The sequence below is a fragment of the Apium graveolens genome, chromosome 8, assembly GCF_009905375.1.
Source record: "Apium graveolens cultivar Ventura chromosome 8, ASM990537v1, whole genome shotgun sequence".
NCBI lineage: Eukaryota > Viridiplantae > Streptophyta > Magnoliopsida > Apiales > Apiaceae > Apium > Apium graveolens.
In genome coordinates, this window is record NC_133654.1 from 44,410,800 (window position 1) to 44,482,888 (window position 72,089).

Here is a 72,089-nt window from a genome sequence, read left to right on the forward strand (position 1 = left end):
AAGGAACTATCTACGCTATGACTTTTCAACCAGGATTGCTAGAAAAGATTCGCCATTGTCAAGATAAAGTGATGAGTCAAGACGACAACTTAACGGGAGAGGAGATTACAACTCAGAAAGATAATGAAGGAATTTTACGTTTTGCGTCAAGAATTTGGATCCCTAACGTGGCAGAACTAAAAGAAGAAATTATGCGAGATGCGCACAATTCGAAGTATTCCATTCATCCAGGAAGCACGAAAATGTATCATCATTTAAAGGAAAACTTTTGGTGGCCGAATATGAAGAAGGAGATAGCAGAATGGGTGAGTAAATGCTACACATGCCAGCGAGTTAAAGTAGAACATCAACGTCCGAGTGGGTTATTGCAACCATTAGATATTCCAGAATGGAAATGGGAACATTTAGCGATGGATTTCGTAGTGGGACTTCCAAGAACGAAAGCAAATCACGATGCAATTTGGGTTATTGTTGATCGATTGATGAAATCAGCACATTTTCTTCCAATTAACGAGAAATTTTCACTGGACAAGCTAGTGCACTTATATCTTAAAGAAATTGTGATGCATCATGGAGTACCAGTATCGATTATATCGGATCGAGATCCTCGTTTCAATTCAAGATTTTGGAGACAATTCCAAGAATGTCTAGGAACGAAGTTGAATATGAGTACAGCTTATCATCCGCAAACCGACGGTCAAAGTGAAAGGACAATTCAAACTATTGAAGACATGCTACGAGTTTGTGCGATCGATTTTGAAGGCAGTTGGGATGAACATTTACCCCTAGTGGAATTTTCTTATAATAACAGCTATCACACTAGTATTGGAATACCACCGTATGAAGCATTATATGGGAGGAAATGCAGATCACCAGTGCATTGGGATGAAGTTGGAGAACGCAAGATTTTGGGTCCAGAATTAATTCAGCAGACAAAAGAAAAGATTGAACTTATTCGAAAATGAATCGAGGCAGCGCAAAACAGGCAAAGCAAATATGCAAACCAAGCAAGGAAGGATATGGACTATCAGGAAGGAGAACACGTATTGCTCAAAATATCGCCATGGAAAGGATTGGCCAGATTTGGCAATAAAGGGAAATTGAAGCCACGATACGTTGGACCATTTGAGATTTTGAAGAAAATTGGGAAGGTTGCGTACGAGTTAGCTCTACCACCCCATATGCAGCACATTCACAATGTATTTCATGTATCTATGCTTAAGAAGTATAATCCTGATATAAGGCATGTAATAGAATATGAACCAGTAGAACTTCAGGCAGATTTGTCGTATATAGAGCAGCCAATAAGGATTTTAGATAGGCAAGAGAGGGTACTAAGAAATAAGTCTGTGTCATTAGTAAGAGTTTTGTGGAGAAACCCAGTGGTTGAAGAATCAACCTGGGAGCTTGAGAGCGAAATGTTAGAAAAGTATCCTCGGTTATTTGCATAGTGTGATTCTGAGGACAGAATCCTGTTAAGGGGGGGAGAATGTAACGACCGAGGAATTACGCTTGTACTATATTATGATAATGATAAATTATGTGTATTATTATGTGATTAAATATGTTAAGTTGTTAAACCCTAACTGCTATGTGCAATGTGTTGGCTGTTTTGATCCAAACGTGTTTTGGATATTTATTGAGCGTTTTATCGTCAGTTATATACATTATATTAAAACCTGTACAGCTCAAAACTATGTTTTAAAAGCCCATAGTTCAAACAAAATCATTGGCTCTATTTTATTAAAAATGCCCTATACCATATCGCTATTTTGAACCCCTAGACGTTTTACAAATTGACCTTTTTCGCGAAAAACGACTTTTCCGGACCCCTTCGGCTACCAAAAACCCCACAAAAATTATATTTTTATTTTTATATGACCATGAAATTATCATATATCATTTTTCTTTGTATTTTTGTAATTTTCACAATTTTTGGGAATTTTTAGTATTTATTTTGTAATTATTGGATATTTAAAAATTCAATATTAATACCCAAAAATTATAAAAATTGGGGCCAAATATTTTTATTAGGAGTATAATTAGACCCTTAATTTTACTTAGGGGTATTATTTTCATAAATATAAATACCTGATTTATTAGTAATTAAATCAGTTCATTATACAGAAAAATCAGAAAATAAAAAGAAAAAGAAAAAGGAATTAGGGTTAGGGTTTCTGTGAAGAACAGGGCAGGAGGATCAATCGCGATTTTGAAGGTGATTCCGACAACCAAATCGAGCGTGTAAGTAGTCAAATTGAAGCTGGTGATTCGTAGTTTCTGTTTGTGTGATTATTTTTGTTGATTGTTGAGTTGATTTTAATTTTGTATTTTCGGGTTTATTTCGTGAATTCGGGTTTTGTTTTTGATTGATTGTTTGATGATTTCGTTGCTACGAGCGTTTAGATCGTCGATTATGGAGTCGTTTGGTACCGGATTCGTGGTGTTTGGCTTTGGTTTCGTGCTCGTCGGAAAAACGGCGACGCCGCCGTCGTTCTTCATCTCCGGCTGTGTTCGACGAGGAAGGAGGACGGGGAACGGCCAGGAAGCAGAAGGGGAGCATCGTTTTGTTGCTGTATGTCGAAAACGCAGAAGGAACGAATGGAATCGAACGTTTCGTCTCGCCGGAAATTACCGCCGGCGTCGGATTCTGGGATTGCAGGGCGGTGTTCTTTCCGACCCGATCGGGTCGGGGACGACCCGGTTACCACCCGGTTTCGACCCGGGTTCAATCCTAAAAACCCTAAATCCTGTTATGTTTTTGTGTTTCTGAATAAAATTATTAATTATTTATATTTTAGTAATTAAAAATCAGTTTTAATAATTCTAAAAATTAATTAAAAATTAGTTTGATATTCTGAAAAATAGTATTTATAATTTCTGATTTATTTTATTAAATTATAAATTCGAATTTATTTATTTAATTAATTATTTAATTATGTATCTAATTATTTATTAATTATCTAATTAATTAATAATTGGGTAATTAATTAATAATTAGGTAATTAATTAGTAAATAAGGATTAGAAATAATTAAGTGAGGTAATTAATAATCTAATAATTAGTTAATAGTGCGAATAATGATTCGGTAATTAGAATTATTATTCGAGCGTTAGTTATTCGAATAATATTGCGGTAATTATTCGTATCGTATAATAGTTATAGGTAATTATTTGTTTAGCGAATTGTATGAGTTTCAATAATGATAGAATAGTTCGGTAATTATGTGGGAATTGCGAGTAGCTCGTAGTTATACGAGTGGTTAATCGTTCAGTTGATTTATAATTTGAGTAATTCGTAGTTATTCGATAAATAGCGTATCGGTTAATTAAATCGATTGATTATTTGTAAATAATCGATCTGATCGAATAAGTAATAATAAATTGTAATATATAATAATAATTCCTAATAATTAGGGATTAATTATTTTAAAATACAATAATTATTAATTAATTATTTAAAAATATGATTAAGGATTGTTTAATTATAATTAATTATTTATAATTAATTATTAATTAATTAAATCTTGTTTAATTCATAATAATTCAACCGTTAGTCCGATTTGAGCGAAACGAAGACCCCTAGACTCAGAAAAATGAGACGAATCCAATAAAAATAGTTGTAAGTTATAATTTCTTCCGAAAGAGAGTGGTTTGGTGATAATTGATAGTTCGTAGGTCCTAGTAGGAGTATAATTGAGCCGAATAAATCCCGAAAAATTATAATAAAATCAGATAAGACTAGTAATGTAGGTATAAGCCTAGAATTGATTCTAAAAATAATTATAAACCTAGAAATTAATTATGTGTTTTATGTGCTACGTGCTTTATGTGATTATGTGAACCTATGTGCTGTATAATTGTATTGTATATATACGAGTCAGATAGAAACGCATGGGTAGACTGATAAGATTGTGTGTTATCAATTCAAGATACACGTATATAGTAAGTTATCTAAATGCCTATCTTTCCATGATTTGTTCAGTGTTAGCAAGGCCAAGCAAGCTAGGGTCAGAAGGCGGTGAGTTAAACCAGGTTAAGTACGCGCAAGGCAAGTTTTTCCCCTATTCTAAATTCAGAATAGTGATTTATATTTCTTTTCTATCGTATCAGTTCTCTTTGATAATCATTGTTCATATACACTGTTATCCAATTATTATTGCTTGTTTCCAATTTCATTTCAATTCTTGATTTACCCAATTTATTGAATTTCATGTTCATATTTCAATTCCTTTACCCTTGTTACATATACTCTGGTATATCCTGGTGTTGGGATATATCAATAGCATTCCGATTGTTCCGGATGCTAAGCCTTGGACTGGATGGTTACTATACGGGTTGGGTTTTACCCAGACCATTATTTAATATGCCATAGTTGCCTGAGTACTCCTTATGTTGGTTGGGTCTATGCAGTTGGGTATAGATCCACACTATATTCTGACTGATCTGCAGGTTATAGTGCATATGTTGGTTCTTGTTTCCAGTCTTGTTCATTTGGTACTCGCCAGCATTGGAAAATTACTATTCTATACAGATTCAGATGGTTGTTCCAACCAGCAGCTTATTGTTTCACTTATTTCTATTTCTTTATACTATATATATTATTGCAGGCTTGTTGAGCAATTTTAGCTCATCCCTTTTTATTGTTACTCCTATTGTTTTACAGTTAAGGTAGAGAATGAAACCCATCAGAACCCGTATAGTCAAGAAGCGAGTCAAGCAGCGGGACCCTCTTATACCAAGAGTGTTCCTTCATATTCCCGAAGAGAGCTTTGAATTGCCAGATCAGGTGTAGCAGGATAAGTAGTAATGTTGGGTTGAATAAAAGTCTTGTGTAGTTTGAATAAAAGTTGTGTAGTGAGACTGTAGATAGAATAAAGTTTTGTAACAAAGAGAGTTCTTGAGATAGGTTTTATTTAGTTGGGTTTGTAATAAAGTGTAGTATGTGATTCTTGTTTTCAAACTCAGACCTTAAAAGATCCTGAGTAGTGATAGTTCGGGGTAATTATTATATTTATATTCCGCTTGTGCAGGTTTAGTTGGTAATTGTTGTTAATAATGCCCCAAATCTATACCCCGGATTTGGAGGGTGTTATAGTGTTCCTTCCTCCAGAGCTCTAATTGTTCTCCGTGTTCTCGCCATGGTTGTTGTTGTGCTTTTCCACAGATGGCGCCAAATGTTATGGATTAAAAACTAAGATATATGATTGCTGTATTTATTACTAAGGAACGTGAGCTTCGAGGCTCGATTTGACTGCTCTTGTGTTTCGTGACTTAATCTGCCTTAACAAGATGCCTACATACCTTGTTGATTGCAAAGGATCAAGTCAAAAAATGTAGTTCTTGGTTTGTGGGGTGAGGCCCCTTATATAGATGTTGGGAGTCCTTGAATTGGACTTGGTATAGAAGACTTGGTGGTCAAGTCTCTGAATTAGAATGGACTTGGGAGTCATAAGAAGTAGGAAGCTAATTCTTTATCCCATGAGGTTCCTTGGAGGCCAATCTACAAGGATTTATATTTCCATCAGGACTTATCTTAATGGATGATTTTTCCTTTATTAATTAATTACGAAATTAATTAATAATCAGGGTTTTGGGCCTTCTTTGTTCCATCAGGCCTGATCTGATCCATCAGGCATGATCAGTGTGTTAACCTTTTGGTCTGAATATCATACATCTTCTTATTGGGACTTGCAGCCCAAATCATGTGTAATTAATACAACATTAACTACGTAATATGTTATGCATATGTTGTGTACTTGATGATTACATAAACAAAACACCTAAGTAGATTTTACTTAGTGAAATAATGTAGCACTCAACGGATAAGAATTATAGTCCCGATGGATAGAAAGAGGCCCTCATGTTCCAATGAAACCTGCAACAGGAAATGAGCCATCAGTCCCCAAGCCAAGGCATGAATGGTCTGATCCTGACATTGAACAAGTCAGGAAGGATAAAAAGGCCATGAATATTCTGTTTAATGGAGTTGATGCAGACATGTTTGACAACATTATCAACTGCAAAACTGCCAAGGAAGTTTGGGACACTATACAGATAATATGTGATGGCACTGAGCAAGTTAGAGAAAATAAGATATAGCTCTTGATTCAGCAATATGAGCATTTTTACAATGAGGAAAGTGAGTCTCTCACTGACATTTTTAGTAGGTTTCAAAAACTACTAAATGCTCTCAAGTTACATGGAAGGGTCTATCAGACTAAAGACTCTAATCTGAAATTCCTTAGATCTCTTCCAAAGGAATGGAAACCAATGACAGTCTCATTAAGAAACTCGCAAGATTATAAGTAGTTTAATTTGGAGAGACTGTATGGCATCCTGAAAACCTGTGAGCTTGAAATAGAGCAGGATGAAAGGATGGAAAGAGGAAAGAAGAAAGGAGGATACATTGCACTAGTTGCTAAGTTGGAAAAGGAGAAGGAAGTGAAGATGGAAGCTGTTAAATCAACTTCAAAGGTCTGTGAGAACAAGGGCAGGGGGCTTGCAGTAAAAAGTGAAGATTCATTGAGCCAAGATGACATATAGGACATTGATGAGCACCTAGCATTTCTTTCCAAGAGATTTTCCAAGCTCAAGTTCAAGAAGAACTTTGGAGCAGCCAAGCCAAATAGAAACATGGTGGATAAGTCAAAATTCAAATATTTCAAATGTGGCTTGGCAGGGCATTTTGCCAGTGAGTGTAAGAAGTCAGATTCCAGTAAGAAAAAGTTTGAGTCTGTGGATTATAAGCAAAAATATTTTGAACTACTCAAGCAAAAGGAAAGGACTTTTATTACACAAGAAAATGACTGGGCAGCAGATGGTCTGGATGAAGATGAAGATGTCAGCTATGTCAATCTAGCCCTAATGGCAAAGTCTGATGAGACGGAGACAAGTTCCTCAAGCAATCAGGTAATTACTACAAACCTTGCACATTTATCTAAAGCTGAGTGTAATGATGCCATAAATGATATGTCTACAGAATTATATCATTTGCGTGTTACACTTAAGTCTCTTACTAAAGAAAATACTAAAATCAAAGAAAACAATTTGTTTTTCAGTGAGAGGAATAATGAGCTTGAGTCTCAGTTTATTGATTTTGAGAAATTAGGAATTGAGTGTAAGATGGCCAAGGAGGAATTAACTGAGTCCTTGAAAAAGGAAGAAATTTTAAAGAAGCAACTCGAGCGTGAACAAGAGGTGATTAAAGCATGGAAAACATCCAGGGATGTCCTGCTCAAATCACCAAAATTCAAGCAATTGAGTCTTTCTGTGATGAAGCCTGGAAAAAGAACAAAGACAAACTAGAACCTAATTTGGTAGATGGACTGCTAACAGATGTAGACTCGACGGATGATGATGACTATCCGTCGGATAACAAAAGGTGTTATCCGTCGAATGATGAAAATCCTCATCCGTCGGCTGTGAGCAAGCCCATTAGCAAAGCCAAACTAGTTAAGCTGAATGAGAAGTATGGGTCTGTTTCCAAGAACTTTGTTTCAGGAGAGTCAAGTCAAGTGAAGAAAGGGAAAAAGGCTAATGTTGGTCACATGACTGTCAAACAGTTAAGTGACAGACTTGAGAAAATTGAGGTAAAAATAGAGGCTAAAAAGAAAAACAATAGGAATGGTAAAGTAGGAATTAAAAAACACAATAACTACACACCTGATAAATATGCTCCTGGAAAAATTTATGTTAAGTGTGGTAGTGTAAATCATCTGTCTATTAATTGCAAATCTGCCATGCCTACTTCCATGTCTGTGCAACCTCAATTTCCTATCATGAATGCCATGCCTCCCATGCCTGTTAATGCTATGTCTACACAGAACATGAATGCACAGTTTGCTAATATGTCATTTGCACCTAATCCTTATTATGCTGCATATAGTATGCCACAAATGCCATTTAGCATGCCTTAATGGAATAACATGTTTACCCATAGCATGCCATTTCCTGTTAGTCATAATATGCATGATAATTCTGTTGCAATGAATGGTTTCAAAGGCCCAACTCAAATGACTAAGGATGAATCTGAAATTCCCAAGTCAAATGAGATAAAGCCTAAGAAACAGATAAAGAAAGCTAACAAGGCAGGACCCAAGGAAACTTGGGTACCAAAATCAACTTGATTTGATTTTGATGTGTGCAGGGAAACAGAAAGAATCTTTGGTACTTGGATAATGGTTGTTTAAGACACATGACTGGTGATTTTACCCTGCTCACAGAATTCAAGGAGAGAGCTGGCCCAAGTATTACTTTTGGAGATGACAACAAGGGTTTTACTGTGGGATATGGCTTGATTTCAAAGGACAATGTCATCATTGAGGAGGTTGCTTTAGTGGATGGTCTCAAACACAATCTGTTGAGTATCAGCCAGCTTTGTGATAAAGGCAATTCAGTAACCTTCAACTCAGAAGCATGTGTTGTGACTAATAAAAGAAGCAACAAAGTGGTTCTCACTGGTGTGAGAAAAGGAAATGTGTACCTAGCTGATTTCAACTCATCCAATGCAGAGTCTGTAACTTGTCTTCTCAGTAAAGCAAGTCATGATGAAAGTTGGCTATGGCACAAGAAGCTATCCCATTTAAACTTCAAGACCATGAATGAGCTGGTAAAGAAAGAACTGGTCAGAGGCATTCCTCTAGTGGAGTTTTCAAAGGATGGACTGTGTGATGCCTGCCAAAAAGGGAAGCAGATTAAAGCATCATTCAGGAAGAAACTTGATTCAACAATTAAAGAACCTTTGCAACTGCTTCACATGGATTTGTTTGGACCAGTCAATGTATTGTCAATCTCAAAGAAAAGATTTTGCCTAGTAATTGTAGATGATTTCTCAAAGTTCTCTTGGACATATTTCCTAAAGTCTAAAGATGAGGCTAGTGAAATCATCATCAATCACATAAGGCAAGTCAATAATCATCCAGATTTCAAGGTTAGAAGAATCAGGAGTGATAATGGAACTGAGTTCAAGAATTCTGTTATGAGAGCATTTTGTGAGGAAAATGGAATTCTACATGAGTTTTCAGCAGCAAGGACTCCACAACAGAATGGAGTAGTGGAAAGGAAGAACAGATCACTCATTGAAGCTGCAAGGACAATGCTTGAAGAATCAAAATTGCCAACATATTTCTGGGCTGAAGCCGTGAATACTGCATGTTACACTCAGAATATTTCTCTGTTAATCAAGCAAAATGCAAGACTCCCTATCAATTGTTCAAGAACAAGAAGCCAACTCTAAACTTTCTTCATGTCTTTGGCTGTAAATGATATATTCTGAGAAATCAAACTGACCAAAATAGGAAGTTTGATGATAAAGCAGATGAAGGAATTTTTGTTGGATATGTTGTTGGTAAAGCATATAGAGTCTACAATCTAAGAACCAACATTGTTGTGGAATCAACACATGTTGTGTTTGATGATAAAAAGATTGAAGGACTGAAAGATGGAGATTACCATGAGAGCCTCAAATTTGATAATGTGGAGATGGTTAGTGATGACAGTGATGATGAAAGTGATCAAGAGAATGTATCTAAGGATAATGCAGATAAATTACCACCAATGAAGCACAAAACTCAACATCTGTCGAGTTGCATAATGCTTCATCCGTCGGAAGGCAATCTGCGTTATCCGTCGGGAGACAACCTGCTTCATCCGCCGGTACTCAAAATTCACCATCCGTCGGGTTATCAAAAGGAGCAGGAAGTCAAGACAGATCACCTATAGAAAGTTCCCCTTTCTCAAATCAAAGATCCACAAACTCAGGGGGAGTTTCAAATAGTCAAAACTCAATCACACATCAAGACAACAATGAGGTTTCTTCATCTAGAGCTAATCTACCTCAACAAAGGAAATGGACAAAAGATCACCCCTTTGAGCTTTTTATTGGTGATGTTTCTTCTAGAGTTCAAACAAGAAGAGCAACTCAGGAAGAATGTCTATACAGTAGCTTTCTTTCCAAGGAAGAACCAAAGAAGGTAGAAGAAGCTTTGTTGGAACCAGATTGGTTTTTAGCTATGCAGGAGGAGCTAAACCAATTTGAAATGAATAATGTATGGAAGCTGGTACCCAAGCCTAAAGGAAAGAATCCAATAGACACCAAGTGGGTATTCAGAAACAAGATGGATGAAAATGGCATAGTTGTCAGAAATAAAGCTAGATTGGTTGCCAAAGGCTACTGTCAACAAGAAGGAATAGATTTTGATGAAACTGTTGCTCCTGTTGCAAGACTTGAAGCCATCAGAATCTTCTTAGCCTATGCAGCCCATGCCAATTTCAAGGTCTATCAAATGGATGTCAAAAGTGCCTTTTTGAATGGAGATTTGGAGGAAGAAGTTTATGTCGGTCAACCTCATGGCTTTGAAGATCCAAATTTTCTAGAATATGTCTATTATCTTTTGAAAGCACTTTATGGACTGAAGCAAGCACCTAGAGCCTGGTATGACACTTTATCAAAGTTCCTTTTGGAAAATCACTTCACAAGAAGTACTTGTACTTGTAGTTAAAGTCAAAAAGGATAAAGTCAAGAGCAGTCAAGAAAGTGAAGTTGTCACCTCTCAAATCCATGTCTGTAGTTAAAGCTCAGCCCAAAGTCAATAAGGGAGACTACTTGTACTTGTGTGCCAACAAAGAATTTTCTGATCTAAACCTCTATCTGGATGAACTAGATGAGGTGAGAGGAATTGATGCATACAGAAACCTACCTGAAAGGTTAGTGTTCAAGTACAAAGGAGGAAAGGAGATTCAGTGGCCACTTCATAGGATTCTTCAAGAGAGCCAAGCTGTACTGATTAAAGTTTATTCATCATTCAAGAAGAACTTTAGGTTCAATATCACTGCAAAAAGACTAGTATTGAAGAAGATTGAAGAACTAAGGAGTGTTAGAGCTAAAGATGCACTCCCAAATACTCTAATCATCCCATACACAGGGAGAAGAGTGCATCTAAGGCCCTACTGGCTGATGGAGTTCATAGATGACAAAGGTGTAAGAAGATTCTTCAGACTAGAAGACCAATTGAGTATCTCCGGCAATGAGACTCTCTTGGAAATGCAAGGAAAGATAAATCTCTCAGAATCTGATGAATTGGAATTCCATAGGCAGCTCCAAAATCAGATTGATGAAAACAACAGAAAGCTTGGAAGAAGATCCAGACCTTCAAGAAACTAGAAAAATCTGCTCAGGCTAGAAGAGCATCTTGAAAATGACTGTGAGCCAAACTTTGTACATTTTAATTAATTGAAGCACTTTTCAGTATTATATACTTTTCTTTAAAGATGTATGTTTAGGGTGTTTTGTTATCATCAAGTATCTCTTAATTTATAGCTACAATTCCAGTAGATATAAATTGGGGGAGCTTGTTGTGCATATGTTGTGTACTTGATGATTACATAAACAAAACACCTAAGTAGATTTTACTTAGTGAAATAATGTAGCACTCGACGGATAAGAATTATAGTCCCGACGGATAACTCATTATAGTCCCGACGGATGATGACTTATTATCCATCGAGTGTGTAGCTTATATAATAATGAGTCTGTAGCACATTTCTGCATACACCTTTGTATAAATTCTATAGTAGCATATAAGTCATGTTGACTTTAACTAGATATGCAGAATAGGTTAATAATTGTACATAGATGATGTCTTGTAATTCTGCATAAATGAATTGAAGTCAGGTGCCAAAATAGCTACTGACGGATGATTAACAAAGCCATCGACGGATGATCAAATAGCTATCAACGGATGTTTAATATAGCAGTCGACGGATGATCAATGAAGCCATCAACGGATGATCATAAAGTCGACGGATGATCATGTACTCAACGGATAAAGAATTCAAATATCAGTTGACAATGATAACTGGTCACATGCGTCGAAGTGTATGCAAATGGAATGAGGAAGCCTATTAACTGGGTAATAGAGAACAAAGTAGCAAAGCATTAGACCCGATAGTTTTTATAATGATCCTGTCTTTTGACTTTATAATCTTGGTAATATATAAACCAAGAAGTAGCAAATAGAAATATAGATTTGAGATACAAAAAGTGAGAAACATTTGTAAGCAGAATTATTAGCATTTCTCTGTATTCTCAGTAGTTCATATTTGTAAGCAGCTGTGAGCATTCTTGCACACCGAGTTCTCTCGATATAATTTATATCTCTGGTGGAATTGTTTAAATCCACCAGAAAGTTTTTAAAGACTCATGTTTTTTAATTACTTGTGTTTTGGTTCTTTTAAGTTTTTATTCCGCATTGTGCTAATCAATAATTTATATTTATATTCGAGTTTGAACATTTTTATTTTAAGAAAAAGGTTCAAGAATTCCATTCAACCCCCCTTCTGTAATTCTTGCTATATTGTTAAGGGATTAACATAATCATGACTTATTTATTCCCTATCAATCAGTTAGAAATAATTTTAAATAAGTTGAGACACCAATACAAGATTAAACACTAGTTACTAGTACTAGTCAAAATAATGTTTGACTATTAAAATAGCAAACCAAATAAAATTATTTTGATCTGTAACTTTGTTATAAAAATAAAATATATATATTATGACATCCATACGGTTGGATCGATGTAAAGTATTTTTAAAATAATCAAAACATTAAATTAGGACTAAACACTAGTTAGCGGTAATTGTCAAACTAATGTTTGACTGTTAAAATAACAAACTAAATAAAATTATCTTGATTTGAAACTTTGGTTATACCATTAAAATATATTTATTTTGACATCCACAGGGTTGGATCTGTTAGAAATAATTTTAAATAAGTCGAGACACCAATATAGGACTAAACACTGGTTACTAGTACTAGTCAAACTAATGTTTGACTGTTAAAATAGCAAATCAAATAAAATTATTTTGAACTGTAACTTTATTATATCAATATAATATATATATATATATATATGATATTCATACGGTTGGATCGATATAAAGTATTTTTAAAATAATCAAAACAACAAATTAGGACTAAACACTAGTTAGCGGTAATAGTCAAACTAATGTTTGACTGTTAAAATAGCAAACTAAATAAAATTATCTTGATTTTAATCTTTGGTTATATCATTAAAATATATATTTTTTGACATACACATGGTTGGATCAGTTAGAAATAATTTTAAATAAGTCAAAACACCAATACATGACTAAACACTGGTTACCAGTACTAGTCAAACTAATGTTTGACAGTTAAAATAGCAAATCAAATAAAATTATTTTGATCTGTAACTTTGGTTATATCAATAGAATATATATATATATATAACATCCATACGATTGGATTGATATAAAGTATTTTTAAAATAATCAAAATATAAAATCAGGACTAAACACTAGTTAGCGGTAATAGTCAAACTAATACTTAACTGTTAAAATAACAAACCAAATAAAATTATCTTGATTTCCAACTTTGGTTATATCATTAAAATATATTTATTTTGATATCTATACGGTTGGATCAATTAGAAATAATTTTAAATAAGTCGAGACACCAATACAAGACTAAACACTAGTTACGAGTACTAGTCAAACTAATATTTGACCGTTAAAATAGCAAACCAAACTGAAACTTTGGTTATATCAATAATATATATATATATATATATATTATGACATCCATATGACTGGATCGTTATAAAGTGTTTTTAAGATAATCGAAACAACAAATTCGGACTAAACACTAGTTAGCGTTAATGGTCAAACTAATGCTTGATCGTTAAAATAGAAAATCAAATAAAATTATTTTGATGTGAAACTTTGGTTATATCATATGAATATATATTTTATGACATCCATACAGTTGAATCGATGAAAAATATTTTTTTTAAAAAAATCTTAACAAAAATATAATTACGAAGCTAGATTTAAAATTATAAACTAAAATAAAAAAATTCTAAATCACGTCAAAATATATCACATATGGTATGTAAAATGATCGTTAAAAGATGGAAAAAAAATACAGTGAAGTCGGATTTTTAAAAAAAATATCATAACAATATAAAGATATTAGGATATATTACAATTTTTTTGAATTTTAACAAGCGAGCTCGAGCCGAGCAACCCAAAGCTCGGCTCGGCTCGAGCTCGTTTTGCTTAACGAACACATTTGTCAGTTCGAGTTCGAGCTCGAGTTCGTTAACGACCCGAGTCAAACGAGCTCTTAACGAGCCGAGCTCGAGCTTGTTCACGAACAGGTCGGTTCGTGAACAGCCCTATTTCTCGCCGTGGTGGAATGACTGCTAGAATGGATTGCCAGGTATGATATATGATTAAGTAAAAGAACCTACATGCAGTTTATACATGTCTAGGTTTATACATTGCACAGATGGTGAAAGTGAAATTTATGATAGATGACAGTTTTTTAACTTAATGTTCACTTTGTTAAATCTGTATTGAATGTGACATCTAACAATAAAGAGACGAGTGAACCATTGTCTTGCCTTTGTAAGCTTATAATGAATAGCCAGTAATAATCTGTTAATACTGAAAGTTTTGTATTTCCATAACCATCCTTGGTTGGCGTAGGTCACTTGTGCATTTTGTTTTTATGCTGATCTCTGTTTCAAAATTCGAGATCTGCTTCGATGATATATGCAATGTTAAAACGTGGTACCATTCTTCTGATTAAATGGCTCTTGCTGCCTCAATTATGGTGCTTTGAATGTAATACTGGTCAGATGTATGTAAAAGCTATTAATTAAACATTTTTGCAGATGGTGAGGGCTGTGTCCACCAGTCATTTGTTACGCCTCAGAGTGTATCAGTTGAGAGGGGTATTGAGTCCCTTCCTTATGGCACACATCATATCTTATTTATTTAAATTTTGTAGCATTAATGGATTTGGATACTGAGCTGGCTTCCTATGGTATAGATATTGATGAACCTGAACAGCGGCCTTTATACACCAAGCTTTAGGAAGATCATTCAAGAGAGACAATTTGGAGAGATCCTGAATTGATTGATCACCTCTGTAACCCGCATACTAATTGTAGCCAAACCAGGATGTGGCCTTTGTATTTCGTACATCTCATTAAATCTTAGAGTTATCCAGTGTATTAAATGTATTCTGTATGGTGTATATTGTGCATGTATCTTATCTTTTGGCTCTCGCAGAAATTACAACCCTCGGTTGATTTTTAGATAAAGGGCTTATGTACATGTTAAATATTTAAAATCTGTAAATTTATCAGGATAGTCTGTGTCTCTGAGAAACATAGCAGGGACAAGACTCTAAATATGCAACTTACCACTTGTGCTTCAACAAAAAATTAGATCATATTCTATATTCCATGTAACTGTGCCATTGATTCAAGTAATATGCTTCATTGACATGCTTTACACTCCGTGGGTAATACAGAGCATTTTTGTTATGGAGGACTCTGCGCCTTCTCTAACCATCTTCCATCCATTAGTAAGTCAGTCGATTTTGGAAGAAATTCTGTTAACAAGACCAACCTTGATAGAATGGGAGCTGGTTTCCAGCGTTCAATGGTGACTAAGAAACCAGTTTTCAGAAAGTTGCCCGTATCACCTCATTCATTTTTTATTCAAACAGTCCTATCTCGCTTTTTTTGTTTGCCAGTATTTTTGGTCATGGTTCCCTAAAATGTTGTATAATTATGGTTATACCCTTTTCCCATTTGGTTGCTCTTACAGTCAAAAGAAACAAAATTATTTACTGATTTGGAACAAGTTATCACTACTAAAGTTTTAAAAACAATACTTCCATTTATGCTTATGATTTGGAAGGAGGCTAGCCTCCTTTGGTACATTAAATGTTACATAATGTCACATTATTTGCCTAATGAACATGCTTAACATGAACAATTTTAGAAACTCGCAAGGGAAATAACCAAAGATCGCAGGAAGATTAATTTACTCTGATGCATTAAGCAGAAATGTGCCACGAGGTTCTTGTTGTGCAAATTTTAATGATACTACAAAGCATGTTCCACTAGCTGTAGTTATCAGGGTTCTCTTTGCTCCGGATAAGAGGGACACCATCTTCCCTCCAAATTATCCGTTCTTCACACAAAACTGCAGCTACCTCCACGTATACATGATGTTCCTGACAAGTAACTTATGATGTTGGTATAAAGTGAAAGATAAAAAGCAGCCATTAAAACTTCAAAACATATAACTATGGATGTGCTCAAGATTTCAAGACCTCTTGAAGAACTTTTGCTGCCAGCTCATCTGCCGTATCAGTAGGAAGCACTGGAACGACTCTTTGGGCAAGAATACGCCCCGTGTCATAATGTTCATCAACGAAATGGATTGTGGGCCCCGAGTATCTATCTTGATACACACCAAATAAAATGAAAAGGTCACGAGTCTTTCTCAATGCTTCTAATGTAGCAGACTAGTAAACCAGTTTTCAGTAGATATATTGAGCTTAACAATTACTAGAGTAAAAGCAATTCTAATAAACATTCTACAATCATTCTACAAGGTAATTAATTCGTAAAGATCTTCATGTATTAGTTCTCGTTTTAAGTCGGCACTCGTCCAACTTTTTAATTTCGCCTGGCGGATTTGTGTAGCACGACAAAATACTATGACATTACGCTTGTTCTGTCACATCAGTTGAATGAAAACTGGAAACAATGAACTACTAAAAGATCACATGTGAAATGAAATGAAAGAAAAATGGGGAAAAGGAGAAAAATAAAAGAGAAGATACTCCATCAGTATTGATGTGAAGTTGTGTATTGGTTTTAATGTGACTTGTCAAAAAATCATTCTTAAGATAGTTTAAGAAGTCCTCAAAAAAAACTACACTAGGATGTTATGTATTCCAGTATTATGTTTAACTTTGCCACGATATCTTAACCGGTACACTTTATTTCTTATAGATGTGTCCACTTATTACTTACCTATGTTTAAAATAAGAACAAGTCCCCATGTTGCAAATTTCTAACTATTGAGTTAGGGCAGTGTCCCACACTCCATCCGCAGTCCGAGCAACATAGATTATACATATAGCAAAAAAATTAAAGGAATATTCTCAATAGTACCCTTCTACTTTTGACTTCTCCAAATGGTACCGTTTCTTGTTTTTGACTTATGACCGCTGACCGGTACCCTTATATTTTAAACTTACATATATATCATACATTCCATTACCCATGTTAGTCAAGCGTGTTAAAATATAAGGGTACAAGAAATCAAAGAAGTATAATGGTAATAGTTATAAAAGTTAATAGTATAATGGTATCTTTGAGAATAATCTTTCGAATATTAAGTTTTGAACAACGTTTTTGTTCAAATTCTGATGATGTTTCTAAATGTAATAGATTGTTATAAGTGTGAAAGTGCAGGATTTTTTTAATTCAAATGGGTAATGAGATCATTTACTTAAATTTTATCGTTTATTTAACGTTTGATTAACAGAATGGCTTGATGTACGTGAAACTTAGATTACAAGGGCACCATTCAAAACTCAAAAGGAAGAAATGACGCCATTTAGAAAAGTCAAAAGTAGAAGGATACTATTGAGAATATCCTAAGAGTAAATATTGGGGTTAGTCTCATATATAAATCAGTAATCAGGTATCATATAGTAACATCAACCTAATGTTAAGCAACACAAACAACTGTTTTCAACTACTCATGGTATCATTAGAACTTACAAGCATAACTTCCAATATTATTACTTGACAAGTGTTCTACTGAAAACATTGAGATTGATAATGTTAGACATCTCAAACTATTACGCTCCAATAATGGAACATACCTAACAAAAGTGACTGACAGGAAATTTTGCACATAAGTAACATGTGATTGGAATTTAGAGAGATGATAATGTCGTTTGTGATAATATGACTTAATAACACAAAACAAAAGTGATACCTTAGAGAGATGATACCTAACAAAACTGACTGACTAGAAATTTTGCACATAAGCAACAAGTGATAGGAATTTAGAGAGATGATAATTCATTTGTGATAGGATGACTTCATAACGCAAAACATAAGTGATACCTTGCTCCAGAAGTAATAACGGCCCTATGCACCTTCATACCATAGTAACCTTTGCCTCCAAAAGCTGGGAGAAGGGAAGGATGAATGTTTAGTATGGACCTCGGATAAGCACGAATTAATTCAGCTGGTATAAGCTTCAAATATCCAGCTAACAGAATATAGTCTACTTCATATTTCCTGTTTCACATATAAAATCTATTACTAACAAATATGTGTTGTATTGACATGTCAGAATCATGGTTATGCCAATATAGAATTCATTAAGCTGTGTCACTAATTACATCCACTACATAGCATATGTAAAAGGTATTTCTTTATGGACTTTTAAAACTGAATTGTCAGGAATGAAAATAAGATGATAAAACAAGAGCAATGTAATATACAAGGTTTGCCTAAAACCAAAACAAGAAAAGTGGTGAATAATACACTACTAGAAAATAGTTAACACCAGCAAGTGCAGGTTAGAAACATAAAAGATTTATTAAATCATTTGTCAATGAAGAAGAAACTGACCTTAGAGCAATTACGAGATTATGAGGGGATAAACCTTCAGATCCATCTTTTTTTTCAGGGAATACAATGACAGGTATGCCTTTATCTCTGGCATAACTTGCACCTCCACAATCTGCATGGTGCAAAAAATTAATCAGTGAAGAACATGTCATCCATTGACCCATTTTTCGAATAAATTAGTCAGCCTTGCTTGAAAATCATAATTTGAACATGACATGATACCAATGATAAAGGGGCAATGTTTCCAAGAAAACCCTACTACGCCAAATTAGTCAGCCTTGCTTGAAAATCATAATTTGAACATGACATGATACCAATGATAAAGGGGCAATGTTTCCAAGAAAACCCTACTACGCCATTAACAAGGATATAAAACAGTTGCAAAGTCAATGCTTTATTTAAAATTTGTGCAGATATTAACGATCCTTTTCAAACTAGACAATTGGTAATTTGTAGGAGCTTGAGTATAGAGTTTGAAGGTATAACATATCCATAAAAAGAATACCAGGTTATATGGGGATATGTTTGCCAAATTGCACTATCAGACTTGCTAAATTTCTTTATCTACAAAGATCAGAAGTGTCACGGCAGATTTCTCTGATTTGTTTGGTTGCTGAGCTAAATTGTTTTTCCTTCCTAAAGATAAATCTCCTAATCCCCGTGATCTGTGCACTCCCGTCATCTTAAGTAGTCTCAGTAATACATTAATTGAACAAGTGTCTATGCTATTGGAGAAGTGCTGAATTAAGTGCATACAATTATATCTATATTGACTTAGAAATAGGTAGACCGTGTGTTAGAACTAGAACGGGCTAATTTCAAATGCTTCCTTTTATCTGGATTGTCTCCTTTCTCTACATTTGAAAAACACCCGATACAATTTATAAAAGAGTAGAAACAACGTGATTACATGAACAATGTTATTTGAAGTGGAAGTGACTGCTGATGATCCATAATCAATACTACATAGTTAAACTGCATACTTCGCCTACTATCTAGCTCATGATAAAGCATCTAAATCATTTAACCACGAGCAATAATAAATTATATGAAGGTCACTGGTAAGTAAAGGTGCACAGAAGAACACATGAACGCTATACTGACTTAAGACTGTCAGAGTTAAAATGAATGTATGAGTAACTTCAGCTTGCTAATAAAGACTAGTTACTTCTACACATGTTTGTATAATATATCTATGTTCACCGTATCTCCATACCCAAATACTATATTTAACATAATCATTAAATTTAAAATTAGGAAAAAAGGAAATTTTCGGAAATCTGTGACAACCATTTTTGTTAGAGATATTGATACTGACATCACTTAGTATCATTATGACACATTATTTATTGAATATAAAGATTAAAATCCATCTGTACATAGTTAGTTACATTTTTAAACAACTTTTCCCGCCATCATGATTTGTACATATACATGAACATTTCCTTCTTCTGTAATGGAACATTTTCATAATATACGGAAACTCTCTCTCTCTCTCCCTCCCTCCCTCCCTCTGTTATTGAATCTCTGTGGTTGTTTACTAAATTCACATGGTATCAGAGCCACGAAATCAGTGACGATCTACACTTCCGCATTCAAGTTCATCATCGCACCTCAATTGAAAGCTTCTGAGAACACTAATGGCAATTTCTTTGTTACGATTCTTGTAGTGTATTCATTCAATCAGGTGTCTTCATTTTCCTTGATTAATATCTTTTACAATTCATGTTCTTGTGATTGTTTACAAACTGAAGTTCATGTTATACATGTAGAATTGATCGTATCTTTAATCAATTGATCACTTTCAGTCTGTGTTTGATCGATTTGATCGTTTCTCATCACTCTTTCAATCTATAGTTTACTCATTGATTACTGTTCGTGTTATCAATCGATTCGATTTGCTCATAGTTCTCCTTGACAATTTATCAAACATCTTACCTTCGTGACTGTTTATCTTGATTGATCATTTGTGTGCGTTATTGTTGTCACCGCGATGTCAGAAACTCCTGAACACTCTAATTCTCAACAATCATTCAATAATCATCATGATTCTACACCTCAAGATAATCCTTTTTATCTTCAATCTTCGGATAGTCCAGGGATGAAACTTGTAAGTGATCCATTCGATGGTAGTGGTTTTGGTAACTGGAAACGTTCTATGACAATTGCATTATCTGCTCGCAATAAGCTAGGGTTTGTTGATGGTACTTTACCAAAACCAGCCATTAACAGTACTTCATTCAAGAGTTGGTCAAGATGCAATGATATGGTCATATCCTGGATTCTTGGTGCATTGTCAAAATCCATTGGAAGGAGTGTGATTTATGCAGATTCTGCACATCAAATTTGGCTAGAACTGGAAGAACGATATGGTGTCTCGAACAGAAGACAACTATTTGGCCTTCACAAGGAATTGAATGAACTGTCTCAGGGAAGCAGCAACATTGCTGATTACTTTACCAAGCTGAAAATGCTATGGGATGACATTGATTCTCTCACTCTCATACCTACCTGTACTTGTGGCTGCAAGTGTGGTGCATCTCAGAAGCTATCTAAATTCCAACAAGATCAAAGAGTTATTCAGTTTATGATGGGTCTCAATGACACCTATTCAATCATGAGAGGTTCTATTCTGATGAGGTCTCCTTTACCTACTGTTAGTCAAGCATACAGTCTCATTTTGCAAGAAGAGTCACAAAGAGAAATTCATTCAGGAGGACACTTTAGTGCTGATTCTGCCTCACTAAATGTAGTACTTATAAGCATCAACAATCACATCAATCTGGTGTTTCATTCCATAAGAAGTTTGCTGGTGATTCAAGGAAAGTTACTCTTCAGTGCAATTATTGCAAGAAGCCAGGCCATTCAATTGACAAATGCTACAAATTGCATGGCTTCCCACCTTATTTCAAATTTACAAAATCCAAGAGATTTGCTGCACAAGTTGAAGTCCCAGAAACATTGGTTGCTGATCAGTCTTCAAACACTGGGATTCTTAACCAAAACACTCAATCTGCTAATATCAATTCTGGAGGATCTGGAGGTCTCACACCAGAAATGTATGCTCAATTAATGAGTTTCTTTAAGAACTCTCAGCCTTCAGACACTACTCCAACTTCTGCTAATTTTGCTGGTAACTCTGTTTCTACTGCTTGTCTATCTACTACTGTCAACTATAACTGGATAATAGATAGTGGAGCCAGTGACCATATGTGTGCCTATAAAACTCTTTTTTCAACTATGAAACCTCTTCTTCATCCTTTGACTGTTTCCTTACCAAATGGTCATATTATAAACATTTCTTTCATTGGTACTATTTCTTTAACTCCTAACATCATTCTTCAAGATGTACTTTATGTGCCACATTTTTAACTCAATTTGTTATCCTTGCATAAGTTCATTGAACAGTTTCAATGTACCATCAACTTTACTCATTCTGGTTATTTTATGCAGGGCTCTTCTCTGAAGATGCCACTGGCAATTGGTAAGCTTCAGAAGGGCCTCTACATTTTGCCTCATCCACATGCTTTCATGTCTACCAACTCTTCCTCAGCCATGTCTAGTCAAAATGATGTTCATACTAATCTTTGTAATAAGGATAACTCTGTTTTACTCTGGCATACTAGATTAGGGCATTTACCCTTTTCGAAGTTGCAAACTCTGTCTCTTTGTAAATCTGCAGATAAACAAATTCTGATGACTTGTGATATTTGTGCTAAAGCAAGGAAACACAAACTCCCTTTTCCACATAGTACAATTCATACAACTAAGTATTTTCAATTGATTCATGTTGACATTTGGGGACCATATCCTGTCCAGACTTATAATAAATATAAGTATTTCCTTACCATAGTTGATGACTTCTCTAGGGTAACATGGACTCGTTTGCTTAGTTCTAAGAGCAATGCTTTCAATTTTATCAAATACTTTGTTGCTATGGTTAGTACTCAATTTTCTGCTAAAGTACAAACTATCAGAAGTGACAATGCCTTAGAATTAGGTTTAAGTCATGATGCCACTAATTTCTTTCTTTCTCAAGGCATTATTCACCAAACATCTTGTACTTACACTCCACAACAAAATGGTGTTGTGGAGAGAAAACACAAACATCTCCTAGAAACATCAAGAGCCTTATTATTCCAATCTAATCTACCTATCAAATATTGGGGGGATTGTGTGCTAACTTCTACATATTTGATCAATAGATTTCCTTCTAAACTTTTACATGGTTTGTCCCCTTATGAAATCTTATTCGGCAGTAAACCTTCCTATACTCATCTCAAGCCTTTTGGCTGTCTCAGCTACATTTCTACTGTTAGTATACACAGATCTAAACTTTCTCCTAGAGCATCCCCTTGCATTTTCTTAAGATACCCATATGGGAAGAAAGCTTACAAATTCCTTAACATTGAAACTAATACAATTTAGATTACTAGAGATGCTACATTTCATGAGCATATTTTCCCTTTTATTTCCAGTTCTTCTTCTACATTCATTCCTTTATCTGTTCCTGATTCACCTAATTCACACTTTACATCTGATACTGTTTCGTCTCCATCTACACCTCAAACAGTACCTTTCTTTCTTGTTAATGATACATCATTCAGTCCGGATTATACCATTTCATCTGTTAATGATGAACAGACTGTTCAGATTACCCCACCACAACCTCTTCAGACTATTACCACTGTTAGAAAATCATCCAGAAATACTAAACTACCCACTTACTTACAGGATTATGTTCATCCCTATTCCACACATTGTTCGAATGCTATATGTGCTTGCACTTTAACTTCATTATGTGCACAAACTGATGTGGTGGGTTCTTTCCCTACTGTCTCATTTGTCTCATGTCATAATGCTTCACAAATTACTTTATCCCCAATTCCTGAACCTACATCTTATGAAGAAGCCATTTTATATCCAGAATGGCAACAGGCCATTGCTGCAGAATTTGCTGCTTTAGAAGCAAATAATACCTGGGAATTAGTTCCATTACCCACTGGAAAGAAAGCTATTTCTTCAAAATGGGTTTTCAAAATTCAAACATAATTCTGATGGTTCTATAGAAAGGTACAAGGCCCGTCTTCAAACATAATAATGCGTTTTTACATGGAGATTTACATGAGGAAATATACATGAAGTTACCACCTGGTTTACCCACTTCTGATCCGTTGCTGGTTTGCAAGTTAATTAAGTCCCTTTATGGTTTAAAACAGGCCTCTAGAGAATGGCACTCAAAACTCAGCATTGCATTATTTTCCAGAGGTTACCGTACCTCTAAGAATGACTCTTCTCTGTTTTACAAAAGCAATGGTACTTCAATTTTGTTTTTAGCTGTTTATGTCGATGACATTCTTGTTGTTGGTAATGATCTCTCTGAGGTTCAATCTATCAAGCAATATTTAGATTCTACATTCAAAATCAAGGACTTAGGACCTCTGCACTATTTTTTGGGATTAGAATTTAACCATGTACCCAATGGAGTGGTTGTGTCTCAAAGGAAGTTTACTGTTGATCTTCTTGATACATTTGCTGCACCCGATTCCGCACCAGTTATCAGCCCTCTAGATCTCAATGTCAAACTGCTTCACAATACTGGTTCTCCATTATCAGATCCTTCGCTTTACAGGAGACTTGTGGGAAAATTAAATTTTCTTACTAATACTCGACCAGATCTATCTTTCTCGGTTCAACACTTGAGTCAGTTTATGTCAGACCCTCGACAACCCCACTGGGATGCTGCTCTCCATGTTCTTCGGTATCTTAAAAATGATCCAGCAAAGGGCTTGTTATTAAACAATTCTCCTGCCTTTGATATTGAAGCATATTGTGATGCTGATTGGGCTGTGTGTCCACAAACTAGAAGATCAGTTTCAGGGTTTGTAGTTTTACTTGGCGGTAGTTTAATCTCCTGGAAATCCAAGAAACAAAATATTGTTTCTTTATCATCTGCAGAATCTGAATATCGTTCCCTTAAAAGAATAACCGCTGAACTTGCTTGGCTTTCAAGATTATTGAGTGATTTTGCAGTTCCTGATATTATTCCTATTCCGGTTAAGTGTGACAGTCAGGCAGCTATATACATAGCAAAGAATCCTGTCTTTCATGAACGAACTAAGCATATTGATCTTGATTGTCATTTTGTTAGGGAAAAACTAAGCTCTGGTTTAATATCTCTGAGCTATGTTCCTACTACTCAACTAGCAGATGTTCTCACTAAACCTCTCACAGGGCTGCAGCATCATTCCATTCTTGGCAAGCTGGGTGTGCATTCTTCACCCTCCATCTTGAGGGGGGTGTTAGAGATATTGATACTGACATCACTTAGTATCATTATGACACATTATTTATTGTATATAAAGATTAAAATCCATCTGTACATAGTTAGTTACATTTTTAAACAACTTTTCCCGCCATCATGATTTGTACATATACATGAACATTTCCTTCTTCTGTAATGTAACATTTTCATAATATACAGAAATTCTCTCTCTCCCTCCCTCCCTCCCTCCCTCTGTTATTGAATCTCTGTGGTTGTTTACTAAATTCACAATTTTTACAGGACAATAGTATGTACTTGATTATACATTGAAAAAAGACTTTCCATCATCAAGTTAAATTCATGAGACACCCCTAAACTTCAATTTTAACTACAATTACTTAGGTGCTACATCTAGCTATCATCAAGATAATAGAGCCTGAAAACCAATTATGCGAAAAATAAAATAGGTTCATCATAAACTAATAAAACACGAAAACACCGAAAAAAAATCACGAAATCAATTCAAGATTACATGAAACATACCAGTCTTACTTGCCACCAAAACAACAATATCCCCATTAATTCTTCCATCAAGAATGGCCTCGTAAATAGCCCGAAAATTCGAACCACCACCGGAAACAAAAACAGCCAGCTTCTTCCTACCAATCTCTTGCCTCAATTCATCATCAATACCCATCTTTGCTTTAACAACACAACTACTTGTCAAGCTCAAACTTTTCTTCAAAAAGCTTCCAAAGAATGAAAGATTGGGACTTTTTAATGAAACCCAATTGGGGGATTGAGGAAAACCAGTGGGTTTTGCAAGAAAGTTTGCATTTTTAGTGTATTGAGCTGTGAAAAAGTGAAGATTAATGGTTTGAGCTTCCATGAAAAAGACTTGATTTTTATCTTTTTTGGCTTAATGGGTCAAGAAAAATGATGGTATGAATGAGACTAAGAGGTGAATTAGAAAGATTTGTTTGTGTGAATTCAGACAAAGCAAGCAAGACAATGATTTTGTGGCGCCAATTTATTAAAACCCTTAAAAGGGTTTAGGAATTTAAGATTTGTGAAGAAAATAAAGCAGTGTTTGGGGAATTATTGGCAAAAAGTTAAAGTACCTGAACGAGAACGTATTCTTAGTTTTTTTGTTTTTTTCAGCTCAACTTAATTCAAGTTAACTACTCCCTCCATCTCTCCCAAATGTTTACATTTGAGTTGCAAATTTAAGAAAAAATAAAGGAATGCAGAAAAGTTAAAAAAAATGAATAAAATAGTGGGATCGTTTAATATTATAAATATAAAGTGGGTATAGTGGAGAGAAATACTGGATGCAGTTATTTTAAAAAATTATAAAAAATTTACTATTTTTAGAAAATTTTGAAATATAAACAATTGAAAGGGACGTCCCAAAAGAAAAGTTAAACAAATGGGTGGGATAGGGAATATAATTTTTGCTACTCTAGAACTTGTGCGACGTACGAATTATTTTAAATATTACATAATTTTTTAAAATTTAATTTGAAGTAAAAAATTTAAGTCATGAAACTTATTTATTTGAAATTTTAATAATAAGATTTGATAATATTTATTAATATACAAAAAGATATATAAGTTAGTGATACTGTAGTTTTAAAAAATAATGTAATGATTAAAATTTAAATTTTTATTTATATTTATAGTTGTGTTTACGAAAATTTATTATATATACTTAAAAGGTAAATCTTAGTTGAAATCAATAGTATACGGATTGTCATTAGTCTCTTAACCGACCAAATATTCAAATTTATGTTAGTCTTAATATGTATAAAGCTCCCACAATGGCTATCTGAGTTGGTAGGGCTATGTCAGTTGGTAAATAAGGGATATCTATCCTCTTGATTGCATGGTCGAATCCCACTGGAGGTGAATTTATGATTATGACTACTGAGTCAGAGCATGTAGTTTAAATAAGGTTTTTATTCGTTCACGCGGTTTGTAGGCTATTGTGTGCGGCTGCGAGTTCTCTACGATAATATATATATAGTTTAAAGCCCAATAATTGGTAAAATTTTATGTGTTAATGACAACAAATTTGCGTTAGCTTGAGGCTGTTATATCAATCAAATACAAATATAGATAATTATACTTTCTATTTAATTTAATTTAATTTTAGTCCGGGGTGATTATTATTTTATTTTAGACTGAATGAATATTATATATTGTTTTAGTTTAGTTTAGTTTGATGACATTATATCGACCCACAAATTTCCATTCAAATTTTAATTTTGTTATAGTCTGGTCTAATATATAATGTTTTAGCGGGATAAATAATATTTATTATTTTAGTTTAACCCGATTCTTCAAATCCAACCAACTATATGTAATTGTTTTTTAATATTTTATTTAAAATTGGTTCAATAGTATAATTTTCTTTAGTCAGGCCGCGTGAATTTTATATATTATTTTGTTTTAACGAAAACCATTATACATATTATAATTCTGTTATGAATATTTATCTATTTATAAGAGTATTTTATTTTACATAATAATATAATTACGGTGACGAGAATGACTACGAACCAAAATTTAATTATTTAGTCTTTAATATAATAGTATAGACAAATATATATTATTCATTCACAATTCTAAATATTTAAATGTATCTTATAATAAGTTAAATTATAATTTTATAATTATAATTATTTATAATTTTTAAATATATATATATATATATTATTTTTACAATTTGATCAATTTATTTATAAAATAAAAAGTATGGACAGATGAAGCAACACATTTTTGGCCGCGTAACTAAATTTAAATAATGAAATAGTTGAACTCTTGTTCCCTAGGTAGGTAAGATTTCGATTATGAGAAATCTAAAATTAAAACGTAGATGAGTGAGTGAGATTGATATCGGCTTATATTTGGGGTAGTCAAGGAAATTAATTACAGATGATAATAATATAATGTACTATTTATCTTTATAATATTTATATTTTCTAATAAAATTATAAAAAGTCATGTATAAGAATGTAATGATATGAGTTCGTTTTAATATGTGTTCCGGCAATAGCAAGATATCACGGCGCAATTTATTGCCCGTTCAACTCACGTTATGGTTGTAATTCGGCCGAATGAACCGAGTTTTGAGGCAAAGTTAATCGAGTCGAGTCGAGTCACCTCCTTTTACTAATCGAGCTTAAATTTCAGCCAAAACTCGACTTTTCTAATTTCATGAGTAGAATAAAGCCGACTTATTTAATTAAACAAGCTAGAACAATTACCCAACTCGAATCATTTAATTAAACCGAATCGAGTTTATTTAAACGAGTTCAAATCTGCCGAGCTCGCAAGCCGCCCGCTCGAATTACAACCCTAACCCCCACATTTGTAAATTGAGTGCCTTTATATAAGATTTTTAAAAAAAAATATTGATAACCAGCTGGCTGTCTGAGCATTCATGTTAATGTACTTGTAAAGATGATATTTTCACTTTATAAAATTATTTATTAGTCGATAAAATAATGTAACAGTTTGTCCTAAACTAGCCTAACAAATTTTCAATTTTCAACCAAAAACAAAAACAAAAATCCAACCCCAACAACAACTTTGATTGTATTTTTACATCAAATCCCTACTAAAAAACCTCACAAACACGATCTCACAATTTTTTTTAAAACAAAACAATTCACAACAAACCCCTCTAATTTTCACACACCTCGAGAAACTCGAATTCAACTCACCGATCCACATAATGGAAGGAGTGGGGGCTCGACTCGGCCGATCCTCAACTCGGTACGGCGGTCCAACCACTATTTTTACCGGCCCAGTTAGAAAGTGGAAGAAAAAGTGGGTCCACATATCCCCCTCATCTAACGCCGTTTCTTCTCATCAAAATCAACGTCATTCTCATCACCATTTCATTAACGCCAATCTTAACGGCGTGAACTCCCCTCATCTTAAACTCTTTAAGTGGACCCCCACGGAGAGTTGTAATGCTGATTCGGATGATTTGACCGACGAGCCGCCCAGACGTAAATTTAAATATGTCCCGGTACTCTGATCATAATTTTTCGTAATTTTGTACCTGACACAAAAATACGAAAATTTAAAGAAATTTAGTTATATTTGTTTGTTTGAGAAGGGCTTTTTGTAATATGGTGTTGTTATTGATGTTTTAGTGTCGATTATTCAATTATTGATTATGTGTGTAATTTGTGATGGTATAATGCGTGATCAATTGTTTAATATTGAATGTGTAATGTGTTTAAGTATGAACTAGCTTCTTTTCTTTGGATTTAATAAATGTTATTTTTTTCGTCGTCTGGCTTAATGTTGTCGAATTTGTTACTAGTGTTGTCGAATTTGTTACTAGTGTTGTTGAATTTGTTACTCTATTGTAGACGTACGTAGGAAGTGATGAAATGAGAAGTAGGATTTGTTTGTGATTGCGGTGGTTAACCAAGTTTTTGGTTGATAGGATATGAATGTGTCTGAGAGTAGTTCTAAAAATTATTACGGGTATGATGAGTGTGGAGAAGGACAGTTGTCTCGATAGTCTTATGCCCTAAGCACTTCTAGTATTGGAATTGAGGGACGTGTGCTTTCCGTGATGATGCAAGTGCACGGGTCTTTTTATATGAGGGTTCAAGTTAAATTTCGATTTTTAGAATGTGTTACATTTTTTTTTTCGAGCCAATGGAGGGAAAGCAGGATTGGTCTGTTTTTTTCTAGAGTTAGGGCGGGGACATAATTTGGATTTATTGACATGTATATCTTTTCTTTTAGTCACCGGAAATATTTTGGAATAGGGTAATTTTCAAGTGATTTGTCATTTGTCTTGCTATGTCTAGGAAAGTTTGGAATTGACCAACAATGTTATGTTTTGCTTTATTTTGCTAATTTTCTGTTGCTGATGATCTTGATGGCATGGTAGTATGTCTGTAATGTCTTAGCTCGGTTCTGGGGTAATTGAGTGGAAGGGGAGTGTCTGCTAGTTCGCTGCTCCCACTTATTTACCTTGCACACCCGCTCTCTTATTATATTGCATTTTTATTGAAAACAAATCCTCCAGTGTTGCCTCAACTTTTGACCCACACTTTCTTTTGTCGTGTAAGCAAAAAAATTACAGGCACTTTCGCCTTGTTTCGTAGCGGGTCATTTTCTTAACACTGTTGTCACTTAATTGCGAAGTAACTTATTATCACTCTTTAAGGTCATAGTGCTTGTTATTGGGGGTGTTGCTTATGGTTTATAAATTGCTATTACAGCTTTGCATTGTTAGTAATGTTTAAATTTCCTTTTGGAAAGTTATGGTGGGTTCTTGTTAGTGCGGGCATTACATATGGTTTATAAATTGCTATTTTAACTTTGCAGTGCTTAGTAATGTTTAAATTTTGTTTCGAATCATTGCAATCAGATTGCATTACTGGAAGAGGAAAAAGATGAAGCTGCAGAACAGGTTGAGGATGATGCTAAACCTAGTGAGGGTGACACCATGACAAAAGCTTTGAATTCTAAAGCTGATGATACTGACGAAAAGCCTGATATTAATGATACGCCAATGGAAGAGAATGAGGTGAGGTTTATTACCTTTTGTTCTCTTATTTATACATCATCATTCTTGCTGCGACCCCCTGCCTTTAGTATTAGCTAGATAATCATTGTAAATGGTCATTGTTTATGCTGTCTACTTAGCTTTATCTTAAGTTTTACATGATTTGATAATGTTATAGCAAAACTAAAAATTAAGTATCTAATTTGTTTCTAGTTAAATATTAGGAGATTGTCATTTACGAATTCTAAGACAAAATTTAAAAAAATTGAAAGAAAGAAAGAAAACGGAACTTATACTCTTTGAACGCAAACTTAAGAACACTGTTAACTTAGCTTTTATAGTGCATTAATGCACACATATTGAAACAGTTGAATTAAGGTTTATGAGATTGTAATTTATGTTATTACACCATTATTTCAGGCTCCAGAGAACCCGCTGGAGAGACAAGATTTGAACGAAAGCACTATTGATTTAGGTATAAATTTGAACTCGCGTGATGGTGAAAATGACTCTGATTCAATGAATGAGCAGATCAAAGATGGTGAGCCCGAAACAGTAGATTCTGCTAAGGCTTAGGGGCAAGAAGTTGATGTTGGCAGTTTATAGTTTAAAAAATGAGACCTTACAATTTTTTAGAGAAGTTTTGTCATGGACTTCCATGGTTGTCCGAGTTGCATTGAGCAAATTCAAGTTGCTCACAGATGGAACTTTTTTCCTCATGTGATGCTCCTTTGTTAATGTGATTCAATCTGTACCAATTACATACACCATTCCTGTAGCAGATAGATCCGACCAATAATTTCTTTATTTGAACAAATCTGATGTGTTTATGAAGTATAGGACATTTTTATTTTTCGGAATGACAAATGTTAAGTTTAACAAATAGTTCAGTGAAACATCTTGAAATGGGCAATAAGGCTTGTTTAGTCAGTAGACCGCTTCAGTTGTTTGTTCTTTTTTTTTTAATAATTCTTCAGTTGTTTGTATACTTTATGACATTTGAAGCTTATTAATCTGACTTGGGGGTTGGGGTATTTTATGAACTTTGGTAATGCATTATATTTTTTAATAAAGGTGTTGATATAAAACCATGGCAAAATGTGGAATATGATATAGGAGATTATGTTAGTGATAACAGAATTTTTAGAATGTATGAATAATCAGTAAGAAAAACTTGCCAGCTCTCAAGTCATCCACCAGTATATTTCAATGCTTCATACTTTACTAAAAAAACCAAACAAATCCATTATATCCCGCTGAGGTCTAGGAGGAGTGTAAGGTAAGATAGTAAGCAAACTTTTTATGTACTCTTTTGTTGTTTCCGCGAAATGTTTCATAATTTGCTACTTGGACTGATTGTTTACAACAATTTAAGTAATAAAGTCCAACGCAAGGAAAAAAAACACTTCGGATTTTCTTGGAATTAACAAAACTATAATGCTTCATAAAAATTTTATTTCATTTACCTGATGGAATAAAGCTACCGGTATACATTAAATTGATATCATTGTTTGCTGCTTATATTGAGGATATTGATTCCATCAGGAATAAACACAAACCAGTAGCATCATCTTCGCATGTTCTGGGGTACACCCAAATTAAAAATTGAAAAGAATTCTGAAAACTTAAAAGGTTCATGTGATCCTCAGTGGATAATGGCAAAACAAGAATACATTACAAGAGCCATTGATTACAGGAGTTTTGAAAGAGAAGCCAAAATAAATCCACTATTGCAGAGCACGATGACAATGACAGATATTTATAATCATTACTCAGAAACAGCGGCTTCTTCAGCTTCTTCCTTTGTAAAGTAGTCGTGCCTGAGAACATTGAGAATATTTTTCAGTCAGCACAAGAGGGATCCGTGAATAGATCATCCAATTCAAATAATCGAGCAACAAAGTTTTAATAAGGAGATCAATTGTATAATGTGGATAGAACATTATGCAACAATTCCTAAATTTGGAAACCGGATTTGTCTTACCGTATTTTTCGCGACAGCTGATAGACACCGGTCCCGAACATTGCAACATTTACACTAAAAAGGTTCCAATTTTTCTGCATTCCAAGACCAAATATATTTGAACAAAAAATTCGTCAGATGTCCTGCATTTAAACCAACATCAAAATGCTATACAAGAAATATTAGGTTTTGAGGAGCAAATAGTAGAGAGGCTCATCTACTGCAACAGCCTATTCCCAGATTAATAATGACAACTAAGCTGATAGTTTAGACAGGATAATAATAATTGACATGCTGAGTATGTATTGATCTATGGTGAGAACCTCTTATGTAATGACAAGGTCTTCCAAGTATCAACCTTATCCACGTCACTGACATCTCTCTCTGCAGGTTATCTTTTTCAGGTTATGTATTATTTCTCTTCCTAGATACATGAAGCTGCCAATGATGAAGTGCACAAATTCCTTACCTTGCAAAACAATATCTATTGTAGTAGGTATACTTTTTAACAGACATTCCTCGTAAACTAGAAAAACCAAATTCATTGTTCAAAATTTGAGCTGTTGAGCTTAAAATTATCATTATTTAATATATATAATTGTAATATTTTTTATAAATAACTAATACTCTTTTAAAATGGCAAGCACATTATATACCATGTGTATAAATATCAATGTTCTAAAAATTGCCCGATTAATCCTTAAAAAATATTTTACCAAATCAATTTTATCTGATAAATTGCTATGGATTATTCTTCAATGATATATTTATTATAAATAAGAATAATACATTAAATATCATTAAAATATTAAAATATATCCGACTATTGTTTCAATTAATCCCCCCCCTAGCCGAATAATTCCTGATTGGTACTTGAAGATTAGTTCCATTCTCAGTTTTACATTTTATACTAAATAAATAAAATATATGTACAATTATTGATGAATTTAAATTGATGTATTAACTTTTTATTATAAAAAATCATAAGTAAACAGCATAAAAGAGCTTCATTTTTGTTACACATCAAGCATGCCCACCTCCCCCTACGGTTTCTAAAACCCAAACCTTATGGGTTTGAAAATTAAAAGAACTCCAACCAAACACTAGGTATGAGTTTAACCCATTCCAAACCCACAACTTATACCAAAAGTTCACCAACCAAATGGCCCCTAACTCACACTTGTATTTGGAGATAAATCTATTAACAGATTTAGCTCTTACTAGTTCTGCAAAAGCTTATGCGCATAAACAATACAAAACATACCAACTATTATGTTAGGACCTGTCCAGGCCCGCTCTTTGGATATATATATATATAAAGAAACAAATTCTTTTATTGATAAACACACGCACACACAACTAGGTGGTATTCGAGAGACCACCCACTCTCCATAAACACACATAAGTCAATCTTATTTCTTCATGCCCCAAACACATGAATAGCTTCTCTATTTATAACTCTAACCTCAACTCATAATCCCTAAATTAAAGCTAGAATATTATTATTCCCACCAAATCCTCCCTCTCAAATCTCCATAACTGATGCACACACTAATTATTTATTATTCAGATTTGTAAATGATTTAATATTTAATATTTATTTAGTTTGGTTTGTTATGTTTCCTAACATATTATTGGTTGCAGCCAAATGTTCTTCAATTAAGTGCATTGAATATTTAATGCATTCCCTTTACACATTTCAAGTGAAAATACTAGTACAGCCGTGTACATACAACCCCCGGAACAGCAACCACAGTTTGGAGGGAAGGGGGAGAAAAGGACAAAGTACTAATGATTAAAAGGTGCAAGGGGAAAGACATCTTCTTACAGCTCCAGTGGAGAAATTTGGGAAGGGAAGAAAAAGTGATAGCAAATAAGGTAGAGTAACTGAGAAACGGTTATTCCAAATTGTCCCTCAAACAGTATATGACTATGAAAAGGTAGGCATTTTTAAATTGACAGAAGCTAGGTAAGAGAAATGGTAATAAATGAGCACTAAAATGTGCATTTTGTTTTATAAACTCCATTCGGATTCACTTCATGCCACATCAAGGTACCAGGTCATGGTCCACTGCCTCAAATTAATTTCCACCCTTAAATTTTGCATCAACAGAATTAGTCATTTAATTCATTAATTTCTTGTAAGTATGTTAAAGCTTTAGTCTCTAAGTTCCTCAAAAGAGTCTATTGTACCCCAAATCACTATATAAACTAGTTCCATAAAACTACACCGAAATAGATTATCATAAAACGAAATGTTCGATAAAATACTATCTACTGAAGCTTCTAATCAATCCATATGTCGCATGGCAACAAACGTATAGAAACTTCACATGCTTACTTGATAATACTGATTGCGCAACTTGTTAACATTTTGTTTGCCCACATTATATGATTGTAAATGGTTTCAGTACTGACATGTATTTTGCCAAATACTTACTAGTTAAAGAAAAGAGCTCATCTAGATTTTTGGGTAAAAAACTCTTAGAACCTAGAAACATCCTGGTGTAAAGCATTCAAATCAAGCATGAACTTTGAATCCTCAAAAAAAAAAATTAAAATAACAATAATCAGTGGGTATGCAAGGAGAAATTAGTAGACGGCATATACTGAAATCTAAAAGTTCCAATTTCGTGTGACATAGTGTGCAGATTTAATGGACACAGATTGATATCAAAGACGAGTCAGCAACATAAAATTTTCAGTTAAATTGTAATGACTGATACATCACTCAACAATCAACTCACCGGTGTGATTACAGTACTGTAGCGTGACCAGATAACTCCAGTGGCTGTAACCGCTGTATTAAGTATGAGAAAAAGAGAAAATGAAGTGAAGTTAGTAGCAATACTAAAATTATATTTTTAAATAGTCATTAACATTTCTAAAGAAGACTTATCCTATCTTAGTGAAATAGATGTTAAATTGTGTAAGCAATAAGATTGAACAACATACATTATCATAAGTTACAGCAAAAATTAAAAGCCGCAAAAGAAAAAAACTTTCTGATTACAAACATACCTATTTGCTGGGGATACGAAATATTTTCCGGTGGTTTAGCAAAATCAGCAATATTAGCTATGCTAATCCCCCACTTAAAAGTCGGTGCCCAAAAGTGAACTACATCAAAAAGACAAGAAGCTTACATATATATATATATATATATATTCGCAAATCACTTTCAACCTCATATACTAAAATATACTCCAATCTTAGTAACATCCGAATTTTTCACATAATCAGTCCACATAAAAGTACATTTCCGAAAAACAATTCCATTTCAACTCATCTAAATTAAACAAGCTAGTCAAGTACAAAACACCAAGTTTCAGATACCAAACAATAAAGGTCAACTGCAAATACCCTCAATTGCTCAGAATCTTCAAACCGAATTCATTTAAGCACGAAAACCAATTATAATTTCTCCTATATGCATCATATCTCTTTAAATGCATAGTGGGAATGTTTTAAAAACACCTATAAAGCATTCAATCTAGAACAACACTTTGACCTTTTACAAAATCATATACTCATGCCTAAATAGGTTTCATTTGCAAGAGATTGGATTTTGATAAACATATGTATACAAGATTGGATTTTGAGAAAAACCCATTATCATAAACTTGGATCTTTACCATTATCATAAACAAATTCATCAAATATTTGCATAGTTATATCAAATAATTGACGGAAAATGTATTATTAAGTTAAAGAAAAAAGAAAAATATAAACATGTAAGAGTAGAGAATTGAGAGAGACTTGTTTTAGGGCCAGCAGGATGATTCCATAGTGCTTGAAGCTTTGATGTCGCCATGAAATCTCTGTTGCTGTCTCTATCTCTCTCCTGAGTCCTATCTCTCTCCTCAATTTATATGCGCGAGATTATTAAAGTATCATCTTATATGTAAAAAAGGGGTTGTTACTTGTTATACTTTTTATTTTTTTATTTATTATATTTTAATTTTTCAAAAAATTCCGATTTAACGGATGAATTCCCGATCCATTTGATTTTTCAAATTTGATTAACCGTTAAATTTTTTTCTTTATCGGAGTATATATAATAATTTATTCAAACCTATATTCATTTAAATATGAATAATTATAAAATTTATGATAAAATAAATCTATATTTGTTAATAAATAACAAATATAATCCTAAAAATTATCAAAAATACTATTTATATATATAAACAAATGATCAAATAGAAACCGACCTTAAAATAAAAACTAAAAAAAACCCTTATTTGTTATGTACAACCTATTTGTGAATGACTTTTACTTAGCACAACTTTTCAAGTCCACAACCTTTTGCCTTTCCAAGCTTTAGATCTTCCAAACCTTTGGCTTTTCATTATCTTGTAACCTATGATTAGATGGCCTATATAAAGGTTTGTTTGTACATTGTTTACATACATGAATAAGATGAAGATTATCCTCTCCAAAGTTTCTCTCTAGAATCTAGTATATCTATTATATAAATATAACACGTTATCAGCACGACGTTCTTATATTTAGCGTTTCTGTTTTTCTGGTGGCCGGGAGTCGATCTTTTAAGGTACTTTATCTCCTTACTTCTTGTAACATGAAGTGCGTGCTAATACTAAATGTTCTGAGCACACATGCTGGTACTGGGTAGGCATCATACGCCATAAGTTTCATGTTCTTTATATGATGGTGTTATACCCAAAATTTGGCATTGGATTGACTCGGGTCAAACGCGGGCTAATTACAGTCAAATTCAGTATTGTGTTGTGAAAGTAAGGACGCGTCCAAGCTTACAGGACGCGCCTACTTGGGAAGGGATATGTTATGAGGCGAGAAGAGTGCATGGTCAAGGAAGGACGCGCCCAAGCTTTATGGACGCGTCAATATTTATGAAAGTGCTTGGCAGATGAAATCTTATGGTGATGGGTGCTTTAGGACGTGCCTACTTTAGCAAGGATGCGTCATTGAAAGTGAAATGTTGTGCACGATGGTTAGAGGGTACGGTGCAAGTCTAATAAGGTTAAGGACGCGCCCTATATTTTAGGACGTGTCATGTGACTTTACATGTTATAAGAAATGATTAGAGCAGAGTTGGATTTATGGAGGTTAGGACGCGCCCACTTGGTTAGGACGCGTCATGTGTCTGATATATATACTTTTGATGTTGAATTCAGGAAAAAGTTTGCATGGAGAGGAGCAATGGAGGATTATTTTTGCTAATGTATTTGTTGCAGGTACTCTCTGAAGAATTCCCTCCTTGAGACGGTCAAGGAGGGGGATGTCCGTGAAAAGCTTGAAGGCCTCTAGGGGTGTGCCTGATGATTGAAGGCCTCCTCCTGTATTCAACGGGTGTCCTCGTTGGGGATGCGGGGTTTAACTTTGGTGTGTGCTTTGGGAGCTCTGTTCTTGTATTCAACGGGTGTCCTCGTTGGAGAACTTTGGAGTCATCCTGCACTTTGCACCCAAGAGCTTGGGATCACCTGTCCTGCTATCTGGTGGGTTATCCTCATTCGGGGGACAGGGACGCGTCTGGCACTTGGGGTGAACCGTGGCTATACCTGCGTTCGTAAATCAAGGGAGATAGCTGTAGCGGAGTGTTATCCTTGCGCAGGGAGATGCACTATCCGTGAAGTCCTATGATTGCGGACGAGCCTTGGGCCTTTGCGGTTGGGCCTCATAGTTGGACATTCCTAAAGCTAGCAGAAGATGGATATCGGATGGGCTTCTATTGGGCTTAGGAGTAAGAAGTCTCAATGCATTAGACTTCTTGTTCTACAAGAACTACGTCAGGCTTGATCCCTATATAAAAGGGTACATAGGCACATTGAGAGGGTAAGAAGTTGAGAGCCGATAAGAGAGCCACCACTTACTCTGATCAATCTCAGCCTAAAACAACCATAAACCACCACACACCGCTTAAGTTTCCGGTAAAGAACCACCGTCACAGATCTTAGTTCCGGCGAGAAACCTCAATCTTTGTTGTTACCAGATTCCTCCGTCAATAAATTGGCGCTAGAAGGAGGGGCTGCTAATTAAGGTCGCAATCTTAGGAGGAAAAGATGTCTTACAATCGTGATGGAAGTTCTTATGATGGAAGTGACAGTAGGTCAGAAGGGGAAGGCGGGGGGCGCTATACTCGCCACGAACCTTACGTTCCCAGAGACATGGCGGATCCACCAAGGGCTCCGGATGTGGGGGGGACACCTCCAGTTCTCATCAGCAACGCTGATATATTGGAGCAATTATATCGCATGGGGGATACTCTTAACAGTTTTAACTCAAGACTGAACACGGTGGAGCGTCGAAAGACGAGGAGAGGTCGTCGTTTCCCCCGTCACGGTCATACCTTGGGGAAAGCCCCTGTAGTTGAGGGAGATACCCAGGGGAGCGGGGATAGCCCGCGAATCACTCCGCGGCGTTTGCAGTATTCTGATGATGTAGAACCTATTGTAGAGCTTGCGGATGAGGACACTGAAGGCAGAGAAAGACCTCACCTGGACAACCAGGTAGTGCCACACCCGCATAGGTCTGGACGTACGATGGACGAGCGTCGCCGTGCGGAGAACGCTCAAAGCCAAGACGAGGGAGGAAAGGATCTTTCAACCTTGAAGAAGAGGCTTGGCATAAGGTTGGAGGACGACGACTTGAGGATGTTGCTGGTAGAATGGCAAAAGGAAGGAAACGCCGGAGAAGCGAGGCCCCGTGATACGACGCGTGTGCCCCCCGCATTCCAAAGGGATGCCGGGGTGCGGCACCGCGAGCACGAGCGCGCCCCTCCGCGAGGAAGGCCCGAGAATTTCTACCGGGGATATCAGAGGAATGGACGAGGAAGAATGGGATATCAATACGGAAGAGCCCCTTACAATGGTAGGAGAGGTGGAGCGCACTCCGCTGGAGAAGCCCCCGCCGTTATTCCCGTAGCTTCTCACAGCATTACTGGTAATGGGTCTGGAGCGCGTCCTCATGACCAGGACGGCGGGCGAATTCAAGTAAGAATGCAGAACAATGATGAAATTCCGCGACACGGTCAAGGTGAACCTCGCGTACGGGAAAATGTACAGGACCAAAATGGTAACACGCCACCGCTGCAGCCTCAGGGCGAGGGGCGGCGAGATCCTCCGCCACACCCGGGAGGTAATCAAGGGGAATTTCAGCAAGTCGCAGAGCAACCCCAACAGCCTAATGTTCAAACCATTCCTGGGGTAGGGACGTTTAATGTGAACGACCTCAAGCGGTTACTCAACCATCTTGAGGGGGGAAGAGTAACGGCGACTGCGCAAGCTCCTTCTCCTTTTGCTGCTGTTGTGAGGGAGGCGCAATTGCCCGCGAGATACCGGAACACAACCAATGACTTGCGTTTCCACGGGAACTCTGATCCTGTGGAGTTCTTGGGGCGTTTTAACATTGAAATGGATGTATATCAAGTACCTGATTTGGCTCGATGTCGTCTCTTGGCAGCCACTTTCAGAGAAGGCGCTCAGCAGTGGTTCCAAAAGCTTGGTCCAGGTGTAATTACATCCTGGGAACAGATAAAAACTTTGTTTTTGACACAATTCCAAGCCGCGGTGAAGTACACACCACCTGTTACCACGCTGGCTAATGTGAAACAAAAGGAAGGAGAAAGTTTGACTTCGTATTTCAAGAGGTTTAACGCAGAATCTACTTTGGTGAGGGGTGCAACTGATGAAACGTTGAAAATATTGCTTATAGCTGGGTTGCGTGTGGGGACGGATTTCTGGAAACACCTACAAGGGAAGGACCCAGTGTCATTGGCTGATGTGCTCGCGCAGGCGGAGTCGTTCAAAGCAATCGAGCAGTCGCTTGCAGAAACAAAAAAGAATGATAATACCTATAACTCCAAGGGGCGATCCAAGAGAAGGGACAGATCCGTGAGCCCGGACTATCGGCGAAATGCCAGAAGCCCTAACAGGGTAAATGCTGTGAGCTCGCGAAGAGAATGGAGCCCACCATCGAACTACGAAAGAAGAGTCAGCAATTATACACCGCTGGCGGCGTCCATTGATCATATCTTCGAGGTAAATAAGGATAGGGGAATCTTCAAGAAGCCCGACCGTCTAACTTCATGGCAAAGCAGAGATAAAAAGAAGTACTGTGACTACCATGAGTCTACTGGCCATGACACCCACGAGTGTCGTCATTTGCGGGATGAGATTGAGGAATTGATCAAGGCTGGACACCTGGGAGAATGGATTGACAAGGTGAAGCGACGCAGGGGACTTGATGACAAGGGTAAAGATGAAAGGCAGCCCCCGCGGGCAGAGGATGTTGAGAAAACAGCAGAGGTCAAGTTTCAGAGGGCCGGCAGTATTAGGGCAATTTTCGGAGGACACCCTTTTGTTGGCGATAGTAATCGAGCACTGGAAAGAAACGCGAGAGAAGCGAGACATCCACCGCTCACCAACATCCACAGCTTGGAAGACAGACCCCCGAAGGTCTTTAAGGGGGAGTCCGCTGATATTACATTCAAGGAAAAAGAATCTAGGTGGGTGCATCATCCTCACAACGATGCGCTGGTGATTACCATGCTTATTGGGGTAATGAACGTACATCGAGTTTTCTTGGATAATGGGAGTTCTACAAACATCTTGTACTACAGCACCTACAAAAAGCTGGGTTTCCCAGATAGCGACATGTATTTCGAAGATGCACACGTCTATGGCTTTACTGGGGAAGCTGTGAGAGTTATGGGTTCGGTCAGGCTTCCCGTCACGCTCGGGGAAGGAGCTTTGTCGGTTACTCAAATAATAGATTTCAAGGTGCTAGATCAGGATTCCGCGCACAATGTGCTGGTCGGCAGACTTTGGTTGCGAGCGTTCAGGGTGATAACATCGATACACCACTTGATGATAAAATTCCCAACGCCAAACGGAGTTGGCAGTCTGAGAGGGTCACAGTATGAGTCGCGCGACTGCTATCACAAGGCTGTCAAGGAATTTCGCAGAAGAAGGTATGAAGGGAAAGGTCTCCCATTCGAAGATATAGAAGATATTCATACAAAACCGAGTGGAGAGGTCCATGCCCACTATTTTATTGAAAACCCCAGGAAGGAAGAAACCAATACCTCTGGAAACTCTTTTGTGACGCAGGCACGTGTTTCGAAAATCCGTAGTGTAGAAGAAGTGGTGGTGAGTCATACAGAGGGAATCATACAGAAAGAGGTTAACGGGGAAAAGTTGGAAGGAAGAAGTGAGATTTTGCAAGGTCTCGGCAATAACTTCAAGGTTGATGCTCCTCAAAAGAAGGATGCGCCCTTGAATGAAGTTGAGGTTGATGCTCCTCCAAACGAGGACGCGCCCTCAGATGAAAAAGTGGAAGTTGAAGACCCCCGAGACTTTGATTTCGATCTGGATCCCAGGATCCCTATGCCCACCGAAAAAACGGGACCGGCCGAAGACACAATATCTATTCCGGTTGATAAAAATGACCCAAGCAAGGTTTTGAAAGTGGGATCTCAGTTGGATGATGAGATGAGAGGAGATCTTACCCGCTTTCTAATCGCAAATCTTGATGTTTTCGCATGGAGTCATTCAGATATGATAGGGATCGACCCGGAGGTAATGTGTCACCGTTTGAATATCCTTCCGAATTGCAAGGGCATACGTCAGAAACGCCGCCCAGTAAGTGGAGAAAGGGCGATAGCATTAAAAGAAGAAGTAGACCGGTTGTTGGAGGTGGGGTTGATCAAAGAATCGTTCTACCCCGAATGGCTTGCAAATCCAGTACTGGTGAAGAAACCGAATGAGAAGTGGAGGACATGTGTGGATTTCACGGATCTCAATAAGGCCTGTCCAAAGGATAGCTTCCCGCTGCCAAGAATCGATCAGTTGGTGGACGTGACGGCGGGGCATGCGTTGTTGAGTTTTATGGATGCATACTCCGGATACAATCAAATTCCGATGTATGGCCCCGATCAAGAACATACATCCTTTATTACGGACAGGGGGTTATACTGTTACGTAGGAATGCCGTTTGGTTTGATTAATGCTGGCGCAACCTACCAGCGATTGGTAAACATGATGTTCAAAGATCAAATCGGGAGAACCATGGAAGTGTATGTGGACGATATGCTGGTGAAATCTGAGGTGACGACTGGCCATATCAAACACCTGATGGAGATGTTTAATATTTTGAGGAGGTTTCGTATGAAATTAAATCCGCAAAAATGTGTGTTCGGCGTGGAGTCGGGCAAGTTTCTCGGGTTCATTGTCAACCACAGGGGAATTGAGGCCAACCCCGCGAAAATCAAGGCATTATTGGATATGAAGTCGCCTACCAATGTGAAACAGGTGCAGAGTTTGACTGGGAGAATCGCCGCGTTAAATCGATTTGTTTCCAAGTCGTCTGATAGATGCAAGGAGTTTTTCAAGGCGATTAAATTAGATGGGAAAGACTTTGTATGGACGTCAGAATGTGAAGAGGCTTTCAAAAGAATCAAGGAGCAACTAGGACATCCTCCCATGTTGTCAAAGCCGTTGGATGGGGAAAATCTAATATTGTACCTCGCAGTGTCTGAATATTCGATCAGTGCAGTTCTGGTAAGAGAGGAAGATGGGCAGCAATCACCAGTGTACTACGTGAGCAAGCGGTTACACGACGCTGAAACTCGCTACACAAATATGGAGAAACTGGTTTACGCCCTGATTCTTGCGTCAAGAAAATTGCGACCGTATTTTCAAGCCTATAGAGTTGAAGTTCGTACAGCGTACCCGCTGTGACAGTTCCTGCACAAACCAGAGTCATCAGGCAGAATGCTGAAATGGGCTGTGGAGTTGGGACAGTTTGATTTGGAATATGTGCCTCGAACAGCGATAAAAGGGCAAGCCTTAGCCGATTTCTTGTTGGAATTTGATTCTGAAATTGATGATAAAGCCTTGGTAATGCTATATCCACCTCATGCCGAGGAGTCTTTGGAGGAGTTTCCGCATCCTTGGTGGATCTTGCATGTGGATGGGGCGGTTAACAATGGAGGAGCAGGTGCGGGTATAGTACTTGTGTCTCCGGAAGGCCACCACCTGATGAGCGCAATTCATTTCAAGTTTTATGCAACTAATAATGATGCGGAGTATGAGGCGCTGATTAATGGCCTGAAAATCGCTCTGGAAATGGGGGTGCGAAACTTAATTACAAAAAGTGACTCAGAGTTGGTAGTGAATCAGGTAAATGGGGGATTTCAAGCGCGAGGCCCGCGAACAGAATTGTACTTGAGATGTGCACAGTGCTTGATTGGAATGTTCAAAGAAGTTAGATTGGAATGCGTTCCGCGGGAGAAAAACAGTAATACGGATGCTTTGGCAAAAATGGGGTTGCAACAAGAGGCTGTTTTGTTAGGATCCATTCCTCTTGAAATCCAGGAGGTTCCTAGCATCCCAGAGATAGAAACAATACATGTGGATGAGGCTCCCAAGGAAACATGGATGACGCCCATTCTAGCTTACATTCGCAAGGGAACACTCCCCGAGGATAAGTTTATGGCTCGTCGACTCCGTTATCAAGCCGCAAGATATGTGATATACGATGAAGTCCTATACAAGAGAGGGTTCAACCAACCTCTACTCAGGTGTGTTGAAGAAGAGGAAGGAAATTACATCCTAAGAGAGGTGTATGAAGGAATCTGTGGCAATCACTCGGGGGGTAGCTCGTTGGCAATGAAAGTGTTGCGCCAAGGGTATTATTGGCCTACAATGAGAGAAGATGCTACGAATTTCGTCAAGGCATGTGATCGCTGCCAGCGCTTTGCAAACTACTCGTCTATACCGGCTACACTCTTGACGCCTATGGCAAGTCCATGGCCATTCGCCATGTGGGGAATTGATCTTATCGGAGAATTGCCAAAAGCTAAAGGAGATGTCAAGTATGCAGTGGTTGCGGTCGATTACTTTACTAAATGGGCGGAATCTATGCCACTGGCTACTATCACCGCAAAGAAAATCAGGGATTTCGTTTTCAATTCAATCGTATGTAGGTTTGGAATCCCTTACAAGCTTGTCTCCGACAATGGAAAACAGTTTGATAGCAAGGAGTTGCGGCAGCTATGTGAGGAGTTGAGAATTAAGAAGGAGTTTGCGGCGGTCTATCATCCTCAAAGCAATGGACAAACAGAAGCTGTTAACAAAATAATAAAGCATACCCTCAAAACCAAGCTGGAGGAACGTAAAGGGAATTGGCCTGAAGAACTCCCGAAGGTGATGTGGTCATACAATACTACGCCGCGATCTACTACGGGAGAAACGCCGTTTATGCTGACTTACGGCTACGAAGCTATGGTCCCCGTGGAAGTTGGATCGGGATCACTTCGCAGGGATTGTTACGGGAAAGAAGACGCTGAGGTTAATCAAAGGCTTCATTTAGATCTCTTAGAGGAGACGAGGGAAAATTCTCAGCTAAGGCTAGCAGCATATCAGCAGCGCGCCGCAAGGTATTATAACAAGAAGGTAAAAGGACAGTTGCTGAAGGTGGGGGATTTGGTACTTAGGAAGGTGATGCCCAATACAAAGAACCCCCAACATGGAGTGTTTGGAGCTAATTGGGAAGGACCGTACAGAATAAAATCTATCCTGTGGAAGGGGACTTATCACCTTGAAGATATGGACGGGAAGCTAGTTCCGCGAGCTTGGAATGCGGAACATCTCCGGAAGTATCACCAGTAAGGCGTGGCTTTGGCCCCTTGCATATGTCTTTTATCATTTTGGTTTATGCTCAGTTTATAGGCTAGAATTAAATAAATTCCTCTTAGCCTAGGGGGGTAGTGCATGTACTACTTACCTTGGGACTAGTTGAAGGGTCATTTTTTGGAAATAATTTCCCCACAGAGCATAGTAGCCGTGGGACTGGTGCACTTTTGACATCAGAGCGCATTATAAATAATATTTAATAAAATTTTGAAACTTTCCTAAGGGATATTTGCTCAGTTTGCTTGGTCTCATGACGCGTCCTAAATGTAGGACGCGCCCTAAGTTAGGGTTTTATATAATGAAACTCAAGACAAAATGTACTATTTTCGAGGACGCGCCCAAGTTATCTTGGTTGATGCTCCTTTAGACTAGGTGTTAATGTGATATTGACAACAAAAAAAAAGAAAAAAAAAAGAAAAAAGAAAAAGTGCTTGTCAAAGACGCGTCCTACGTGAAGGATGATTTATTTTTGATCAAAGGAGAGGCGCGTCTTGATTGATAGTTCTATATGGATATTAACTGAAGTAGTGGCTGCTAAAAGGAACAATAGAACTTGAGTAAAAACAGTTAGGATGCGCCCCATCGTGCCTTGTGCATTGGTTAAACACACAAGTACGATGTATTGCCGTGCTCATGAACTTTCCAAAACAAACAAAGACGCGTCCAACTAGAGAGGACGCGCCCACAATGGATATTTGCTTGACAAGAGAAAATGATAACAAATTAGTCAAAGGAGACGCGCCCTAAACACCAGGCGCGCCCATGTAAATGATTGAGAAAAGTGCAAGTGAATGGAGGTCAAAAATAGTTTTTACAACTTGCAAGGCTTCAAAGGGCCTGCGCCTTTAAAGAGTTTAGAAAAAGTACATGAAAAACATAAGACGCGTCCTAGGCAGGAGGTGCGTCTTGGGGCTTGTCCTGGTCATTTGCAGGGGAAAGCTGAGTTTGGAGTGGAGCAAGTTCAGGGGACGCGTCCTCTTCCTCTAAGCCTAGGAAAATCCTTTTGTTCTTGATGGATTCTGCAGCCCTGACCCTGAAATCGTTTACCCATATCTGGGTATCTGCATCAAACTTTGAGAATGTATACTCTGGGTCGTTGGCAATGAACCCAGAGCACCATTCTTCAAATCCAGCCTGGAAGCCATGCTGATAAACCAGTTTTTTCTCCTCTGTCCATCCATGCAGCCTATCATCATTCAGGATGTCAAGCTCCAGCTGCATGGTGGAGTTCAGGGCGATGACGCTGTCCATTTGCTTTTCCATTGCATAGACATTGCCTTCCAAAACAGCTTTTTCTGTTTCTAGACGCGTCCTCTCGCCCTCCAGGCGTCTGATTTCAACATCTTTTTCTTTGGTGAGCAGGGCAATGTGTTTTTCCAGGGATTTGACCTTGTCTTCGGCCTGGCTCTTTGCAGTGTCTGTAACAGCAAGACGCGCCCTAAGCCTGGCAGCCATGTTAGCGCTCTGCCTAGCATGCAGGTGAAGCTCGGCTGTAGCCTTGACCATGGCCTCCTCTGTTTGTTGCTCGGTCCTGAAGGTCCAACCTCTCACTTCGTCCTCAGAAAAATCACCCATTGAGGACGTGCCCAGATATCTGAGAACAAAGGACTGATCATCAGGAACAGTTTTTTGACGCTTTGAGGGCGCGTCCTCTACCTTCTCAGGAATGTCAGACATGGTAGTGTCTATTATCTTTGGTGGAGGAGAAGGAGTTGCAACAGGAGGTGGGGTTTTTGCCTTTGGATCAACTTTTGTAGGAGCCTGTTTCCTTGCCCTTAGTTTTTTAGAAGCCCCAATTGCGAATCCTTTGGGGAGTGAAGCCATATCTGCGGTACAAACATAAAAAGGAATTAATTATGTACAAAAGACGCATCCTGAAAGTAGGACGCGCCCATAACGTGATATAAAAATCTATATGCAGGACAGATATAGATGAATGCAAAGAGGTATAAATGGGTGTGAGAATGACGCGTCTTAAAGATGTGATACGTATTACCTAAGAGGCACGCCAGGGGGGTTAGGACGCGTCCAAGGTGATAATGCATATATAAAGTAACGCTTATAGGTCAGGCTAAATATGACGCGTCCTACAGCCGTGACGTGTCTTATATGTAATGATTTCTTACCTTGCTCTAAATCCACTTTCTTGTTGACGTCTGGCTAAATAATTTCTGTGGCTTGGAGCCCTTTGGATTTTTCAGAAGCGGTGAGGACGGGTTTCCCATTGTGGAAATCTCGAAATTTGCAGAGAGAACCCACTCGTGGGGACAAAGCTCCTATTTTCTTCAAATTCTCCTCGGTAATCATATCTTTGAGGTTGAAATGTTTTTCAGCATACTGCAAAACCTTCTCTGCTCTCTTCTTCTTCTTTCCTGTAAGCTCTTTCTGGGTCCTTTTGTCTAAAAGAGGGGATGATAGGTTACAACAAGGAAAATAAAGAAAAGGATTATAAAAGAGAAGGCGCGTCCTGAAGGGGAGGACGCGTCCAGAGCGTTGAACTCACTTGGTTCCAAATTGAAGCGAACGCGCGTCCTTTTGACGTCATAAATATAGAAAAATGGTTCCTTCCAGTCTCTCTCGTGGCTGATTTTGCCTTCATTGAATCCTTTGTTGTTCAACCATTTGTTGACTACCAGAAAATGGTATCCGGGAATTGATTTCCTGATGCTGTAAAAGAAGCTGAACTTTTTCATTGAGGGCGCGCCCAGCCTCAAGTTATGATACATAATGTATAGAGCCCAGGCTAGTTTGTATGAATTTGGTGATAGTTGGACTGGAGCCACGTCGTACCATTTCAAAATTCTCTTAATGTATGGATGCAAGGGCGCGCCCACGCCTAGGGAAATCAGCTTTGGAGTAAGCACCATTCGGGGGATCCTTTGATTCCCGATGTTAAAAATGTGTGGCCTCATAGTTCGAAGAGGGCGCGCCCAGATGCCCTCCATGTCATAGTACTTCATGTGCCATTGAATTTCCTAGTCGGTTGCAGTTGAGTCAAGAGCTACGCATGCCAGCTTACCCTCTCTTTTCCTTCTGACATTCTTCTCTGCTTCAGTAAGGGTACCGAGCCTCACCCAGTCACAATCTATTTCAACATCTGAAGGTTCCCAATGCTCTAGGGGAGGATCAGATTTTTGAGGAGATATGGGGTACATTTCAGGGTCAGGAATCCTTCTTTCGAATTCACTTACACTGTGTGAGGACGCGACCCCAGAAGATGACACGTCCTGTGTGTTTGACGCGTCCATATCAGAAATAGCCATTCCTTGGGGTTTTTGGCTTGTAGTAGGGATAATTTCGTCGTCCGTCCAATCTTCGATGGCGGCCCTTGAATGGAGAACTGGAGTTCTTTGCCTTTTAACTCCCTTCTTTTCCATTCTTGAAATTATGGGAACATGGTCCATGGAATCAGAGCTGGAATCAGACATTATTGAGTTTTTTGATTTGAGGGAACGGAAGACGCGTCTTTCTGCTCTAAGGAAGGAATTTGTCCTGTGGATGTTGGGAAAGTCGGGTTTAAAAGCTATCAGATGTGGGGAGTAGATTCCGAGGCATTTGTTGAGGGCTTTGAATGGATGAAATGGTGAGAAGAAGGACGCGTCCTCCAGCTGCAAAAGAATGAATAAAAAATTTGAGGACGCGTCCATTTTTTAAAAAAAATAAAAAAAAAGGAAAAAGAAAGGATACTGGAAAGGCGTGTCCTAAAAATCTACCGCAGTTGGTGTGCTACAATGACGCGTCCTAATAAACCTTTGGCCCTATATACCTTTGTTTGGGACAGCTTAAACATGTCTTGAATTAGGAGATAAAGGACGTGCCCTATAGGGAGGACGCGTCCAACATGATTATAATCGTGGAATGTTAATCGACTGTTAACAATTTGGGGGAAATATGATGGAATCCTAGAAATATGTAATTGGAAGATCAGGGAAGCTAAACGTGTTATATTGACCTATACATACATATATACATACAAATGAACATGAAGGACAATTCATATGGACAAAAAGCATATGAACGGTTTCTTGCTCATTAAAATCAATTTATTTGGCCAAATAAAGAAATAAGAGGAGATTTATGTACCTTTTGAGTTGAGGAGTGGATTGAGCTAAAGAAGTAGGGAAATGGTTGGATAAATCGCCGGAACTTAGACCTCGAAACTCCTGCTTGAAAAGGCCGCAATGGCGGTTGTGCGAGAGAGAAAAAGAATGGTGTTGGTGGTATGGTGCAATTAGGGTATTTATAGAAGAAGGACGACTCTAAGGATGACAGCTGTACACCACATGCGGAAGTTGAAAGTGAGACGCGTCTTCCTGTCATGACGTGTCCACATATTTTGAGCCAAATTTCGCTTGGAAAGAAATTCCAATTTTGTTTTTAACTGCAAATGGAATTTGGGGGGTAGTTGTTATACCCAAAATTTGGCATTGGATTAACTCGGGTCAAACGCGGGCTAATTACAGTCAAATTCAGTATTGTGTTGTGAAAGTAAGGACGCGTCCAAGCTTACAGGACGCGCCTACTTGGGAAGGGATATGTTATGAGGCGAGAAGAGTGCATGGTCAAGGAAGGACGCGCCCAAGCTTTATGGATGCGTCAATATTTATGAAAGTGCTTGGCAGATGAAATCTTATGGTGATGGGTGCTTTAGGACGTGCCTACTTTAGCAAGGATGCGTCATTGAAAGTGAAATGTTGTGCACGATGGTTAGAGGGTACGGTGCAAGTCTAATAAGGTTAAGGACGCGCCCTATATTTTAGGACGTGTCCTGTGACTTTACATGTTATAAGAAATGATTAGAGCAGAGTTGGATTTATGGAGGTTAGGACGCGCCCACTTGGTTAGGACGCGTCCTGTGTCTGATATATATACTTTTGATGTTGAATTCAGGACAAAGTTTGCATGGAGAGGAGCAATGGAGGATTATTTTTGCTAATGTATTTGTTGCAGGTACTCTCTGAAGAATTCCCTCCTTGAGACGGTCAAGGAGGGGGATGTCCGTGAAAAGCTTGAAGGCCTCCAGGGGTGTGCCTGATGATTGAAGGCCTCCTCCTGTATTCAACGGGTGTCCTCGTTGGGGATGCGGGGTTTAACTTTGGTGTGTGCTTTGGGAGCTCTGTTCTTGTATTCAACGGGTGTCCTCGTTGGAGAACTTTGGAGTCATCCTGCACTTTGCACCCAAGAGCTTGGGATCACCTGTCCTGCTATCTGGTGGGTTATCCTCATTCGGGGGACAGGGACGCGTCTGGCACTTGGGGTGAACCGTGGCTATACCTGCGTTCGTAAATCAAGGGAGATAGCTGTAGCGGAGTGTTATCCTTGCGCAGGGAGATGCACTATCCGTGAAGTCCTATGATTGCGGATGAGCCTTGGGCCTTTGCGGTTGGGCCTCATAGTTGGACATTCCTAAAGCTAGCAGAAGATGGATATCGGATGGGCTTCTATTGGGCTTAGGAGTAAGAAGTCTCAACGCATTAGACTTCTTGTTCTACAAGAACTACGTCAGGCTTGATCCCTATATAAAAGGGTACGTAGGCACATTGAGAGGGTAAGAAGTTGAGAGCCGATAAGAGAGCCACCACTTACTCTGATCAATCTCAGCCTAAAACAACCATAAACCACCACACACCGCTTAAGTTTCCGGTAAAGAACCACCGTCACAGATCTTAGTTCCGGCGAGAAACCTCAATCTTTGTTGTTACCAGATTCCTCCGTCAACAGATGGCTCACTTGTTTTCTGTAATGCATATGTAATTACTTGTCCTTAGCATACAAATACATGACATGTGCGCCATGGTTTTCTTGGCTTGTGAATCACAAGTGACATGTGGTGGTGTAGCTTTTAAACTTGTTCATTTAATTTTTTGTATATATGTTTTGGGGTCTTCCTTTTGCTTTTGACTACCAGAACCTACTGCCTTTTCCTTTAGTTGGTGGAGTTGGATTTAGATTTGGTAACTCATTCACTCTTATGTTTGTACTATGGACTCAACGATTATGGTTCCTGCAGTTTTTATAGTCTTATTATTTCCTATTATTTTCTAACTGTGTTATGATAATTAAGGTGAATATATAATTTTATTATATGTTCTGTATAAAATATTTTATTCCACTTATTTATTAGTGTTCTTATCATCTTTGTTATAATTTGCTATTGTTTCATATGATTTTTCTTTTAAATATAATTATTTTAAATATTTGTGATTTAAAAAAAAATGTATTTGTAATAGATTAATGTGCACATACTTGTCCCGTATTTTTCTGAACCAAGTGTATAACATATTTTTAGTATGTACATTATGTTTACTTGGTAATATATTTTAGTGACATGTTTGATCCTTTTATACCATGCATATAAATTCTGGTGTATTTTTAAATATTAAACCGAGGTTTATTAAAATTGTTATTCTCTTATTTTGATCTTTTTCTGCATAATATACCTTGTACGTAGCTTTTGCCATGTTAAGGATTTTATTTATATTAAATTGATATGCCTATTTTTAAACTTATACACGCATTTGGTTGTCAATTTTTTGTTATTTTGTGAATATATGCTTACTTATTAACAACAATGGCTCGTGTATGAATGTGTATTCTTTAATACGTGTTTGCTTTCATGAATTTAATTTAATTATATTTTTGTAGAAAGAAAAATGTCAAATCTCACGAAACTTGAATTCAACGCACTTGATATCACCGACAATAATTATTTAACGTGGATTCTTGATGCTGAAATCCACCTTAATGCTATAAGTCTTGGAGATACCATAAAGGAAGGAAATGTGAAAACTGAGCAAGAAAAGGCAAAAACCATGATATTCCTTCGACATCACCTTCATGAAGGCTTGAAAATTGAATACTTGACTGTTAAGGATCCGTTAAACCTTTGGTATGATCTAAAAGAGAGATATGATCATCAAAAAACTGTGATACTCCCTAAGGCTCGCTATGATTGGCTACACTTGCGCTTGCAAGATTATAAAAGTGTAAGCGAGTACAATTCAACAATGTTCAAAATCACTTCTCAACTGAAATTATGCGGTAAAAATGTAACCAATAAAGATATGCTGGAAAAGACTTATTCCACTTTTCATGCCAACAATATGCTCCTGCAGCAGCAATATCGTGAACGAGGGTTCACGAAATATTCTGAACTTATTTCTGTCCTGCTTCTTGCTGAGCAAAATAATGAACTTTTGATGAAAAATCATCAAGCTCGTCCAACTGGTTCCACACCATTCCCTGAAGTGAATGCTGTTACTAATATTGATTTTGGACGAGGACGTGGATTTGGACGAGGCCGTGGACATGCCCGTGGACGTGGTTTTGGGCATGGTCGTGGTCATAAATATCGAAACTTCTCAAATTTTAAAAGGAAGCCTCACCACCAAAAGTGGATAAAGAATGAGGAAAAGCCTAAGGTAAATATGATGGGTCAAAGGGTTGAAAGCATTTGTAATCGTTGTGGAATGAAAGGGCACTGGAGTAAAACATGTCGTACCTCCAAACACCTTGTTGATCTCTACCAAGCTTCTTTAAAAGGTGTTGAGACTAATTTTACTGAGCAACATGATCCTCTGGGTCTTTCCCAGCTTGAAACTCACCTTGGTGGAGATAATCAAATTGATCCACTCAACTCTACTCACATGGAAGTGTCTGATTTCTTTGGAGATGGCAATATGGAGGTGGCCAAATTTGCCGGTGATGATGCCAATTAAATAAAAGGCCTTGTTTTATTTTATTAAGTGTTTATGTATTTACGGATGAACTATAAACTTTTTGCTTGATCTGTTGCTTAATTTCAAATCAATGGAATGTTATGAGATATTTTATTTTCTAATTTTGCTTTATTTTTGTGAAGAACATGGCTAGCAGCCTCTCATCATATGTCATAAAAGATGAGGAATCACTTTGCTTAGCAGACAGTGCAACACACGCAATCCTAAAAAATCAAAAATATTTTTCGCATCTAAAGTTAGCTAAAGCTAATGTGAACACCATATCTGGTGCATCAGATCTTATTGATGGCTCTGGAGTGCAAATATAGTGTTACCTAATGGAACACGACTTACTATTGATGATGCAATGTTTTCCATCAACTCAAAAAGAAATCTTTTGAGTTTCAAAGATATACGTAAAAATGGATATCACATAGAGACAACAAATGCAAATGATGAAGAATTTTTATATATCACATCAGTTGTCTCAGGGGTGAAGCAGCTAATTGAAAAGCTCCCCTCATATAAATCTGGATTGTATTACACCTTCATAAATCCAGTTGAATCATATATGGTGGTGAACAAAAAATTAGAGGACCCAACTAATTTTATGATGTGGCATGATCGTTTAGGCCATCCGGGTTCAACAATGATGCGAAGAATTATAGAAAACTCAAATGGACATCCTCTCAAGAACAAAATTGTTCCTTTATCTAAAGATGTCCCTTGTATTGCTTGTTTTCAAGGAAAATTGATAACTAGACCATCTCATGTGAAAGTTTCAATTGAATGCCCAAAATTCTTGGAGCGAATACAAGGAGATATATGTGGACCAATTACCCCATCTAGTGGGCCATTTCAGTACTTTATGGTACTCATTGATGCATCAACACGATGGTCACATGTTAGTTTATTGTCCACTCGTAATGTTGCTTTTGCATGACTCCTTACTCAAATAATTCGGTTAAGAGCACAATTCCCTGATCATAATATAAAGAAAATAAGATTGGACAATGCAGGGGAATTTACATCCCAATCTTTTAATGATTATTGTATGTCGATTGGGATTGAAGTGGAACATTCTGTTGCCCACGTACACACTCAAAATGGTCTGGCCGAATCTTTCATCAAAAGGCTACAACTGATTGCTAGACCTTTACTTATGAAAACGAATTTACCAAATTCTACTTGGGGACATGCGATTTTACATGCGGCTTCTTTGGTTCGGTTACGACCGACCTCTTATCATCAATATTCTCCTATGCAACTTGTAAATGGTACAGAACCGAATGTCTCTCATTTAAGAGTTTTTGGGTGCGCAGTTTATGTTCCGATATCCCCTCCCCAACGAACAAAAATGGGACCCCAAAGAAGATTAGGGGTATATGTTGGGTTTGACTCCCCCTCAATTATTAAATATTTGGAGCTCATGACTGGTGATTTATTCAAAGCAAGATTTGTCGATTGTCAATTTGATGAGATAGTTTTTCCTGCATTAGGGGGAGATAAGATAAAATATGAAAAAGAAAAGCAAGAAATTTTATGGAATGCAGCATCCCTTTCTCATTTTGATCCTCGTACAAATTAATGTGAACTTGAAGTTCAAAAGATTATCCACCTACAAGAAGTCGCAAATAGATTGCCTGATGCATTTACTGATGTCAAGAATGTGACAAAGTCACACATACTAGCTGTTAATGTTCCTTGTAAAATTAAACTTCCTGAAGAAGATAATAAAATCATGCTAGCAAATGAGTTTAAAGCACGCCAGAAACGTGGTAGACCTATTGGATCCAAGGATAAAACTCCAAGAAAAACAAGGAAATTTGATAAGGAAGTTGGTGCATCAAATGACATCATAGAATTGATCACTGAAGAGACGTCTTCTAAGGATGATCAAACACCTGAAATTGTTGACAATGAAGAGATCTCGATAAATTATGTCATTTCAGGAAAGAGGTGGAACAGAAAAGAAATTGTCATGGATGATATATTTGCATATGCAGCTGCACTTGACATTTCTGAAAAAATCGAGGATCATGAACCTAGATCGATCTATGAATGTAAAAGAAGAAATGATTGGTCAAAATGGAAAGAAGCTATTGAAGCAGAACTGAAATCACTTGAAAAACGCCAAGTTTTTGGACCTATTGTCCAAACACATGCAGGTATAAAACCCGTCGGATATAGATGGGTATTTGTGCATAAAAGAAATGAGAAAAATGAAATTGTGAGATACAAGGCACGCCTTGTTGCTCAAGGCTTCTCACAAAGACCGGGAATCGATTATGAAGAAACTTATCCCCCGGTAATGGATGCAACAACATTCAGATTTTTAATAAGTTTATCAATTCTAGAGGAGCTCCGAATGAATTTAATGGATGTTGTAACTGCCTACTTATATGGATCACTCGATAGTGACATTTACATGAAAATCCCTGATGGATTAAAAATGCCTGAAGCATATAGTTCAAGACCCCGAGAGATTTACTCAATTAAATTACAGAGATCATTATACGGATTGAAACAGTCGGGTCGTATGTGGTACAATCGTCTCAGTGAATATCTTTTGAAATATGGATATACTAATAATGTAATATGTCCATGTGTTTTTATTAAAAGGACAAAATTGGGGTTTACTATTATTGCAGTATATGTTGATGATTTAAACATCATTGGAACCCCAGATGAACTTCATGAGACGATTGGATATTTGAAAAGAGAGTTTGAAATGAAGGACTTGGGTAAAACAAAACTCTGTCTTGGTTTTCAAGTTGAACATTTATCTAAAGGAATCTTTGTCCACCAGTCATCATATACTGAAAAGATTCTTAAACGGTTTATTATGGAAAAGGCATATCCTGTGAGTACACCTATGGTTGTACGATCCTTAGAAAAGAATAAGGATCCATTTTGCCCAAGAGAAAAGGGATAAGAACTTCTTGGTCCTGAAGTACCATATCTTAGTGCCATTGGTGCACTAATGTATCTTGCCAATTGTACACGTCCTGATATTGCATTTTCTTTTTCAAATTTTATCTTATCTCCCCCTAATGCAGGAAAAACTGTCTCATCAAATTGACAATCGGCAAACCTTGCTTTGAATAAATCACCAGTCATGGGCTACAAATATTTAATAATTGAGGGGGAGTCAAACCCAACATATACCCCTAATCTTCTTTGGGGTCCCATTTTTGTTCGTTGGGGAGGGGATATCGGAACATATCCTGTGAGTACACCTATGGTTGTACGATCCTTAGAAAAGAATAAGGATCTATTTCGCCCAAGAGAAAAGGGAGAAGAACTTCTTGGTCCTGAAGTACCATATCTTAGTGTCATTGGTGCACTAATGTATCTTGCCAATTGTACACGTCCTGATATTGCATTTTCTGTTAACCTTTTGGCAAGACATAGTTCTGCTCCAACTCGAAGACATTGGACTGGTGTGAAACAAATATTTAGATATCTTCGAGGAACAATGGATATGGGTTTGTTTTATTCTAAAGACTCAAAAGTGGAATTAGTTGGTTATGCAGATGCAGAATATCGGTCTGATCCACACAAAGGGAGATCTCAAACAGGTTATGTATTTACATATGGTGATACCGCAATATCTTGGCGGTCTACAAAGCAGACTCTTGCAGCAACCTCTTCAAATCATGCTGAATTATTGGCATTACATGAAGCTAGTCGGGAATGCATGTGGCTAAGATCTTTGGTCCATTATATTCGGGAATCATGTGGTCTTTTAGTCAATAAAGGAAGCCCTACTGTTTTATTTGAGGATAATGAAGCATGCATCACTCAGGCTCGAGAAGGTTACATTAAAGGAGATCGAACAAAGCACATTGATCCAAAGTTCTTCTTCACCCATGAACTTCAGCAACGAGGTGAAATTGATGTTTGTCAGATTCGATCATGTGAAAATCCAGCAGATTTGTTCACAAAAGCACTTCCTACATCTTCCTTCGAGAAAATGATACACAAGATTGGAATGCGTAAACTCCGGGATATATTGAAATGAGGGGGAGATATGATATTTCTTTTACATTACATTATGTACAACACATGTACTACATGTACTCTTTTTCCTTCACTAGGATTTTTTTCCCATAGGGTTTTTCCTAGTAAAGGTTTTAATGAGGCATGTTGTTCGTATAAGTCATTCAAGGGGGAGTGTTATGTACAACCTATTTGTGAATGACTTTTACTTAGCACAACTTTTCAAGTCCACAACCTTTTGCTTTTCCAAGCTTTAGATCTTCCAAACCTTTGGCTTTTCATTATCTTGTAACCTATGATTAGATGGTCTATATAAAGGTTTGTTTGTACATTGTTTACATACATGAATAAGATGAAGATTATCCTCTCCAAAGTTTCTCTCTAGTTTCTAGTATATCTATTATATAAATATAACATTATTTATTTAATACTACTCACCCACCTCACTTTCAATTCACCTCACTTTCAATTCACTATAGTTAACCCCTCGACTTTTCCCCAAAACCCCACACCTCAACTTACCTTATTACCCCCACCCCTACCACCGCCATCACATCCACCTAGAGCTAACGATTTGGTATACGACATGATAAAACGACCCAAGAACGACACGATATAAATGTATATGTGTTCGGTTTTTCGGTATACGAACATGAAAGTACACGAGAAGATGAAACACGAAATTTAAACGAGTATGGATATGTGTTTACCCTTGGGTACACGAAACGAAAGTACACGAAATAAATAAATTTATTAATAAATATATAAGATATATATAAGATATCTATATATTCATTTATATAAACATACATATTTTGTAATATTATATGTATATATATAATTCGTATATATTTATAAAAATATATTCAAAAATATACCATTATATGTAAATATATATATATATTTTTAATATATATATATATAATTATATTCAAAAATATAATATTTTATGTATATTTATTCTTCTATATATTTATTTATTTTTATACACGAAACGTACACAAAACGATTGGTTACGAATATGTGTTTACCCTTCAGTACACGAATGATAAACGTGTCGGATATGTGTGTTGTGCAAAACATGCATGTATAATAACAAGACTAAGTCACATTGACAACCCTAAGGTTTAGTTGTTTGATAATCAATTTTGTATTCTGTATTGTATTTGTTGAGTTTGTAAAAAGGTTTGAAGATTAGACTGGAGGATTAATCTGTGAACAGATTTAAGCTAAGGAATAAATTTTGGAAGAAGATCAAGCCATGATCATGCCTCAGAGAAAAATGTTAGCAAATAAAAATGGTAGATGTTGCTTCCACACCAAGGCATCTGTTGAGCAAAGCAAACTGTGTCACAAGAAACTCTCTCACATGAATTACAAAACAATTAATACCATGGTGAAAAGGGAATTAGTGAGAGACATGCCAAATCTGGAATTTGCTCAAGAAGAAGTTTGTGAGGCTTGTCAAAAAGGCAAAATAAAAAGGTCCAGCCACAAGAGCAAAACTTGAATTTCATAAGTGCACAACTACAACTTATTCACATAAACCTGTTTGGACCAGTTAATGTCTTATTTATTTATATAAATATATATGTAATTGTGATGGTGGATGACTACTCAAAGTATACATGGGTAGAGTTTATGCATTCAAAGGATGAAACTCCACACATCATTATTGAACACATCAAGAAGATTGAAAAGCAGGCTGAAAATCAAAATTGTGTGAAAAGATTGAGGAGTGACAATGGCACAGAGTTCAGGAATGTAATTTTAAATGAATTATGCAAAGACACGGGCATTGTTCAAGGGTTCTCATCTGCAAGGACACCTCAGCAAAATGGGGTAGTTGAAAGGAAGAATAGAACTGTAGTTGAGGCTGCTAGAACAATGATGCAAGATGCCAATTTGCCAACAAGTTTTTGGGAAGAAGCTGTCAACGTTGCATGCTACAATCAAAACAGATATCTCATCAAGAAAAATCTTGGCAAGTCATCTTACTCAATTTTGTCAAAAAGGAAACCTACTGTGAAGCATCTGCATGTGTTTGGAAGCAAGTGTTTTGTTCTAAAAGACAACTCTGAATATGTGGAAAAATTTGACTCTAAGGTTTTTGAAGCAATATTTCTGGGATATTCATTGGAAAGAACTGCCTACAGAGTTTATGTGCTTGAACAAAAAAAAATATGGAAAACACAGATGTGACTTTTGATGATGACAAGTGTCCTTTCTTAGAATGCCTTGATGAGAATGAAGCTGAAGCCATTAAATTTGAAAATCTAAACATTAATAGTAATTCTAAGGATGAAGCTAAGATCAACACAAGCAACGAAATGAATGAAGAGTCAACTGAGCAAGTGAATCATGAGAATAAAACTCATCCCATACACCTGAATTTGATGGCACAAACTCAGGGGGAGTAAGAGTAGAAAATTCTGCAAGTCATGCCAATGGTGAAGAAAATGCAGAAAATTTAAGTCAACAAAATCACACCAGAAAATGGGATATAAGTCACACAAGAGATGCAATTATTGGTGATCCAAATATTGGAGTGAGGACTAGAAGTACAACTGCAAATGAATGTCTACATGCATACTTTCTTTCACAAATTGAGCCCAAAAAAACTGGGAAGCTCTACTTGATCCTGACTGGATATCTGCCATGCAAGAAGAGATATATAATTTGAGAGAAACAAAGTTTGGAAGCTGGTTCCTGCCCCAAAGAACATAAACATAATTGGAACAAAGTGGGTGTACACGAAAAAAATGGATGAAAATGGAATTGTAACAAGAAAAAAAAAGTAAGGTTGGTTGCAAAAGGCTACTCACAAGAAGAAGGAATTGATTATGATGAAACATTTGCTCCAGTTGCAAGAGTTGAAGCAATAAGGATCTTTCTTTCATTTGCTGCAGACTCAAATTTTGAAGTATATTAAATGGATATAAAGAGTGCATTTCTTAATGGTGAGTTGGAAGAAGATGTTAATGTGCAACAGCCACCTGGTTTTGAAGATCCAGAATTTCCAGATTTTGTTTATCAACTCCTAAAAGCTCTCTATGGATTGAAGCAAGCACATAGAGCTGACACACCGTCAGAATTTCTGCTTAAATATGGATTCACTAGAGAAACAATTGACAAGACTCTATTCTACAAGTAGCATGATGGTGATATGATCCTAGTTCAAATCTATGTGGATGATATCATTTTTGGTTCTATAAATGAAAAATTATGTCAAAGATTCTCAAGACTCATACAGAGTGAATATGAGATGAGCATGATGGGAGAATTAAGTTACCTTCTTGGACTTCAAGTGAGTCAAAGAAGTGATGGAATCTTCATAAGTCAAACCAAGTATGTTAGAGATTTATTGAAGAAGTTTGGTATGGTTGATTATTCACTTGCATCAACACCTATGTCTACAGCTACAAAGTTGGATGAAGATAAGAAAGGAAAAAGTGAAGACATCTCAGGTTATAGAGGAGTGATTGGATCTTTGTTGTACTTAATTGCTAATAGACCAGATATTATGTTTGCAACATGTATGTGTGCAAGATTTCAAGTCAATCAAAGGAATCACATTTGATGGATGTGAAGAGAATTTTCAGATACTTAAAGGGAACACCAAACTTGGGATTATGGTATCCTAAAGGAACAGGATTTGAAGCTGTTGAATACACAGATGCAGATTTTGTTGGATGCAGGGTTGACAGAAAGAGCACTAGTGGAAGCTGTCAATTTCTTGGATAAAGACTTGTATCCAGGTATAGTAAGAAATAACAATATGTGTCAACTTTCATAACTGAAGCTGAATACATAGTTGCTGGAAATTGATCTGCTCAAGTGCTTTGGATTAGAAATCAATTAATGGATTATGGCCTGGTGTTACACAAAATTCCAATTATGTGTGAGAATACTAGTGTTATATCTATTGTTGCTAATCCAGTTAATCATTATAGAACTAAGCACATTGATGTAAGGTACCATTTTATTATAGAACATGCTGCAAATGGTACTATTGAGCTCATTTTGTTCCAACGGAAAAATAATTAGCTGACATTTTCACTAAACCTTTGGATGAAGCAACTTCCACTAGACTTGTTGGTGAAATTGGAATGTTAAATTCTTCATCCTAAAGGCAAGAACTCAGTTAATATGTTGCAGCATATTAATTCCTGATAAATCAAAATTAATTTGATTTAATTAGAAATTAACTGGAATATGATTCATGGATATTTCAGAATTCTCTATATATTTATTTTTCAAAATTCAAAACTCAACTTGGAATTTTTCAAATTCTAAGAAAAACTGTCTAAATGGTAATTTACATTTTCAATATATAAATTTAATATAAGACATAACCAAAAAGAACAAAAGTATATAGAGAACTGAGTTTTCGATAAGTCTAACTGACTTCTCGACAAGTCATTTTGAGACTTCTCGATAGAGTTCTCAATAAGTCTTTTTCTTGACTTCTCGAGTCACTTACCTTTTTCTATAAATACCCAGACATCTCTACGTAACCTCTCTTTACGCTTTCGAGATCTCAATTGACCTAGTTTTTACAAACCTTAAATGTTCTCTCTCACTTCGAGCTCTTTCTCTTTCAAATTTCTTACCCACTCAAATTCAAACACTATTAGATTTGTTATTCCTAAGGATGGTACCAACTACCTAGCTTTTGCAGGTGCTTTGACTGCTAATCATGTTATGTACATGGATATTCTCAATGAATTTTGGAATTCAACTGTGGTTAGGACAGTTGTGCATGAGACTCAAGCTGCATCTTTCGTGTGAGCTGCTCAATCTAAGGCCAACAAGTGGAATTTGATGAAAATGATGTCAACAAGGCACTGGGAATCCCTACTGACAGCATGGTGGATGTACCAACTCAATATGAGTTAGCTGAATTTATGGAATTCATAAATTACAGTGAAAAGATCAACCTTGCTAGCCTGAACAAGAAGCATCTAAGGAGGGAATGTGTTGTGCAAGACATGCATGTACAATAACAAGACTAAGTCAAATTGACAACCCTAAGTAAGTTATATTATAATATTAGTTTGCATTTTTTATTGTAACATTAAAGTATGTAAAAATGTCAAAGAGCAGACTGGAGTCTTTTTCTTTAAATAGTATCAAGCCTAAGAATACTATCTGGAAGAAGATCAAGAAGATCATGCAAGAAGCTTGGAGTTGAATAAATCTATTTTGGGAAAAATGTTCTAAGTCAAGATCTCTACAAGTCACAGATTTAGTGTTATAGAGAAGTCATTCGAGAACTCCAGAATGACTTATAGAGAAGTCAGGAAAGCTACTAGAGAACTCAGAGATATCGACAAGCCAAATTGAAGACATGAAGATTGGAGATATCGACAAGTCATTTTTTCACTAGAGAACTCAAAGTTATCGACAAGTCAAATATCACTAGAGAACTCTGAAATATCGACAAGTCAAATTTCACCAGAGAACTCTGAGATATCGACAAGTCAAATATCACTAAAGAACTCTGAGTTATCGACAAGTCAATTAGTCACTAGAGAACTCAGAGATATCTATAAGCCAAAGTGAAGACATGAAATGAAGAGATCTCGACAAGCTAAGTTCTCTTATAGAGATCTCAGAGACCTCTACAAGTTAAAGCAACTATAGAGTAATGAGAGATCTCGATAAGCTAATATAATTATCGAGATGTCAAGTTCTCTATATATCAAACTGAAGATCTCGAGGTAAAACTCAAAGTACAAAGTGCAGACCAGTTCAATATCCAAGATTAACAATTAACAAACAATCCACTTAGTTGGATTGAAAGTCTACAAAAGGCAGCTTGAGGCGTGCAAGATCAAGGGTGAAGATTAACTGACAAAGGAAGATCAAAGTTAACACAGTATGCAAAGATATGCTAAGCTGGAAATGGAAGATATGTTTTTCCTAAAATGGAATGATTAGTGACAGTTTACTAAAGTGAATAGCATATCTTATTATACAATGTGTAAACCAGTAGTTAACTATCATATAAAGTTAATACGGGTCCTTTGTTAGATGTAACAATTTAGATCAGAAAAATCTTGTATTCTCTCAAGGAAGAAGCTAAACTCTTTAACAACAAAGAACCTAGAAATTTTGTAGCAAAACATTCTTAATTTTAATATAAAATTAAGTGAGTTTTTAAAGATTTGTGTTCACTGTTATTGCTTGTTTAATTTCAGTATTAACACATCTCACTACAAGATTTAATTTACTTTGTTCACAACCATAAGAACTTCAAGAAAAGCATAAAAACACAAAAACACATTCACCCCCCCCCCCTCTGTGTATAATTCATTATCTAACAGAATGGTCATTCTTGTTTGACTCAATAGTGATGGCCTTCACCTGCAGGAAGACTGGGTATGACACAATATCCAGTGTGGTCCAAAAGTTGGAGTTCTTCATGGCTCACAACAGGCACATTAATGTGGGGCTATTGATACAAGAAGAACTCAACACAAGGCTCACAATGCCTTTGGCCACAAGAGGTAAGGAAATTTTCTTTTATAGGTTTATTATGTCTACTTTAAATTATAAAGTTGCAGACATACATTTACTTAATGGTATTGATAGGACTAAAATAGACAACTGTAAACAAGTGTTCAAAATTTTTATTTGGTTCACTAATTATAAAGAATAAGGTACATGTAGGTCTGAGAATCACTGACTTTATGTTAGAAATATTCAGGACCTATCCTTACCCTATGCCTGACATGAGGTCAAGTGCTATATCTAATACAGTTGTGGCTCGCGTACCTGTGGAAGTACAAACACTGGAAAACCAATAGGGGCCTTCCACAATTGAGACCCTTCATTCTCTACCTCTAGAAGCTAGGAAACTAACCACTTCATCCTCTCAACAGGGTGAAGTGAGTAAAAAGAAGAGAAATAATGCACCCTTAACTGTGATTATTGAGAGTGGTGAGGAACAAATAGAAACAGAATCTAACCTGGTTAGAAAACCAAAGAAGACTAAAAAAATTGAGCTGAACACTCATGAAGCTACCTCTATATCCTCCCAAAAGGATGTAGTTGTAAAAGACGAAATTAAACAGACTCTAGAGGCATCCTCTCGATAGGGTGTCTCTATTGAACAAAGCACTCTCCCTAGTATAATTTGTAAAGAGTCTGCACCTCAACTTAAACACTCTCAAGTTGATGAAAGAAGAAATAAGGATGGCACACACAGTGAGAGCACACCAATTGAAGCTCCCTCATCTATTCAAGGGGAGCTGCCAACACTCAATGCTAACATCATTAATCTCATATCTCAAATTTCTTCTACATATAATGAAACACTTGAATCCACTTCTCAAGTGTTGTCAAAATCAAGTGACACAGTTCAAGAGACTGTGTTCACCACCCAGGAACTACATTTAGATGGTGAGAGGCTACTAGCTTGATGACACCATCAAAATCACAGGGGTTTCATCAGTTTTAACTGAAGACCTTGTGGATGTTTCTGAATCACCTTCATGTGCTAAACAATATTCAAAGATTGAAAGTTTTGAGGGTAGTACTCCTGACGGGGAGCTATCTAAATCCTCTCCAATTCAATTGGAGGTTCCTCAGGTAGGGACAACTCTCCTCAAAATCCTGGTTGAAAGTGCATTATCAATAGAAGCTGAGAGTCAAATTGCCAATGATCCAAATATCGGGGAGGAAAGTATAGCACCTTCAAGTGCCATTTCTTTGCAAGAAGAACAAGGGATTGAGCCCATGGTATATGACAATAACCTGGTCAAATCCCCTTGAATTCAAATGGAGGTTCCCATTATTGGTGAACCATACTGTCACAACCACAGTTCTAACTGTGAGTTCAACGGTAACTCCAGTCACAGGGTTACCTACTACCTCCATACCCTCCAACTCAAACCAAACAGATATCCCATCTGCCTCAAAAACTACACCACAACCTTCTTACCTTCTATCTCAAAGGCTGCAGAATGCTCAAGCCCAACCTACTACAGTTGATGATATTTTGGTTGAGCAACTTGCAGGCCTAGCCAATATCACCCAACAACTCCTTACCACATGTATGTCAAACCAAGACTATAAAGCCATACTACTCTCATACAAGGAGGATGTTAAAGAGCAGCAGGAAAAAATTGCAGATGAAGCAGATGGTAATGTGGATGCTTGGCTCTCAAAGGATTTTACAACAACTATGGAGGAGGCCTTAGAAAAATTCAGAGAAGAGTATGTCATAATTTTGGGTAGTAATGCTAAGGTTCTCACTCCTCAGGAAGTGTATAATGTTATGACAGAGGTGTACAAAGTAAAATTGAAGGCCTTTCGTCATATTGGAAGAGTCATGGAAAACACTCTGGTCAAGCATCAAACTGAAGTAAAGAAGTTGGTAAATGACAGGATTGATGAGCTGATGCCAACAATTCAATACATCAAGACCAAGTTCAACAGATTCTCAGACAGACTTCCAGCGCTCTCTCTTTCACTCTTGTAGAAGAGAATATATTGTTAGTCCCTAACAATACAACAAGAATTACAGAAGGGGGGTTGAATGGAATTCTTGAAACTTTTTCTTGGTAAAAAGTGTTTTAGCTTAAAAAAATATATATGTGTGAATTGATTTACAAAGTACGGAATAATAACTTGGAATGAATCAAAACACAAGTAATTAAAAACACAAGTCTTTAAAAACTTTCGGGTGGATTTGAATGTATCCACCAGAGATATATATATATTATATCAAGAGAACTCTGTGTAGCAAGATTTGCTCACAGCTGCTTACAAATGTGCACAACTAAGTTTACAGAGAAATGCTAAGAATACAGCTTACAAATGTTTCTCTGAGAATTTTCTTGCTTAGTGTTCTTGTTGTTCTATTTGCTACTTCTTAGTTTATATATCACCAAGATTACAAAGTAATAAGATAAGATAATAAAATAAAACCTATCAAGTCTAAAACTATGCTGCTTCGTTACTCTATTCCAGCATCTTTGAATATCTTCATAATAGCATGTAAATGGCAATGCTTCTTTGTTCTCTAAAACCCAGTTGAATAGGCTTCCACATTCCTTTTGCATACACTCGACGCATGTGACTGTGTTGTCACTGTCAACTGATGTTTGAATTGATTATTCATCGGGTTGCCTTGTTGATCATCCGTCGAGTGGCATTGTTATTTATCCGTCAGGTAGCAATCTGTCACTTGACTTCATTTCATTAATACAGAATTACAAGACATCATCTATGTACAATTAATCAACCTATTCTGCATATCTAATTAAAGTCAACATGACTTGAGTGCTACTACATAATCTAAACAAGGTGTATACATAAATGTGCTATATTCCTTATCCGTCGAGTGCTACATTTTTCACTAAGTAAAATCTACTAAGGTGTTTTGTTAATGAAATCATCAAGTTCACAACATATCCACAACAATCTCCCCCAATTTATGTCTACTGGAATTGTAGCCATAAATTAAGAGAAACTTGATGATAACAAAATACCCTAAAAATACAACTTTAAAAGTATGTAGAAAAAACTGTAAAGTGCTTCAAATAAAAAAATGTACAAAGATTAGCTCACAGTCATTTTCAAGGTGCTCCTCTAGCCTGAGCAGATTTATCTAGTTCCTTGAGGGTCTGGATCTCTTTCCAAGCTTTTTGTTATTTTCTTCTATCTGATTTTGGAGCTGTTTGTGGAATTCAAGTTCATCAGATTCTGAGAGATTTAGCTTTTCTTGCATCTCCAAAAGAGTCTAATTGCTAGAGATGCTCAATTGGTCTTCTAATCTGAAAAATCTTCTAACTCCTTTGTCATCCATGAACTCCATCAGCCACTAGGGCCTTAGATGCACTCTTCTCCCTGTGTAAGGAATAGTTAGAGTCTTAGGGAGTGCATCTTTAGCTCTAATACTCCTCAGTTCTTCAATCTTCTTTAGAACCAATCTTCTTGCAGTTACATTGAATCCAAAGTTCTTCTTGAATGATGAATAAACCTTTATCAGCACAGATTGGATTTCTTGAAGGATCCTGTGAAGTGGCCATTGAATCTCCCTTCCTCCCTTATAGTTGAAAACTAACCTTTCAGGTAGATTCCTGTAGGCATCAATCCCTCTAACTTCTTCCAGTTCATCTAGATAGAGATTTAGATCAGAGAATTCCTTGATGTCACATAAGTACATGTAATCTCCATTGTTGACTTTGGATTGAGCTTTGATTAGAGATTTGGATTTGAGAGGGGATAGCTTCACTTTCTTGACTGCTCTTGATTTTGTTCTCTTTGGCTTGTTAAGGATTGGAAAATTGAAGTCAGGAATTATTAGACTTTCCCAGTCTATTGGTTCATCCTTAGGCACAATAGGTTCACCATGAATGTTCCTGTAAGGATCCACCACCTTAATGTCTTCAAATGCCACTGAGGGTTTTGATGCTTGAGTTGTAGTTGGAGTGGATTCCTTGGAAAACTTATCCTCCAATTCCTTACCAGCAAAGTTCAATTTCCTTTTGGTTCTTTTGGCCAATTCCTTGTATCTTTGAGATTTCTTCTGTTGTGGTTCAACTTGCTTCTTTGGATCTTGAGATTCAATGATTTCAGATGGCTGAGCAGGAATTTGTTGTGCTGGATTCACAACTTGTAGCTTGGCCAAGATAGCATCTTACTCTTTCTTTTGTTTAGCCTTTTTAGCATCTAGAGCAGCTTGCTTCTTTTCTTGCTTCAATCTTGCCTTTCTTCTCTCTTTGCTTCAGCAAATTGAGGATGTCCAGCCACCACACAAATTTGTTTACCATTCCTGAAAACTTTAGCAATTCTCTTTTTTAAAGCTGAATCAGCTGGATCGTTGTAGAAGGCAATGGATCTTGACAACAGTTTCTTCTCATCAGGCTTAGGTTTCTTATACACTGTGTCTAAAGGGTTCTTTAGTGAGGTTTTTGGATAATTCACCCTTGGATGCAAAAGTACTTCAGCCTTTGGAGATTTGATGCAGGATGGCTATCCTCTTTCCAGATAGTTTATGCTCATTTCATTCACAGAGATTTTCCTGACTTGAGAGTGATGAATGGCTGACTTTTCTGGCTTCTTTGCTAGCCCAAACTTCTTTTGAATGTCCTCATCAATTTTCTCCCAGTTGATTGGAATCAACTGCTCCTTTTCAGTTGCTCTTGTTGGATTTTAATCGCAGCGGAAGCATGATAAAACATTTTTACACAAATAAAATCCAAATAAAAGCATATAAATCGTGATTAAAACATATGAATCGATTACTAACCTTTAATAGCGATCCAAAAGCAATGATCGGAGATCCTTAGCAGCTGCTCCTCAAACGTGAAGCACTCCACCGGTATCCACCAAGAAAACGATGCTAAGGAGGAGGAGGAGGAGGTGGAGAGAATTAGGTTTTCTAAAAATTTTGGGGTTAGAATAAAAATAGGGTTTATAATAGTATATTTATAGGCAAAATTTTCAGCTAAAATTTTCCCATAAAATATTATTATTATTAACCCTTTATTATTCACATTAATAATTAAAACATCTTTTAATTATTAATCCTTTTTCTAAACACTTTAGAAATAATTCTCTCTCTTGATTTAATTTTTAAAAATTAAATTCTTAATTAATAATATTAAGAACTTTTCTAAATTAATTTATAATCAATTAAATCTCATTTAATCAATTATTAAATTTTCCAATTAATTATTTATTTCATAAATAAATAATTATTAGCCATTATTAATTAATTCATCCACCATTAAATCATTCTCTTTTATGGTGTGACCCTGTAGGTTCAATATTAAGCCGTTAGTAGAAATAAATAATAATAAAACTATTTTATCATTATTTATATAAATTCTCTAATTTATTAAATATGATTAATTAATTAATCATATTCATTCTACATCGTGAGGGATACTTCTCAGCATATCGCGACTATCCGGATAATACGAATTCACTGCTTAGAATACCAAAAACCTATTCAGTGAATAGTTACCGTACAATTAACTCCTTCTACCCTCCAATGTCCAGATTAAATACAAGGCATGGATCTTGTGTCAAGCCTATCTAATTTAATCATTTGCTTTCCCATTTACTATGCTTAGTTCTATGTAAATTAGAAACTCCTTTCTAATTTCATTCACTCTGGCCAGAGATTCCTGAACTAGCATAAGTGGATCAGCCTTGAACATTCTCTTCCTTCACTGGAAGGGGTAGATCCTTTATTGATCATTCACTATCTTCGTGTACAAATTCCTATACCCAGTAGAGCCCTAATAATTGTCCCTGGAGACTAAGAACTAAACCAAAGCATAGTTCAGTGTACACAAGATGACTATGATGACCTCAAGTCTAAGGATACTTGTACAATTATCACTATGTGAATAAATGCTGACACGTGAGTGAACTCCATCAGTTGTTCAGCTGTGCGAGTCATGTTCAGTGAACTTATTCTATAATAAGCACCTACATACTAGCTATAGTATCACCACACAAATATCTATGAGAACAGACATCTTTCATAATGAAGCAAGCATAGTATGTACCGATCTTTGCAGATTATTAATTACCAGTTAGTAATCCTATGACCAGGAACTATTTAAGTTTAGAGTTATCATCTTTTAGGTCTCACTATTATGATCTCATCATAATCCATAAAAAGCTTTACTCTAAACTATGGTATATCTTATTTAAACACTTAAATAGATAGAGCCCGTAATAAAAAACAAAATAAGTCTTTTATTAATATCAATGAAATCAAAACAGATTACATAAAAGTTATTTCTAAATCCTCATACATGATTGGACTTAGGACATATTCCTTTCAATCTCCCACTTGTACTAAAGCCAATCACTCTGGTATCTAATACCCATCTTGTCTTTATGACGATCAAAGTGACTTTCAGAAAGTAGCTTTGTGAGTGGGTCTGCTATGTTGTTATGTGTGTCAACTCTCTTTCAATACTAAAAATGTTACCGCGCTCCCACTAACCCTTTTGTAGATACATGGTTCATCTACATTTTTGATAAAACCAAACTCTTTGATTGTCTCATCAAAACGGATGTTCCATCTATGAGAAGCTTGCTTTAAACCACATATGGTTCGTAGCAGCTTACACACTAGGTTTTCATTTCCCTTGGAAAGAAAACCATATGGCCATATGCCAGATCTCATAGTCGTAGTAAGCAACAATCGCAAGCAAAATCCGAACTGATTTTAACAGGGCTACAGGTAAAAGGCTTCATCAAAGTCAATCCATTACCTCTGTTTGAATCCTTTTGCCACAAGCCTGGCTTTAAAGGTCTCCACCTGGTCATCTACTCTAATCTTTCTTTTATATACCGTATACATTGATTCCATTTCGAATTTCATGGCACTATGCCATTTCTCTGAGTCAACACTACTCATAGCCTCATTATAGGTCACAGGATTGTCATCATCAATGATTGACAACTCATTGTCATTCTCAATGACAAGGCCATAATACCTCTCAGGTTGGCGAGACACTATCTCTGACCTACGAACGGGCTGTTCTACAGAAGGTTGTTCAGTCTGAACAGGTGTTTCCACTTGAACCGTAGTAGTTTGTGCTTCTTGAACTTCATCAAGTTCAATTTTGCTCCCACTGTTTCCTTCAAGGATAAACTCCTTTTCCAAGAAGGTAGCATGTCTGGAGACAAACACCCTATGATCGGTGTAAAAGTAATACCCCAAAATCTCTTTAGGGTATCCCACAAAACTACATTTTACGGATCGAGATTCCAGCTTATCTGGGTCAACTTTCTTGACATAAGCTGGACATCCCCAAATCTTAACGTGTTTAAGACTCGGTTTCCTTTCTTTCCATATCTCATGTAGAGTTTGAGGAACAGATTTGGAAGGCACCTTATTCAGTAAATATGCTGAGGTTTCCAATGGGTAACCCCATAGGAATACTGGAGGATTCGCATAGCTCATCATGGACCGAACCATGTCTAACAGAGTTCGATTTCTCCTTTCAGATACCCCATTCAACTGTGGAGTATATGGAGGAGTCCACGGGGAGACTATACCATTTTCTTTGAGATAATCTAGAAACTCTCCATTCAAGTATTCACTACCTCGATCTGATCGAAGAGTTATAATACTGTGTTTGGTTTGTTTCTCCACTTCATGTTTATATTCCTTGAACTTTTCAAAGGCTTCAGACTTGTGTTTCATCAAATACACATATCTGAATCTAGATCTATCATCTATGAAAGTAATGAAGTACGAAAATCCACTCATGGCTTGCGTAGACATTGGTCCACATACATCTGTGTGTACCAATCCTAGCAAATCTGCAGCCCTCTCTCCATGTCCACTAAATGGAGATTTGGTCATTTTACCCAATAGACTAGACTAGCATGTAGGATATGATTCAAAATCAAAAGGGGTCAAGTAACCCTTCCTTATGCAATGTCCGCAGTCTATTTTCACTAATATGACCAAGTCTGCAGTGCCAAAAGAAAGTGAGATTTTCATCATCCCTTTTCTTTTATTAGTTTGTTCAATCTAAAGTAAATTATGTCACATACATACAGACCATTATTTAAAGTACCACGTCCATAAAGAATATTATCTCTAAGAATAGAACATTCATTATTCTCAATAATAAACGAAAATTCAGCCAAGTCTAACATGGGAATAATATTCCTCACAATCGAGGGAACAAAATAGCAATTATTTAAAAAACAATAGTCTTTCCCGTAGGCATATGTAAATGAAATGATCCTACATCTTCAGCAACAACTCTTGCTCCATTTCCCATCAGTAGAATCACTTCCTCTTCCTTAAGAGTCCTACTTCTCCTTAGTCCCTGCAACGAATTGCAGATATGAGAGTATCTAATACCCAAGTAGAAATTTGATTTAATGACATATTCACTTCTATCATGAACATACCTGAATCAGAAGCGGTAGTCTCACTCCCCTTCTTCTTCTTCTTCAATTCTGCAAGGTAAACCTTGCAGTTCCTCTTCCAGTGCCCCACCTTGTTACAGTGAAAGCAAACAACTTTGCTCTTGGGGTCTTCAGCTTTTGGTGGAACCGGCTTTTCTTCACCTACTTTCTTCTTCTTGGAAGGGTTCCTCTTCCTTTTCTTAGGATTGAAACCTTCACCAATTAGAAGAACAGAACTCTTCTTAGGGGGAAAATTTGATTCCGCAGTCTTCAACATGTTGTGGAGTTCAGGCAGGCTGACATCCAACTTATTCATGTGAAAGTTCACAACAAACTGCGAGAACGAACTCGGAAGTGATTGCAAGACTAAGTCTTGGCTCAGCTCCCCATCCATGGCAAAACCAAGTTGTCCAAGACGTTCAATCAAATTGATCATCTTAAGTACATGGTCATTCACAGATGATCCCTCAGACATCCTACAACCGAACAACTCCTTCGATATCTCATATCGAG

The 72,089-nt window shown here is 36.7% G+C and overlaps 5 protein-coding genes across 5 annotated transcripts; 3 read left to right on the plus strand and 2 right to left on the minus strand.

Annotated features, from left to right (window-relative positions):
• Positions 1–15,662: 15,662 nt before the first annotated feature.
• LOC141676469 (phosphoribosylglycinamide formyltransferase, chloroplastic) lies at positions 15,663–25,875 on the minus strand. Its single transcript, XM_074482122.1, has 5 exons — positions 25,311–25,875; positions 18,503–18,614; positions 17,990–18,166; positions 16,174–16,300; positions 15,663–16,074 (listed from the first exon to the last, which is right to left on the minus strand). The coding sequence occupies exons 1-5, from the start codon at positions 25,654–25,656 to the stop codon at positions 15,961–15,963; spliced, it is 876 nt and encodes a 291-aa protein (XP_074338223.1). The 5' UTR covers positions 25,657–25,875; the 3' UTR covers positions 15,663–15,960.
• A 2,426-nt stretch (positions 25,876–28,301) lies between these two features.
• Positions 28,302–31,235, plus strand: LOC141676829 (uncharacterized). The gene is made up of 3 exons (XM_074482552.1): positions 28,302–28,806; positions 30,172–30,330; positions 30,730–31,235. Exons 1-3 carry the CDS (start codon positions 28,507–28,509, stop codon positions 30,883–30,885), a joined length of 615 nt encoding a protein of 204 aa, XP_074338653.1. The 5' UTR covers positions 28,302–28,506; the 3' UTR covers positions 30,886–31,235.
• A 563-nt stretch (positions 31,236–31,798) lies between these two features.
• LOC141678851 (mitochondrial pyruvate carrier 4) lies at positions 31,799–36,166 on the minus strand. The gene is made up of 5 exons (XM_074485260.1): positions 36,032–36,166; positions 35,294–35,392; positions 35,020–35,072; positions 32,294–32,367; positions 31,799–32,129 (listed from the first exon to the last, which is right to left on the minus strand). Exons 1-5 carry the CDS (start codon positions 36,084–36,086, stop codon positions 32,078–32,080), a joined length of 333 nt encoding a protein of 110 aa, XP_074341361.1. The 5' UTR covers positions 36,087–36,166; the 3' UTR covers positions 31,799–32,077.
• Positions 36,167–43,293: 7,127 nt separating this feature from the next.
• Positions 43,294–44,925, plus strand: LOC141679531 (uncharacterized). The gene is made up of 2 exons (XM_074486009.1): positions 43,294–44,129; positions 44,577–44,925. The coding sequence occupies exons 1-2, from the start codon at positions 43,294–43,296 to the stop codon at positions 44,923–44,925; spliced, it is 1,185 nt and encodes a 394-aa protein (XP_074342110.1).
• Positions 44,926–51,602: 6,677 nt separating this feature from the next.
• On the plus strand, positions 51,603–52,667 carry LOC141679532 (uncharacterized). Its single transcript, XM_074486010.1, has one exon. The coding sequence runs from the start codon at positions 51,603–51,605 to the stop codon at positions 52,665–52,667; it is 1,065 nt and encodes a 354-aa protein (XP_074342111.1).
• The last annotated feature ends 19,422 nt before the right edge of the window (positions 52,668–72,089 follow it).

Coding starts and splice junctions, on each gene's coding strand:
- LOC141676469 (XM_074482122.1), bottom strand. CDS start 25,656: ATGGAAGCTCAAACCATTAATCTTCACTTTTTCACAGCTCAATACACT. Junction 16,301..17,989: donor GTTATTACTTCTGGAGCAAG/GTATCACTTATG, acceptor GTATCAAGATAG/ATACTCGGGGCCCACAATCC. Junction 16,075..16,173: donor CAGCAAAAGTTCTTCAAGAG/GTCTTGAAATCT, acceptor GTTACTTGTCAG/GAACATCATGTATACGTGGA.
- LOC141676829 (XM_074482552.1), top strand. CDS start 28,507: ATGGAAGGAGTGGGGGCTCGACTCGGCCGATCCTCAACTCGGTACGGC. Junction 28,807..30,171: donor GTAAATTTAAATATGTCCCG/GTACTCTGATCA, acceptor CATTGCAATCAG/ATTGCATTACTGGAAGAGGA. Junction 30,331..30,729: donor CGCCAATGGAAGAGAATGAG/GTGAGGTTTATT, acceptor CCATTATTTCAG/GCTCCAGAGAACCCGCTGGA.
- LOC141678851 (XM_074485260.1), bottom strand. CDS start 36,086: ATGGCGACATCAAAGCTTCAAGCACTATGGAATCATCCTGCTGGCCCT. Junction 35,073..35,293: donor TTCGTATCCCCAGCAAATAG/GTATGTTTGTAA, acceptor TACTTAATACAG/CGGTTACAGCCACTGGAGTT. Junction 32,130..32,293: donor CAGCTGTCGCGAAAAATACG/GTAAGACAAATC, acceptor CAATGTTCTCAG/GCACGACTACTTTACAAAGG.
- LOC141679531 (XM_074486009.1), top strand. CDS start 43,294: ATGAGCGCAATTCATTTCAAGTTTTATGCAACTAATAATGATGCGGAG. Junction 44,130..44,576: donor AAAGCTAAAGGAGATGTCAA/GTATGCAGTGGT, acceptor ATCACTTCGCAG/GGATTGTTACGGGAAAGAAG.
- LOC141679532 (XM_074486010.1), top strand. CDS start 51,603: ATGTCAAATCTCACGAAACTTGAATTCAACGCACTTGATATCACCGAC.